A 71,124-nucleotide genomic window follows, 5' to 3' on the forward strand; every position below is an offset into this window, starting at 1 on the left:
CCTATCATAAATCTGAATCTGAACCAGGAAACAACATCATATTATGTGTTTTACTTTTCATCCCACCATATCTATCTGACAACTGCAGTTAATCATTAGTTTTATTATGAAAACAAATGTTAAGAATTTAATTTAATGAAATATGTCTCCTCTTTTCCCCCTTTGTTTCCAAAACCTTTGCGATTTTAAGGATGAAACATCTGCCCCCTAGGTGAGCACAATCTTCTCTGAGAAAACACGAACTACAAACTGGTTAAAGACGCATTTCAAGCTCACAGAGAGTGAGCGCATGAAGATTTTGGGGGCTCTCCATTCAGCGGCATTCACACTGACATCATCACTGACATCTGTTTTGTGATCAAATTCGCTCTCTACATACGACTGCATGCCCTCAAACACAATCATTACATTTACAGATGACACAACAGTGGTGGGACTGATCTCAAATAGAGATGAGAGGTGAAGTCTGCAAACTGGCAGGATGATGCATGGAAAACAATCCATCACTGAACATAAAAAAACCCCAAAGAACTCATCCTAGAATTAAGGAGACACCGCGAGGACATCTCTCCTCTAAACATCACAGGAGTAGAAGTGGAGAGGGTTTCCAGCTTTAAGTTTCTGGGAACACACATCACAGATGACCTCAGATAGACGATCAACCCCACTGCTCTGGTAACAAAAAAAGGCTCAACAGCACCTTTATTCATTTTAGGACACTTAGGAAAAGCAACCTGTGAGCTGCACATACTCTACCACTGCTCCAAAGTGTATTGACACTATATTACTGGATGGTATGCAAACTGTTTAGCAGCAGACAGAAGAACTCTCCAGAGAGTCATAAACACACCCCAGAAAATAGTTGGACTTCCCTGTCCTTACTGGAAGACATGTTCAGATCACGCCATCACTGCAGAGCCAGCAGCAGCTGATTAGAGCTGCTGGTCAGAGCTGGGCGGGGCTCCGTTTAGAAAAAGGTGATGGATTAGAGAATTTGTGTCATCTAGAGAATGGTAAAGTGGGTACACTTCAACCAAAATATGGGAAAAAAACAATGACAGCAAGCTAGGAATCCAGTTAGCTCTTTTTCACTGCAGGAACAGGCTTCATTGTAGATTCTGACTCTACCTTCAAACTCTTGAGAAACAGACAATAAAACATTGTGTTATTTCCTTTTCAGTAGGCGTCTTGCTTCCTTGATTGAGGCAGTGACGAAAAGTATGTTGATTCACTAGAGACTTACAAGAACGATAAACGGATTTAAGACTTCCTTTATTCCCCTATGATCTTTCAGATGTGACAGAGGCCATTCCTCCTGCATAATGACTACTATAACTTAGTTAGTTTACAAAGTACATTTTTTTTCTGCTCATACTTCTGTACTTTTATTTAACGGTGCAATGTGTAATGTCTGGTAGGGCTGCACAATTAATCTAATTTTAATCGCGATCACGATTTTGGCTTCTCACAATTAAATGAAGATGATCGCCTGCGATATTGATGTTTAAAATGCGTGCCACACGTAAATCAAGCGCTTCCTAAGCTAACAAATAGAGACGCACCGTCAATCACCGGCTGGCTTTCAGCAGTCTCATATATCTGATTTTCTGCCAGGCACATGAGCAGCTGCCACATGATGGTTTTACATCGGCGCACAGCGGCACAGACAGTAACGTCAAACAAACATCTGGAACAACTAACTTAATCAGACACTTATTATATTGTAATTCATTCCCATGATGCCGCTCAGAGTGATCACAGCGACCGACTCGTCTGCTGACAGCACGAAGCTGAAGTGCTGGTGGTGCATTCAAGCTCTAATCAAAATGAGTATTGGCCGATGGTAACTTCTAACGCTATCATGATGCGTTCAAATGTGATCTTGTAAAATGTAGTTTTTGGCGAGAAACTTGAATAAATCCAGTTGTTTGAAGGAGATGTTTTCACTGCAATATAAAATATGTCCTGTTTAACTTCCTAACACTAGCTCTAAGAAGCTTATAATATATAATTAAAACTGCTAATGCCAAGATTTTTTTTAAATCAAAGCAAATATTTAAATAAAAATACAATAATTTATTTCCTAATTGTGTGTTTTTATGCAAATAACCACCATAGATGACAATAACAAAGTAAAAGGATAATATTTAGAATTTCTGACGGTTGGAATGTAGCACAACATGGAAGTGAAAGCAGCGCTCTGTTTATTTAAATGTGAAATTGCAATAAAAATATGTTGTCTCTAAAATCTATGAATGATTGTGATAATAATCGTGATCTCAATATTGATCAAAATAATTGTGATTATCAAACAGGGGTCAGCATTTCACCTCTACTGGCTCCATACAATCTAAATTCACAGTCATCAGTTTAAAAAAAAAAGTCAACTACTAACTAACATCAGGGTAAGAATATAAACACAATACATCACGTCTTTGACATAATGTCAACACTTAACCTCTTCACATTCTGTTGATAATGTTGGTTAATTTTTTGAATGTATTAAACTAAAATGATGTCCATATCTTACACATTGCACCCTAAATGTTGAATAGCGCATCACAACTGTTCATATGTTCTTTAAAAGTGCAGAACACACAGCTGACGCACAAACCTCACTGAATATCCAGTCAAGTGCCAGTTTCTTTAAACCATTAACCTGATCTGAGATCACAACAACAGAGAGAGTTTGTGCTGCAACTGTTTACATGCTGTCAGGAAAAAGATCAGAGTTCAGGTTCATATCTTTATGTGCAATCATCTTCCTGCATACGGGGCTGAGTCACAGACAAATTATCGGCACGTTCCACCATCCACACCCCCGCATGAACGTGACTCGGTGGTTCAAGTGTGTATATAAAGAGCAGGGAGACCTCCTCATCATCATTGCATCCATCACTGAGCTGATACCTGAACAACATCACCTTACATTTACCTGACAAGTAAGTTAGACACCTGCTGTATTTCTTTTCATTCAGTGGAGTTCATGGTTCTGCTCTCCCTCTTTATATTTTTAACAGCAGATTTTTCTTCTCCACAGTTGATCATCACCATGAAGACGGTCCTGGTCCTCTCCATTCTCCTCTGTGCTGCATTTGCAGCTCCGGCTGAAGACAAAGAGAAGCATGCTCCAGGTCAGTATTGAAGGTCTTTGCTTTAATACACACACAGACAGTCAGACCTACATCTATCTAACACCAACATTAATGTGATTCATCCACAGAAGCAGCAGCAGCAGAGGCCCTGAAGGAACAGTCGGTTGCTGCACCTGGTTAGTGTCCTCTTCAAATCTCATGCAGCTTTTTTTCTGTTTGGTTTCATGTTTTATTTAGCCTGCGATGTGACAGCTAGTTGAGAACAATTAACTAATCAAAATAGCTCAACTAAGTCAACTAATATCCAAAGCCAGGATAAACAAGTTCCACCAGTAGGCTCCCATTTCAAGTTTTGAGTTTTTCTGACTTGTCAATCTGTTTGTTGTTGAAAGGGAAAAATAATTCAAGATAGATTCTCCCTGAATGAGATAGTTGTGTAAGATTTGAACCCAAGGGCACATGATGACAGACTGCAGTTTCAACAGTTTGCTCGATTACATTTGAAGGCCAGAGCAGAACAACTACAACTTAGTCTGGTACAGGCTGTCGTATATAACCAACCTAATCAATTCGTACGTAATCCACGTAATCGTGACCCAGGACAGGTGACTTAGTATAAAGAATGATAAAGTCTGCATAGGGAGGAGGTCAGGGAGGATGGGTGGATCTAAAAACACCAGACTTTCACCCAGGAGCCCACTGTTTGTGTACCGTGTAAAACCAGAAGTCAACGTTGACTTATTTGTCTCGTAACTTCCATACTTAATTAACTTCTGTAGTCATTTTAACCCAAATCTCTTTTCCTAAACCTAACCAAGTAGCTTTGTTACCTAAACAGGTTCTGCACTGCAGGGGCACTGATCGCTTGTGTTGCTGGACATTAATTTGAAGACAAACACACGAAAAATAACAAAATAACTTTTTAATAAGATATACGAACCGTTGTATGAGGATACGTTGATCTAGAACAGCACATCCCTCGAGGAGCTCAAAGAGCACCTTTGTAGAGTTTGACAACTCATGGCTACCAGATTAGAGCTGGTGTTGCTGAGATTCAAGACCAATATTTGGTCCCCTTTCCTTTAGGTTCTGTCCAGTCAGAGGTTTGCACACTAAAAGAATAAAGAAACCATCACAATTTGAAGGTAAATGTCAAATTGTGGCACAAGGGAAACAGCTTTGTCAATCTAGTAAAAACTTGCCTACTTTTTAGTCACGCTTGCAGCATTCGCTGAAGGGACGGCAATGCACGACCTGCAAAACTAATAAGATTCCCATCAGCCTCAGCTTATATATTACTTTTACGGTGCCTTCAAATGAAACTCGTGAACTTGTGTTTACAGCATGGGAAGTCGTGTTTGCATTATGCTTGGTGTTCAAGTGGTGAGAACACCGCTGCTAAGCAACGGCAAAATTAACGTTAATGAAGCTGTTGATGTTTCAGAGATGGAGGACAAGATGATGAAGAAAGAAGAAGTGTCTGTGCAAGAAGATTCTGTTCCTGTTCCCAGAAATGGTAAACAGGAAGGACACACACACACACACACACACACACACACACAAACACGCCACTCTATATGCTGTGGCTGCTCATAGTCAACTAAGCCGTGAAATACATATTTCAGTTATCACAGTTATACTTTATCAAGTACACCCTAACTGTCCCACATATTGTTGGACTGTAAAAAAAAGTTCAATTAGATTAAAGACATTTAAACAACAATATGCACACAATACATGTCCAGTATTTTTTATTTATTTTTATACTACATCTCTGTTTCTCTCTCTATGCAGTATATGTGTATATATACATAAATATATATACATATATATATTTATGTATATATATATTGTATATTTTACACAATAGTACTAATTGTGTTGACTGTTTCTCTGTGTTTGTGCAGCACTTCAGTCTGAGGAGGCAGCAGCACCTGAATGTAAGATCCACTTCACTGTTTTAATCTTTCCTTAATGCTTCTTCATGACTGAGGTCGTCATGGCAACAACAATGACACCACAGAAAGAGAAAATACAAATAAAAGTCAAACACCTACCTGTCACGTAGATTGTCAAATGTCTTAAGTATTTAAGCATGACGTGCTTTAAAGGACCAGAGCAGTATTTTTGCATGTGTTATTATTATTAACTACTTACAACATGTCTATTATACTCCACTACTATAAAACTACTCTCCAAAATACATCAGATACATACAGACAGATGTTGGTGTCATTAGAACAGCAGTTTCTTCCTTAGGAGGCTGTAAAAAGTGAGTTTAGAAAGGAGCTCTTATCATTGTATTTCAGTCAGTTAAACTGCTCTGTTCTCTCTTCTGTCTGTCTGCAGCTCGTTATAACTTCTGTCCACAAGGCTGGTTCAGCCACGGCTCTCGCTGCTTCCTCTTCGTCAATACTCCCATGACCTGGTACAATGCTGAGGTACTGCTGTAATATAATAATATATAATATAATAACTTCTATATTGGTATTGTGAGCAGCTTAATAAGTCTTCCTGTCATCTGATAGACTTTGTTATAGGCTACTTTAGAAGTTAACCATCAAATGATGAATGTTCCACTGGATGGTGACGGTAGGTCAGTCAGTCTGTCACCATCAGTCCATGAAAACATGAGCTGCTCACATCGAAGCTAAAGACAATTCCATTTGGAAAAGAAAATTAAGAAAAAGTATTTAGTTGTACAGCCCTAAAATATCCCGATGTGCTTCCTCTGTCTGACAGGAGTACTGCAACGGCCTGGGTGCCCACCTAGCCTCTGTAACCAACAGCAGAGAGTACAGCTTCCTCCAGCAGATCACACAGACAGCTGGTCAGACCCTCGCATGGATTGGAGGCTTCAGTCTGCAGGTCTGGATTTAGGAAGAAATACCACTCAGTCAGTCCAGATCAAGCTCAGGACCTGGTCCAAAATGGGGTGTAGAACTACACAAGATGAATATGAGAGCAAATGAAGAGACTATAAGACAACACTTCCTTACACTCATGCTCTTTGTCTCTCAGGGCCGGTGGATGTGGATCGACCGTGAGGGTTTCTATTACACCAACTGGCACTCCCAATCCTCCTCCAGCAGCTTCCCCTGCGTCCACTTACGCACCAGCAGTAAGTCCACCTGTTTGCCTTGGCTCGCTAGCTACACGAGTTAAACTTCTCACTACGGTTACCTGTTTTCAATTATTATTTTCTCACACGTGAAGCAAACATAGCCTTAGCTAATGTGTTAGTTCAGATCAAATTTACTACGTGGCTATCTGTCAAGATGCTGCCTGGCTTTTTTTTTCGCTGAAGAGGGCAACATCAGACACATTTATAATTTTTTGTCAAATTTGACAGTGATATTGGAATATTTTTTCCATCCCAGTTATAATCAGTTTAAGTTAAGTTAAGTTTCACTCACACTTAACCATGAGTGCCACAAGCTCTCCATCTCCTTTCAGTCAAAATAAGATTTACGTATATAAATACAGTTGTAAGAGGTGTGAATGTTCTACCTGGATTTCTGTCTTGGTCTCAGAGAGTGGATATCTGTATTTATATGTCTTGATAGGGAACAATGCCCAGATCAGAGTTAAAGTGACATTAGAGTATACAAATCTTCCTCTTTCACCCTTTTTTTTTGGTCTGAGTGCTAATTTATTAAATTTTCTGTGGAAAAAGGCAATTCAGTGATATTACAGTGAACATTATGGTGTATAATTTATTAGATTAAAAATGGATTTATTGTTAATGTTGTTATTTTTTGTCTTTTTTTAAATCAAATTTCAGATGGTTGGGGCAACACCCAGTGTAGCTCTTCTTATCGCTTCATCTGCTCCAAGAACCCTTTCAGCTGTTAATATACGGACTAAACATCTGGGGCCTTGGGACGGATCGGCCGGTGTATTTTTTTCTGTTTGAAGCCGACTCATGAACTTTGTTGTGTGTCTTACTGAATTATAGATTTCCATCGTGTATTCTTCAAAACGTTAAATGATGAAGTAACTTTTGTGTTAAAGTGTTTGTGATTGTGGCGGTAGACTTGTTTTACATAATAAAGACTTGTAAGAATGGGACAATGTGTGATCTTCCTTTAAGAGCTTGGTTGAAAAGTGGTTGTTGAAGTCCAGCTGTAGTCTGAAGACTGACAGTCATTCATCAGGTTTGTATCAAAGCCGTTCAAATAATGACACACGTCTCAGAACTAATGCTTTAATCCCTGGTCGTGGTGTTATAAGAGGTATGATAAATCAAAGAAAACACAGACAAAGAGGACTCTGGGTTTTATTTCAAGACCAGGTCAAGACTGTGGAGATATCACTAAACTGCCTCCACATTGTCCGATTCAATTGTTAAGATCATTACTGTGATAGCTCATAGCAAACAAAGGAAAATCCCCACACATAAAAAATTCACGTCTGCAACGCCTTTTAATTATTTTATCAAGACATTTCTCATGGTATACTCCTACATACACACATACGTAAATATGGCAATAAAAGAAATGAATGAAGGAATCTTCTTTTGTTTTCTATTGGTGTTTTTATGTGAATGTGGATCTTTCAGATCAATTAGAGGAGTTCCTCTGGTTTGCATGTTCCACATTTTATCACAAGTGCAGTGTAGGACTACTCGCACTGGTCTGGTCTTGGTTTTGACTCAATCTTGTCTTGACTTGGTCTCAACTCCTTCTTTTTAACTTAACATTGACTTACTGTCAATGTACATGTATTGATTTGATTTAATGCTATTCACTGAGTTTTATTGTTGTCATATTAGTAGTAGTAGTAGTCAGTTGTCAGGCTATTTGGGTAGCTGGCTTTGCCACAGTTGATTTTTTCGTTATGCTTCACACGAACACGGGGGTATTGCATGCACACTAACCATCTTTTCTAACTCGGTGCATTATCCTAAACACTACAATGTACATGAACTGTGAATACACATACACATTCAGAGAGAATCTCAAAACTCCCGCATCACACACATTGTTGTGACCGAATACGTGTTCAGACAAGACAAAGAGACCATGTGGCTGATGAACCGGTGGCCATCTTTGTTGTTTTACATTGTCAGCCATATTGTTTTGTAGGCCATGCGGCCTCAGTCGCCATCTGGAACCAAGAACACCATTTTGTCTTTGTCTCTCACACACACACACACACACGTTTTGTCACTTTAGAGGACATTACATTGCTTCATGGGGACATATATTTTGTCCCCAAAAGGAAAGCTAGTCCCCACAACATGAGTAACGCACGCCAACACACACACACACACACACACACACACACACACACACACACACTCTTTTTGGTTTGTTTTTCTTTAGTTAATTAGTTAGATTAATATTGTGTTTTAACCACTATTATCTTTTAAATAAATGCTTGTGGAATAAACATGCTGGTCTGTTTAATGCTGCATAACTGATAGTTTAGTATACTTTATGAGACTGTTCCTATGGGACAACATTAACTGGCTACTATTTTCCCTTTGTTAAGGCGGGTGGTGCCCCACGAGTTCACTTCATATAAATGAAGTCATATTATTTGTTCTGCCTCCACATTTTTTGTGTTGCATTGGAGCCACTTAGTGGTGATGAAATGTATTTCATTTGTGTTCATGTATTTTAACCCTCCTCTCTTGGTGTAGTCTGTTCCTTTTGTCTATGACTCTACTGAGAGGACATGCTGAGAGGACATGCTGCCCTTTCTTCTTACTTTTCACCTCTGGTAGCCTTAGAGGGTCAAAGTCTGGAAGTATTTCTGCATGTAAAGGTCTACTTTGATATATTCATGGAGTATTTTTATGTTTTGATGTTACATTCATGTTGTAGTTGTAGTGCTAAATGTAGTAGCATTTCACCACAATGTTAAAATCAGCTCAGATGCTAACTAGGCCTGCAAGCCTCATGATAATGGCTCCTCTTTTTTCTTATGTGATGGTTATATGTTAAATTTGAGTTGTGTAATCATGCATATGTATATGGGCAGTTTGTAATGCCATATTTTGTATGTTTCCACAGTTTTACAGTGAAGGAAAGATTCTAACTAAAGACCCTACACTCTACTCCGGTTTCCTGGGTCTTTATTTCAAGGATCTAATGTTAGCTATCGGCTAAACTAACCTGAACAAAGCAAGATCAGAATATTATTCAATACAATTATTACTTTCGTTACATGCCTGTGTGTCGTCGCCCCCCCACCCCCCCTCGCAGGGCGCCGCCCCTCATTTACACTACTGATCCTTCAGTAAAACGTAAGGAAACTTTTAAATCATGGTACCCATTTTACGGATAATTCCAATATTTCTGCAATTTATGAAACACCTTATATTTATGGTCCTGAACCATAAGTTTGACTTTAGCAAATTTTTTTTGTTGTGCCAAACATATCCGTAGAGGGTTCAGATGTTCTCTAAATACCATGGTTGCAAAATCAATTAACGGCAAACAGACCATCGAACTGATGGTGTTGGACCTAAAGAAAAGGTACAGCCAGGCTTGTGTTCATCCCCGAAAGGTTCTCTACGTGGCTGTCTCTCTCGCGGAGACAGGACAGAGCGCATTGCAGGCGAGGTTTGGAGTGTGGTCAAATCTCACAATCAGACTTGACATATGGCATTTCATATGGAGGTTGTCTGCTGGGTGCACCACAAATGCCCACCCACTGTATGGGACATTTACAGTATGTCCTGCCTGCAGTTTTGACCGGGAACCAGAGGACATTGCTCTGCTGCGCCGGGCAGTGACTGAGCAGCTGAGCTGACTTGGTGGACAAGCGCATCGCGAAGAAAGATCTGGGGTCTCATTTCTAAAACAGTGCGTAGGATCCACAATAAAAATGTACGTGCGCACAAAAGCTGAAAATGGCGTGCACCAAAAAAAAATTGGACTTATAAACCTGTGTGTAAAAACACCTGCAGGCAATGTTCCCTTTATAGATCACAGTCCACCTGGAAATGTGCGCACATGGATCCGCCTCATATCCCGCCCTCTACACCCCCACATTCAGCCATAAATGGTCGATGCAAAGCACCTCATGAATGTTTCTGCGTGTAAATGAGCCTGTTGATCAGTGGATCTTACACACTTACACACCAAAAACTGACAATAACTGCACTATACTGTATACTGACTGTGCAATATCATAACTACTCAGGTGTAATTCATACTGTGCAATATTTTTTAGGTAGAATTTAATTTCATTCTCACTGTGCAATATAATTTTTCCACTTGTGCAATTTTGTTAATAGTCTGTTTATTGTCAATACTGTATATACTGCTCCTATTTTTATACTTCCTTCTATTTAAATAGTTCATATTTTGTTACACTTTGTTTAGCTCTTTTTTTACTGTGTTAGCTGATGCATCTTGTTTTTTTGCACTATCCCCTTTGCTGCTGTACACTGCAAATTTCCCCACTGCGGGAATAATAAAAGAATATCTTATCTTATCTTATCTTATCTTTACGGTGAATCACGGCAACTACCGAGAGGAAGACCAAGAAAATAAATTTTTCTGACACAGAGATCGAGGTGCTTGTAGGTGAGGAGGTCTCTGAACACTCGTTCCCTTCTCATTCTGTCATTCACGTCACGTAGTCCTCACAGTGCCGGTATATCCACCATGCAGCATGTTACGAGTGTCACTGCTGTGTTTATATGTTTACAGCAATCAGACTGATCGATTCACAACTTGCCAAAATGATCAAGGCAATCAGTAATATCCCCCACCTGGATACCATTTGAAAAAGGAAGTTTGATAGGTGAATACAATTTATTTATTTAAGTTTTAATGGCAAACTTGTCCTGCATTATGATTAGGACTGATAATGATAATGAGGATATAGAGTGTAACGATTGTGCAAGAGCTGTCACTGGCTTTACTTCCTCACTTTGCTAATATACACAATCCATACTGTCGAAGATGTGCCGGGTGGAGGTGACTGGAGGAAGCTGAGTTTGTGTGGCGCACCGTTGGAGACATAGTTGCATCAGATAGCTGTTTTCATTGATTCTATGTATACTGTATCTGTCCCTATCTAATAAACCATACATACATGAATAAGTCGATTTTACAGGACAACTTTAAGAAAACTAATATCGTACTTGGAGATATATGCACACTTATTAAAACTATTGGCGCTCTGTTCTGCCATTCTTTAATGCTATTTGATATAATCTTGGATTTCTACAACCCATGATGATGATGATGATGATGATGATGATGATATTAACAGCTGCTCCACAGCTGACTGCAAGTGTCGGTAGTCCGGCCCTCTCCTCTGAGCTCCGGAGGAACGTGATGGTCAGACAGCGCTGATGAGATATTGAGAGGAATTTGATTTGAGATTTGAGTTGGCTAATATATTTTACATTTGTAAGGTGCTTATGGAATAGTTATGGCTCACTCGCACAAATAACACTGCTGGTTTAAATGTTTATGGTAAAGTGGATATAATTGAAGTGAAGTTAAATGTGTGAGAGGATTTGGTAGGAACAGGTTTGGTTATTAGCAAATTAATTCATAATATCAATAGAATTATTAGTATTAATAAAATTATCAATAAACATTATTAATAAATGGGGCACCACCCTGGAATCAGGGAACAATAACCAAAACGTAAATATAGTCTCATTAAATATACTAAACTATCAATTTGGACCTTTGATTAATAATTAAATTAATAACTATAAGCAAAATAGATAGTAAAGGTTGAAGGATATTGGAGTTCTTGACATAGCAGAGGTTGGCATTATTCACTCTTGTACAACATTAAACAGACCAGCATGCATATTCCACAAACATTTATTTACAAGATAATAAAGGTGTTAAACACAATATTAATCTAACCAAACTAAACAAACCAAACACAGTGTGTGAACTTGTGTGTGTGTGTGTGTGTGTGTGTGTGTGCGTGTGTGTGTGTGTGTGTGTGAGAGAGAGAGAGAGCGAGAGAGCGAAAGAGAGAGAGAGAGAGAGAGAGAGAGAGAGAGAGAGAGAGACACAAGATGGCTGGCTACTTGTCTCAAGATGTCTGCATTTGCCTACAGACAAATGGCGAGCACTGTAAAACTACAAAGATGTCTGGATCAAAGATGGCCGCCAACATGTTACCACATGGCCTCTTTGTTCTTCGGAACACATGTGCTCAGGAAGGACAAAGAGGGGGGGTTGATGTGGGGGTTGAGATCATCTGAATGTGTATGTTTATGTTTAACACTAATTCACTGTTTATGTATGTGATCTTAATGTGTGTCAGATAATGCAGTTGGTTAGTTTGCATGCAATACCTTGTCTATGTGAAGCATAAACTAAACACATCAGATGTGGCGAAGCCAGCTACCCAAATATCTTAACTACAAATAATATCACAACAGTCAAACTCAATGAATAACATTAAACATATCAATACAGGTACATTCCAGAAATCAAAGTTGAACACTCTTGCTCAGCCATGTACAATTGCTAGTGCTAAGGTAAGCCCAGTACGTTACCAATCCATGGAAGAAAGGGTTGTAACTCCATGTGTTGAAGTCGTGGTTGCAAGTCAAAGATGTTGTCTTTGCTGTGTGAGATCTAGTTGTGCAGTTTGGTGGGAAACCGGTCCAGTCCTGTTTCTGCAGCTTGGTAGCTTGGTGCTAACTTCCTTGCTCTTATTGCTTGAAGTTAGCTGGTCAAAAGGCAGGCTCTCGCGTCTTCTGCATTAGAAGTTCCTTGTGCTTCAATGTCTGTTTCCTAACAGGCCATAGATCAGAGCAGAGCTGCTTCTACAGCTTTTGGTCTGGAGAGAAGAGCAGCAGCTCACCTTCCGCAGTTCAGCAGAGGTGAGAAGAAGGTGAAGAAAGAGAAAGAACAAATGATTGTCCTTTGGTTTTGTCCTGGGTGAATTTCACAACTATGTGTGAATGAGTCATCAGCCAATGGTTACTGAGCTGAGTCCATGGGTGGAGATACTCAATGGGTGCATGACTCAAGGATTCTGAGAAGAGTAGTTCATTGTCTTTGCCACCAATAATGGTGGGTCCCAACAGTGCGTACGCATGGGTCAAAGTTTCCGTACAGCTGTGCACATTCTCCCGTTAAGTTTGTTTTTATAGATCACAACTGTTGCGTGGGAAGTGGCGTACGCACATTTCAGGCCCCGTTTTGTGCGTATGCAACGGTTATAAATGAGACCCCAGATCATTACTTGGACAGAAAAGAAAAACAAAATTAAAGCTGCAAGCAGCAATGAACGGGCCCTCGCCCCTTGTGCATGTCAAGGGAGCTGGCGGGACGCTGGTCAACGCGGCTGTGCATTTCCGTGATCGTCTGACCGCCATACACGACTTAGATGGTATTTTTTGCTTGGAGTGGATGGCGCTGGAAATTATGTATTTCAAATTTTGAACAACTTCCTGTGTCCACTATGTGACACTAGAGAACACACACACACAAATGATACGCTATGTTGCTGTATATCGTGTAGATCACACCATGTAAATCTCATGTAAATCGGATGTCACAAAAGGCTGACTTCCTGTTGTCAGTAGGTGGCGCTATGACCATAACTCAATATGGGCTTGTAGATGTCTTCAAGCCTGGACTTTTGTCCAGCATATACAATTTGGGGCATATTGGACAATGTTAAGTCTAGTTACAACTGCTTCCTGTGTCATGGCAAAACATGCAAATTGCCCGCCTCGCCACGGCAACGCTGTTCCACAAAAACCCCAAAAGCTTCGCAATTTACCATTGCAAAGGTCTTGAGATACTGTAGACAAATTTTGAGATCGATCTGTTGAATCCTCTAGGAGGAGTTTTGAAACATTCCATACCTGTAAAGTGTCTAAAATGGCATATTGTCACATGATCTATGACATCGGCATTGAAGGTATTGAATATTCCTTCGCAATTTAGCGTTAGATTAGCTGGAGGGTTATACCACCAAATTTGAAATGAATCCGATAAACCCTCTGGGGCGAGTTCAAAAAAGTTTGCAAAGTTTGAGTGCATGAGTTTTTATGCATCCTAAAGTGCTCAAACATGTGTTCGTAAAATGAAAATTATCATACAAATGCTAATATGGCTGACTTTCTGTCTGGTGAAACACTTTGAAAAAGATTGGATATACTTTTGAACATGAGTGCAATGATCCCACCAAATTTCATGAACATCGAAGGAACTTTTTTCCAACCTGGTGTGCATTTGGGGAGTGCTATGGAGCCCACTGGCCACGCCGGAGCACAATCACTGCACAACTATGCTGTTTTCGCCGGCTCTGGAGCGTTTGCCAATTTTTGTTTTAGTGCATCCCAAGCCCAAGTCCGGACCTGTCAGTGCGGTCACAACAAATTGATGGCATACGGATGTCTGTGGAGCCTACACATACCTCTGATGACGAAATTTACATCACACGGACCCTAGCAGACCCTCACATACTCGCGGAAAGTATAACTTCGACTTAAGACTTCCAATATGGACTTCTAACCTTCAGAATGAAAGTTTCAGTAAAACAGATTACTGTACCTCATATCCTTGTTTCAGCCAATCAGAGCTGAGTAGCCTATACGTTAGACACAGATTGTTAATGCATCATTTACATGTCAACAAGTTCAGGTCAGATATCATTTGTGCTTTAACAATCAAAGGAGAATTGTACAATGTCTCACATGCTTTAAAGGGACTGTTTGTAACTTCTTACACGTATAAATCAATCCGTGTTGGTGTCCCATGCGTGCTCGCACACAAACTACACGGAAGCACCAAAACCGCAAAGTTATATCTAGTGAAGCCTGTCTTGCAAAACAGTGTTCACCTGGGTCGGACGACGCGGGGGAGACCGTAGCTTTGGTCTCCAGGGCTGGGGTCTCTGCTCCTCTACCTGCCTTCACTCAGCTCGCTCCACCTCTCACGTTCATGCGCGCACACTACACACTGCAGAAGAGTTAGTAGCTCTGAGAATATCTAGTGAATGTACAGTGGACATTTGTGCAGAAATAACTGCTGCAGCTCCTCCAGACCATCAGAGGTTTCCCCTGTCTTGTGAAGTGGCGGTGCTCCGCAACTAGTTACGTTATCGTCTCCGACCGGGTACTGATGTCTTCCCTGATCCCTCCCTGGCCGCAGTCAGGAGGTTGAGGCAGGAAAAGCCAACACTAGGATCAGCAGTGATTCATGGAGAGACCTTCGTCTGGTCAGCTAACATTACTGCCAAGCAGGTGAAATATAGAGTGATATTGTGGTTTTAGCTGACGTGTATCGCCTCACTGTTTTGACGGATGCTCGGTCACATTCACGTAGCGCGTGCACACGGGCGAGCGCGAGCAACAGGACACTGACTTTCGTTGATTTAACAGCCACAGGTTTCGCTCTTACAACCAATTTCTGATACTTACAAACAGTCCCTTTAACTCACTTCTTTTCAGTCTTTATGCAGGTCATGGAATATTATAGTATTTCACTATTTTTATTAGTCTGTGACGGCATGAAAGTGAAATGCTGCATTACATTACTCAAAAACATGGCTTTATTGTGAATCCCATACAGTACTTCAACATTTCCACTACACAGTGCGCTCAGTTTAACAATCTGTGCACACAGTTTTTTTTAAACAGCATTCCGAGAGTCTATGCCGACACTGCTCAACCCTCTACATTAGTTTTTTTTAATGATAGAACATGTTTAGAAAGCAAAATATACACAGTTAGGCTGTTTGCCTTTAATTGATTTTGCAACCATGGTTTTTAGAGAACATCTGAACCCTCTACAGAAATGTTTGTACGACAACAAAATGTGCAAATATCAGACTTATGGAGGTGGTGGACATCTACAAGTTCCTGGGAGTACACATGAACAATAAACTGGACTGGACCGACAACACCGAGGCCCTCTACAGGAAGGGACAGAGCAAACTGTTCTTCCTGAGGAGGCTCAGGTCCTTCAACGTGTGCAATAGGCTGCTGCAGATGTTTTACCAGTCTGTAGTAGCCAGTGTCCTCTTCTTTGCCGTGGCATGTTGGGGGGTGGGGGGGTAACACCAACACAAGGGATGCCAACAAACTGAACAGGCTGGTGAGGAAGTCTAGCTCTGTGGTTGGATCTGAACTGGACGATCTGGAGGTGGTGGCAGAGGGGAGGATGAGGAGGAAGCTGGATGCTATCCTGGAGAACCGCTCCCACCCCCTCCATGATGAGCTAGTCAAGATGAGGAGCACCTTCAGCCACAGACTCATCCCCCCTCGGCACAACACAAAGCGCCTGGGTCAGTCCTTCATGCTGGTAGCCATCAGGCTCCACAACCAAGGCTGACCCCCATATGAGAACTATGAGGACTTTAAGAACTTTAAACACACACTATCTGCAACCATCTTGGACTCTAACCACTGGCGCACTTTACACTTACTTCACACTATAAATCCTATATACCACTTTATACGTAGACTGCACATATGTACATATTACATTTATTTATTGTACATACTACATTTATTTATTGACAGACTGCACACACTATGTTCAACCATTCAGTCTGTATCTTTTATATCTCTATTATTGTTTTTATAATTTTTGTATACCTGTACCTCTCCTGTGTTTCACTCTGTTTGCTGCTGTTGCTGCTTTGACACCTGAATTTCCCTCCGGGGATTAATTAAGGTTAATCTTATCTTATCTTATCTTAACTTAATTGTATTGAATAATATTCTGCTCTTGCTTTGTTCAGAAGTAGCTTAGCCGATAGTTAACATTAGATCCTTGAAATAAAGACCCAGGAAACCAGAGTAGAGTGTCGGGCCTATGATGGCTTCCTTCTCGCTTTCCTATTAAACCATAATTCTATCACCAAGCAACGTGTCAACAACAAGGCTTGTATTAAATGAAGTTACGCTCATTCATTTTGTTACTCACGGTTAGATATCCAGTCAGTAGCTTTCTGTCTATGGATGCATGGATGTCAACGTGCAACCTACTGTATGTGTGTGTGTGCACGTGTGTGTGTGCGATAAACTACACAAAATAACCAAAACAGGATATGCCGCGGCAACCCAAAGTAAAGAAAAAGATCAACTTAAACTTTATCTTTGTGAAATGAACAAGTTACTGTATTAAAGCCCGTTGAAAAACGATTTGGTCTCTTGGCGTCCTGAAGCAGCCTGCGCTGTGCACAGCTGGTACTAATCACTATGACGCCATCAACTGGTGCCAACTTATTAACAGTTTAATGCCATGGTTGGCCACATGGGGCACAAATACCAACCACTACTCTATCAACATGCTGTTCATCTTATAATAAGGAATTTAACTTATCCTTTTCTAATATTTGGCTCCTACAGGGCCTTTAGTTAGAACTTTTCCTTCACTTTAAAACTGTGGAAACATACAAAATATGGCATTAAAAACTGCCCATATACATATGCATGAATACACAACTCAAATTTAACATATAACCATCACATAAGACAAAAGAGGAGCAATTATCATGAGGCCTGCAGGCCTAGTTAGCATCTGAGCTGATTTTAACATTGTGGTGAAATGTTACCACATTTAGCATCTATTATTACAACATGAATGTAACATCAAAACATAAAATACTCCATGAATATATCAAAGTAGACCTTTACATGCAGAAATACTTCCAGACTTAGACCCTCTAAGGCTACCAGAGGTGAAAAGTGAGAAGAAAGTGCAGCATGTCCTCTCAGTAGAGTCAGAAACAAAAGGAACAGACTCAGCAAGAGAGGAGGGTTAAAATACATCAACACAAGTGCAATACATTTCAACACCACTAGGTGGCTCCAATGCAACACAAAAAATGTGGAGGCAGAACAAATAATATGACTTCATTTATATGAAGTGAACTCGTGGGGAACCACCCGCCTTAACAAAGGGAAAATAATAATAGCCAGTTAATGTTGTCCCATAGGAACAGTTTCATAAAGTATACTAGACTATCAATTATGCAGCATTAAACAGACCAGCATTTATATTCCACAAGCATTTATTTAAAAGATAATAGTGGTTAAAACACAATATTAATCTAACTAATTAACTAAAGAAAAACAAACCAAAAAGAGAGTGTGTGTGTGTGTGTGTGTGTGTGTGGGCGTGTGTTACTCATATTGTGGGGACATAAATCTGTTTACACAGTTGCATTGTGGGGACTAGCTTTCCTTTTGGGGACAAAATATACGTCCCCATGAAGCAATGTTATGTCCTCTAAAGTGACACAACGTGTGTGTGTGTGTGTGTGTGTGTGTGTGTGTGTGTGTGTGTGTGTGTGTGTGTGTGTGTGTGTGTGGTGTGTGTGTGAGAGACAAAGACAAAATGGTGTTCTTGCTTCCAGATGGCGACTGAGGCCGCATGGCCTACAAAACAATATGGGTGACAATGTAAAATAACAAAGATGGCCACCGGTTCGTCAGCCACATGGTCTCTTTGTCTTGTCTGAACACGTGTTCGGTCACAACAAAGTGTGTGTGATGCAGGAGTTTTGAGATTCTCGCACCGAGTTAGAAAAGATGGTTAGCGTGCATGCAATACCCCCGTGTACGCGTGAAGCATAACGAAAAAATTAACTGTGGCAAAGCCAGCTACCCAAATAGCCTGACAACTGACTACTACTACTACTACTAATATGACAACAATAAACCTCAGTGAATAGCATTAAATCAAATCAATACATGTACATTGACAGTAAGTCAATGTTAAGTTAAAAAGGAGTTGAGACCAATTCAAGACCAGACCGAGTCAAGTCCAAGACCAGACCAGTGTGAGTAGTCCTACACTGCGCGACACACTCACACAATAAAATGTGGAACATGCAAACCAGAGGAACTCCTCTAATTGATCTGAAAGATCCACATTCACATAAAAACACCAACAGAAAATAAAAGAAGATTCCTTGATTCACTTCTTTTATCGACACATATACATATGTGTGTATGTAGAAGTATACCATGAGAAATGTCTTGATAAAATAATTAAAAGGTGTTGCAGATGTGAATTTTATGTGTGGGGATTTTCCTTTGTTTGCTATGAGCAATCACAGCAATGATCTTAACAAATGAATCGGACAATGTGGAGGCAGTTTAGTGATATCACCACACTCTTGACCTGGTCTTGAAATAAAACCCAGAGTCCTCTTTGTCTGTGTTTCCTTTGATTTATCATACCTCTTATAACACCACGACCAGGGATTAAAGCATTAGTTCTGAGACGTGTGTCATTATTTGAACGGCTTTGATACAAACCTGATGAATGACTGTCAGTCTTCAGACTACAGCTGGACTTCAACAACCACTTTCAACCAAGCTCTTAAAGGAAGATCACACATTGTCCTGTTCTTACAAGTCTTTATTATGTAAAACAAGTCTACCGCCACAATCAAAAACTTACTTAACATTTCATCATTTAATGTTTTGAAGAATATACAATGGAAATCTATAATTCAGTAAGACACACAACAAAGTTCATGAGTCGGCTTCAAACAGAAAAAAATAACACCGGCCGATCTGTCCCAAGGCCCCAGATGTTTTGTCCGTATATTAACAGCTGAAATGGTTCTTGGAGCAGATGAAGCGATAAGAAGTGGCACACCTCTGGTTGCCCCAACCATCTGAAATTTGATTTAAAAAAAGAGAGAAAAAATAACAACATTAACAATAAATCCATTTTTAATCTAACAAATTACACACAATAATGTTCACTGTAATATCACTGAATTGCCTTTTTTCCACTGAATAAATTAGCACTTAGACCAAGAAAAGGGTGAAAGATGGAAGACTTGTATACTCTAATGTCACTTTAACTCTGATCTGGGCATTGTTCCCTATCAAGACATATAATTACAGATATCCACTCTCTGAGACCAAGACAGAAATCCAGGTAGAACATTCACTCCTTTTACAACTGTATTTATATACGTAAATCTTATTTGGATTGAAAAGAGATGGAGAGCGTGTGGCACTCATGGTTAAGTGTGAGTGAAACTTAACTTAACTTAAACTGATTATAACTGGGATGGAAAAAATATTCCAAAAAATGATAAATGTGTCTGATGTTGCCCTCTTCAGCAAAAAAAAAGAAAAGCCAGTCAGCACCTTCACAGATAGCCACGTAGTAAACTTGATCTGAACTAACACATTAGCTAAGGCTACGTTTGCTTCACGTGTGAGAAAACAATAATTGAAAACAGGTAAAAGTAGTGAGAAGTTTAACTCATGTAACTAGTGTGCCAAGGCAAACAGGTGGACTTACTGCTGGTGCGTAAGTAGACGCAGGGGCAGCCGTTGGCGGACACTTGGGAGTACCAGTTGGTGTAATAGAAACCCTCACTGTCAATCCACATCCACCGATTCTAAGAGAAAGAGAGCATGAGTGTAAGGAAGTGTTGTCTTATAGTCTCTTCATTTGCTCTTGTATTCAGGTCCTGATCTTGATCTGGACATAGTGGTATTTCTTCCTAGATCCAGACCTGCAGATAGAAGCCTCCGAGCCACGCGGTGGTCTGACCGGTTGTCCGTGTGATCTGCTGGAGGAAGCTGTACTCTCTGCTGTTGGTCGCAGAAGCCAGGTGGGCACCCAGGCCGTTGCAGTACTCCTGTCAGACAGAGGAAACACATCGGGATCTTTTAGGGCTATACAACTAAATAGTTTTTCTTAATTTTCTTTTCCAAATGGAATTGTCTTTAGCTTCGATGTGAGAAGCTCATCTTTTCATGGACTGATGGTGACAGACTGACTGACCTACCGTCACCATCCAGTGGAACATTCATCATTTGATGGTTAACTTCTAAAGTAGCCTATAACAAAGTCTATCAGATGACAGGAAAAGCTATACGAGTTATTAAGCTGCTCACAATACCAATATAGAAGTTATTATATTATATATTATTATATTACAGCAGCAGTACCTCAGCACTGTACCAGGTCATGGCAGTGTTGACGAAGAGGAAGCAGCGAGAGCCGTGGCTGAACCAGCCTTGTGGACAGAAGTTATAACGAGCTGCAGACAGACAGAAGAGAGAACAGAGCAGTTTAACTGACTGAAATACAATGATAAGAGCTCCTTTCTAATCTCACTTTTTACAACCTCATACAGAAGAAACTGCTGTTCTAATGACACCAACATCTGTCTGTATGTATCTGATGTATTTTGGAGAGTAGTTTTATAGTAGTGGAGTATAATAGACATGTTGTAAATAGTTAATATAATAACACATGCAAAAATACTGCTCTGGTCCTTTAAAGCACGTCATGCTTAAATACTTAAGACATTTGACGTTCTACGTGACAGGTAGGTGTTTGAATTTTATTTGTATTTTCTCTTTCTGTGGTGTCATTGTTGTTGCCATGACGACCTCAGTCATGAAGGAGCATAAAGGAAAGATTAAAACAGTGAAGTGGATCTTACATTCAGGTGCTGCTGCCTCCTCAGACTGAAGTGCTGCACAAACACAGAGAAACAGTCAACACAATGATTAGTACTATTGTGTAAAATATACAATATATATATATATATATATATATACTGCATAGAGAGAGAGAGAGAGAGATGTGGTATAAAAATAAATGAAAAATACGTACATGTATTGTGTGCATATTGTTGTTTAAATGTCTTTAATCTAATTGAACTTTTTTCTATAGTACAACATTATGTGGGGCAGTTAGGGAGTACTTGATAAAGTATAACTGTGATAACTGAAATATGTATTTCACAGCTTAGTTGACTATGAGCAGCCACAGCATATAGAGTGGCATGTGTGTGTGTGTGTGTGTGTGTGTGTGTGTGTGTCCTTCCTGATTACCGTTTCTGGGAACAGGGACAGAATCTTCTGGCACAGATGCTTCTTCTTTCTTCATCATCTTGTCCTCCATCTCTGAAACATCAACAGCTTCATCAGACCTCGATTTTTGTTGAGAGTATTTGACATCACAGTATATCTATCTTGAATTATTCTTCCCTTTCAACAACAAACAGATTGACAAGTCAGAAAAACTCAAAACTTGAAATCGGAGCCTACTGGTGGAACTTGTTTATCCTAGCTTTGGATATTAGTTGACTTAGTTGAGCTATTTTGATCATTTGTTTAGTTAATTTTTCTCAAATAGCTGTCACATCGCAGGCTAAATAAAACATGAAACCAAACAGAAAAAAAGCTGCATGAGAAAGAAGACACTAACCAGGTGCAGCAACCGACTGTTCCTTCAGGGCCTCTGCTGCTGCTGCTTCTGTGGATGAATCACATTAATGTTGGTGTTAGATAGATGTAGGTCTGACTGTCTGTGTGTGTATTAAAGCAAAGACCTTCAATACTGACCTGGAGCATGCTTCTCTTTGTCTTCAGCTGGAGCTGCAAATGCAGCACAGAGGAGAATGGAGAGGACCAGGACCGTCTTCATGGTGATGATCAACTGAGGAGAAGAGAAATCTGCCGTTAAAAATACAGAGAGAGAGAGCAGAACCATGAGCTCCACTGAATGAAAAGAAATACAGCAAGTGTCTTACTTACTTGTCAGGTAAATGTAAGGTGATGTTGTTCAGGTATCAGCTCAGTGATGGATGCAATGATGATGAGGAGGTCTCCCTGCTCTTTATATACACACTTGAACCACTAGTCAGAGGGGCGGGGGGGTTGATGGCAGAACGTGCTGATATTTGCAGGAAGATGATTGCAAATAAAGATATGAACCTGAACTCTGATCTTTTTGCTGACAGCATGTAAACAGTTGCAGCACAAACTCTCTCTGTTGTTGTGATCTCAGATCAGGTTAATGGTTTAAAGGAACTGGAACTTGACTGGATATTCAGTGAGGTCTGTGCGTCAGCTGTGTGTTCTGCACTATTAAAAGACATAAACAGTTGTGATGCGCTATTCAACATTTAAGGTTCAATGTGTAAGATATGGACATCATTTTAGTTTAATACATTAAAAAAATGAACTAACATTATCAACAGAATGTGAAGAGGTTAAGTGTTGACATAATGTCAAAGAGGTCTATGTATTGTGTTTGTATTCTTACCCTGCTGTTAGTAAGTAGTCGGCTTTATTTTAATAACCTATGACTGTGAATTTAGATTGTATGGAGCCAGTAGTAGAGGGGAATTGCTGACCCCTGTTTGTTTGAAGAATGTGACCGGACATTAGAGCTGCACGATTATGGCCAAAATGATAATCACGATTATTATCACAATCATTCATAGATTTTAGAGACAACATATTTTTATCGCAATTTCACATTTAAATAAACAGAGCGCTGGTTTCACTTCCATGTTGTGCTACATTCCAACTGTCAAAAATTCTAAATATTATCCTTTTACTTTGTTATTGTCATCTAGTGTGGTTATTTGCATAAAAACACACAATTAGGAAATAGAATTTAATTATATATTATAAGCTTCTTAGAGCTAGTGTTAGGAAGTTGAAGAGGACATATTTTATATTGCAGTGAAAACATCTCCTTCAAACAACTGGATTTATTCAAATTTCTCGCCAAAAACTACATTTTACAAGATCACATTTGAGCGCATCATGATAGCGTTAGAAGTTACCATCGTCCAATACTCATTTTTAGTGATTAGAGCTTGAACGCACCACCAGCACTTCAGCTCTGTGCTGTCAGCAGACGAGTCGGTCACTGTGATCATTGTGATCACTCTGAGCGGCATCATGGGAATGAATTACAACATAACAAGTGTCTGATTAAGTTAGTTGTTCCAGATGTTTGTGTGACGTTACTGTCTGTGCCGCTATGTGCCGACGTAAAACCATCATGTGGCGGCTGCACATGTGACTGGCAGAAAATCCGATATATGAGACTGTTGATTTCAGAGCACTTGATTTACGCGTGGCACACATTTTAAACATCAATATCGCATGCGATCATGTTCATTTAATTGTGAGAAACCAAAATCAAGATCGCGATTAAAATTTGATTAATTGTGCAGCCCTACCAGACATTAGACATTGCACCGTTAAATAAAAGTACAGAAGTATGAGCAGAAAAAAAAATGTACTTTGTAAACTACTAAGTTAAAGTAGTCAGTATGCAGGAGGAATGGCCTCTGTCACATCTGAAGGATCATAGTGGAATAAAGGAAGTCTTAAATCTGTTTATCGTTCTTGTAAGTCTCTAGTTAATCATCGTACTTTGATCACCGCTTCAATCAAGGAAGCAAGACGCCTACTGAAAAGGAAATAACAAAATGTTTTATTGTCTTGTTTCTCAAGAGTTTGAAGGTAGCTGTAATAGAGCTAACTGGATTCCTAGCTTGCTGTCATTGTTTTATTCCCGTATTTTGGTTGAAATGTACCCACTTTACCATTCTCTAGATGACACAAATTCTCTAATCCATCACCTTTTTCTAAACGGAGCCCCGCCCAGCAGCTCTAATCAGCTGCTGCTGGCTCTGCAGTGATTGTGTGATCTGAACATGTCTTCCAGTAAGGACAGGGAAGTCCAACTATTTTCTGAGTTGTGTTTATGACTCTCTGGAGAGCTCTTCTGTCTGCTGCTGAACAGTTGGCATACCATCTTGTAATATAGTGTCAATACACTCTGTGGAGCAGCGGTAGAGTATGTGCAGCTCACAGGTTGCTTTTCCTAAGTGTCCTAAAATGAATAAAGGTGCTGTTGAGCCTTTTTTTGTTACCAGAGCAGTGGGGTTGATCGTCTATCTGAGGTCATCTGTGATGTGTGTTCCTAGAAACTTAAAGCTGGAAACCCTCTCCACTTCTAATCCTGTGATGTTTAGAGGAGAGGGGTCCTCGCGGTGTCTCCTTAATTCTAGGATGAGTTCTTTGATGTTCAGTGATGGATTGTTTTCCGTGCATCATCCTGCCAGTTTGCAGACTTCACCTCTCATCTCTATTTGAGTTCAGTCCCACCACTGTTGTGTCATCTGTAAATGTAATGATTGTGTTTGAGGGGATGCAGTCGTATGTAGAGAGCGAATTGTATCACAAAACAGATGTCAGTGATGATGTCAGTGTGAATGCCGCTGAATGGAGAGCCACTCAGTGCTAACTTGTAGACCGTTTTGATTTTGATCATGTGTTTTACCTTTTACCTGAAACCAAAATAACATCATAATAATCTGCTCTTTTTGTTTTAATGTTCTACATTTGGCCCATTGCTGTCCATGTAAATGAGGCAAAAATGCTGCAGATCAAATGTAAATGTTTAGGCTTTTCTATATGAGCTGTTTGGCTGAATTTAACAGAACTATAATGTTCGGTAGGAGTCTCGTGTTTCATTTTTCTCTGGGTATGTTTGCCAGTAAGCAAGACAGAATTAAAGTTATACTTGCCCCCAAATCTTCAAGCGCTCACTCTCTGTGAGCTTGAAATGCGTCTTTAACCAGTTTGTAATTCGTGTTTTCTCAGAGAAGATTGTGCTCAGCTCGGGGCGGATGTTTCATCCTTAAAATCGCAAAGGTTTTTAAGGAAGTTTGGTGCAGCGGTTTTGGAAACAAAGGGGGAAAAGAGGAACATATTTCATCAAGTTAAATTCAAAACATTTGTTTTAATAATAAACCAATGATTAACTGCAGTTATCAGATAGATATGGTGGGATAAAAGTAAAACATGCAATATGATGTTGTTTCCTGGTTCAGATTCAGATTTATGATAGGGATTTAAAGGGTGTGGAGTGTTGGGAAAAGCAGGGCAGAGTGCCGACCTCTCTTACTGGAGGAAGAGGAGATAACAGATTATTAGTTTGGAAGAAAAGAGAAAGTAAAAGATTTATTATACTAAAGAACAGGCTTCCAGTAAAACATGTTCATTTTATAGCCATGATGACTGATAGGCTGCCAACTGGACACTAAAACGAACTCCAATCATCATTTCATTGAATCAATCATTGCTCTATGTGTTTTATGGCTGTAAATTATTTGTGTGTTGTGTCTCTCTTCTAGTGCTTTCTAATCCACGATGTTGCCTTTTTCTAAACTGAGATAAACATGCCCTTGACCTACTGCAACTTTGTACTATGATATCATTAACTACAGTATATCTGTCTTCTCATCCGACTCCAGGCAAGACATCAAACAAGAGGATTTCTTTAAGAAAATCCCTTTTTATTCTTGGCATGTTGTTTTTTACAGTGCATTCTGGGAATTTTCGAGGTAGATTATTACCAATTTGGGCATTAGGACGGTCAAGTCTAGAAGGGAGCCCGCAAATTGTGAAATCTGATCTGAGATCTGCAAAAACTTGCAAAAACTCTCACGACTCGCTGCCCGACGACTTATCCTAACCTCAACCTTTCAAGGTCAATGCCTAACCTTAACTATTTGAGAACAATGCAGAACCCTAACTATTCAAGGTCAATGCCTAACCTTAACTATTTGAGATCAATGCAGAACCCTAACTATTCAAGGTCAATGCCTAACCTTAACTATTTGAGATCAATGCAGAACCTTATCTATTCAAGATCAATGCCTAACCCTAACTATTCGAGGTCAATGCCTAACCTTAACTATTTGAGATCAATGCCTAACCTTAACTATTCAAGATCAATGCCTAACCCTAACTATTCGAGGTCAATGACTAACCTTAACTATTTGAGATCAATGCCTAACCTCAACTATTCAAGGTCAATGCCTAACCTTATCTATTCAAGATCAGCAGGAAGTGTTGATTTAAAAATAAATCTTTACTTTTTTTCATCTCCATAACATATTCATGAAATTGTCACCACTTTGTTGACCCATATCGGTTTGATTGATGTTATTTAATCAACTTGGTGGGAAGTGATGGGAAAACACTTGCGTCTTCCTGCAGCACACCTCAATACTGACAAGAGGAGGCAAAGTCCACAAGTTTTACTGTTAACACAAAGAAGGGGATTAGTCAATGTATTTCAGTGTATATATAAAGATCACATAGCCTCATCACTGTCATCACTGAACTGTCTGGTACCTGAAGAACACTGCACATTTGCCTGACTGCTGCTTCTCTCTGTAAGTCATCAACGCTACCGCTTCGGCGTTGCTTCTTTTATGCGTTTGTATCTTTCGCTTACCTTTTCAATGCTTTCACTTTTCAGATCTGTGAGCATCCAGCTGCCTCCAGACGTTCGTTATCTTTCATCATGAAGGTTCTACTGATCCTCTCTGTTATCCTCTGTGGTGCTCTGACCATCAGGGCTGCAACAGGTCAGACACAATATTGATACGCTCAAATACTTGTACCATTTCAATAACACATTTTTGACAATTGTGAAATGTAGATGATATATTGAAAATGTGGGTCATGGGACAAGGGGTGGGATGAGGGTTTGGGACTTGTGTTGCGCATATATTTATGAAACAACAACACGGAGGCTCCATTGTGCGAACCAAGGCAGCAAACTTTATTACTCCTTTCAACCTTGACGTAAAAGCCATATTTATATATACACTGATCAGCCATAACATTATGACAACTGACAGGTGAAGTGAATAACATGGATTATCTCGTTACAATGGCACCTGGCAGTGGGGGGGATATATTAGACAGCAAGTGAACATTTTGAACTTTGAACCTTGTGTTGGAAGCAGAAAAAATGGGCCAGCGTAAGGATGTGAGTGACTTTGACAAGGGCCAAATAGTGATGGCTAGACGACTGGGTCAGAGCATCTCCAGAACTGCAGCTCTTGTGGGATGTTCCCGGTCTGCAGTGGTCAAGACCTACCAAAAGTGGTCCAAAGAAGGAAAACCGGTGAACCGGCGACAGGGTCAGACCCGAGGCTCATTGATGCACGTGGGGAGCGAAGGCTGGCCCGTGTTGTCTGATCCAATAGAAGAGCTACTGGAGCTCAGATTGCTGAAAATGTTAATGCTGGTTCTGATAGAAAGGTGTCAGAACACACCGCCAAAAGCACCTACAATGGGCACGTGAGCATCAGAACTGGACCACGGAGCGATGGAAGAAGGTGGCCCGGTCTGATGAATCATGTTTCTTTTACATCACGCGGATGGCAACGAGTTGGAGGTGTTGACTCGGCCTCCAAATTCTCCAGATCTAAATCCAATCGAGCATCTGTGGGATGTGCTGGACAAACAAGTCCGATCCACGGAGGCCCCACCTTGCAACTTCCAGGACTTAAAGGATCTGCTACTGACGGCTTGGTGCCAGATACCACAGCAGACCTTCAGAGGTCTGGTGGAGTCCATGCCTCGACGGGTCAGGGCTGTTCTAACGGCAAAATGGGGACCTACTCAAAATTAGGCAGGTGGTCATAATGTTATGGCTGATCGGTGTATAGTATAATATTCACAGACCTGTCCAGGGTGTACCCCGCCTTCGCCCCGTGTCAGCTGGAATCAGCTCCAGCCCCCACTGAACTCAGTGGTACTTATTTATTACATAACTGTAAAAAAACTGATCTACATTAACTATCTTTGCCGTTCTTTTCCCTCAGTTGTTCCTGCTGAGGTTGCTGCAGTACAACAGGAAAACAAATCCTCACCAAAATCAGGTTATTGTATTTATTTAACTTCACTTCAGATATTGTTGCTGTAATATGAAGCATCTTGTGTCAACACATTGGGTGTTCCTCATTTTCTTTGTGAATTGTTGCTGAAATTTTCCTTTACAATTAGAGACAATAATATTGATTTGAGCTGAAGGAAAACTTGGTGAATTAGCAAAGGGAACAGTTGTACTGTAATCCTAACCTAATTCTAGGGATATACGGATACCATTATCAGGTAATGGGTCAGACACTGTGCTCATGTTCTCATACTTGTTAAACTACTCCGATACAACCGCACCTGATGCCACTTTATGACAACGTCATGTTAATCGTCATGACTGGTGCCTTACATGCAGAGTTGCCGTGGTTGAAGTGCCTAATAAGCCGCTCAGCTGCAACCATAAGCCAATGCACAAACAGGTTAAATTCATAATTTACCGCCAGCTGCAGTGTATGAGCAAAACAGGCAACTGAGTCCTCAGTTCACCCGAACGTCCAGGAGAGTTAGCAGCCACGATGTAGCGTGCATTGTCGTGGACAGATGCAGCCACTTTTCCCAGTAAGTCTAGTTAGTTTAGCTGCCAGGTTGTCAGCTGTGTGTCTGCCTGGCGTACTCTCTCAGGGTTTCCGCCAGTATTGTAAGCCGCGCTGCTCACGCGGACTGTGTGGCTGCTCTAACTTTTTAACAAGGACGCCGAAATAAAAAACAACAGGTTCTGCAGCCGCCACGCGCTGCTGAGATTCCCTGTGTGGACGAGGCGTTACAAGCTGCACAGTAAACTGAAATGATACAAACTCCCTTAAAATGTTTTACTTTTTATCTTTCTATCCAGCTTTGTCCAAGAGAAAATAATGAGTAATGAATCTCACACAAAGAATACATAACTCACTTAACCTTACAGACCTTATGTTGTTGGGTTGTACAGGGATGGATGCTGACACTGCTGTTGCTGCTGGCGGGGCAGCTGCTTTACCTGAAGGTTAGAAAATCACACTACTCACCTTCACAGCAACATGAGGCAGCTTCTGCTGCTGGAGAGAGAAGACAAAAAGAACTTCAAATCCGTTTCTGTCCTGAGATACTGAATAAATTCCCCAAAAAATAATGAGTTAAAAAAAAACAACAACATAAATTTTGGAATTTGATTTAATTATTGTTTTTCCAAATCGTTCCAGCTCGTTTTGATTTCTGCCTTGATGGTTGGCATAGTTTCCGAGGTAAATGCTACTATTTAAGCAACCATGTTGACACCTGGAGCAACGCAGAGGTAATAACATATTATTCATTAAGACAGAAAAGTTTAGAGCTCTTGCTCAGAATTACAACAGTACAATGTTGTTCCTCTTGTCTCATCCTCAGAGCTATTGTGCTAGCTATGGTGGCAGTCTGGCCTCAGTCCACAACATCTGGGAGTACAACTTCCTCCAGCGTTTGGTCAAGACTGGGGCTCACACTTTAGCCTGGATCGGAGGTTACTACTTCGAGGTTTGTTCAAACATTTAAAAAAGCCTTTATTTTAGAAAACCTAAACTGTAACGTATTTAATGCTTTATTATTGTTTAACTTCATCTTCAAATGAAGAAATTGATTATTAAAGGTTGTGCACGTTGTGTTAACCTTAAATTAAGTTTTCAGCAAGCTTTCAAGGAATTGGGTTTGGTTTAAATGAGTTTTGTAGAATATAATTGATGATTGGCAATTACATTTTGTTTTAGAAAAGTGAAACAATCTTGGTGAAAATATATGCAATGTTTGTTTTGATATTTAGTCAGAAATGTTCAAATCCTACACAAAGGTGCTTTAAACTAAACGTGTACATGTAGAGACACTGAAAAAAACTAAGTGGACTGTAACCGTGATTTCCCCCAGGGCGACTGGAGATGGGAAGATGGCTCAGTGTTTGACTATCACAACTGGGATTCAGCGAGCTCCACTGACCGTTACCAGTGCCTACAGCTCAACTCTCAAGGTAAGAATAGAAAACCCACACAGTCATTTAGACAAGAGACAGGACTATGAGGCCTACTTCTACCATTAAACTTGATTGATGTCATTTTGTTGCCATTGCTGATGATGCTGATGTTAATGGTTTTTTGTAGAGTCCCTGGGCTGGTCCAATCACGGCTGCATCATGCGCTTCCCATTCGTCTGTCAGGTGAAGCCAAACTGCTAGTCGTCACAGTGTGTGCAATGCTACCGCTGACTTCTACAGATGATACTTGATGCTGCTGTTCTTTATAAGACTGCATACACACACTATCTGTAACATTAATTACAGCACAAATGACTCCATGTCAGTCGAGTGGGGTTTTCGTGTTTTTTTGTTGTTGTATTTTTTTCACGACAGCAGTTTGGAATGTAAGGCTGTTATTTTATTGTTTGTATTAATTGCTATTGTATCTGCCTAAAGAGTGTAACAGACTGTATGTATTAAACAATAAACAAAACTTATTTGTGAGCTGCTGTCTTAAATACAAAATACAGGCTTGAATAGAAAATGCTCGTGTCACACCGAGGCAATCAGCTTTATTAGAGTTCAAACCCTGAGATCTATTGAGTTTGTGCCGGTTTGTTATTATTTGGCGTCTTCCGCCGTGGCTTGAAATGCCCTGAGCTGGAATGAGCTAGAAACATGAAACCTTGGTCAAATAACTGGAAATGATGGTGCAGCTGCTTTTGACCCCAATCGGCCACATGGTAGTGGCGCTAAAATTAACACCCAAAAATGCAAATTTGGAAAGGCCATGCCCCTCACACAATGAGTCTGATTGAATTTGGCACAGGTATCTAGTTCAATGTGCTCTACAAAAAAAGCCTCTTGGACCATAGAGGATAACCCAGCACCTTCCAGCCCAGCAGAGAAAGCTCTTACTGTCTCGCTGGCCAGCCCACACCCGTCTTCACTTCAGCTCACTTCTCAAAAACATAGGACATAAATAACATAAATAAATCAGACATTTAGCTACAGCTGACATTAGGAATGTTGTCTCTCATGTGGTGTGTGACAGGAGATCTGTGCTGACAGGAGATATGAGCTGGAGCTTTCTCAGGGACTCTGTCATTTGTTTAGTTACTAACACAAAAAAACACCAAGCTAATGGTACAGCTAATAATTTGACTTACCTCTGTGTCTAGAGTTAACCCAACGTTATCGTATAATCAATACAAATTGATGGCGTTTGACTTGTGTAACATTAGCTGCTTGTTAATCTCCATAATACTGTAATAAAGTTTGTTTGGAAATAGCGGGCCGTGGATAACCCGTTTTACTCGGGTGAGAGGCTGAAAAGATGACCATCAGTCTCGGAGAAGAAAATATAAATTATCTTTATTTCATGAACTACAGTCAAATATCTACCCTAATATCTATATCTAAAAACTAAAACCTATAAACGACCCACTCCCACACACCTTAAGGCAGTTCAGATCGCAGAAATGCCAAAGTGCCCTCCCCATACACCCTTTCTACTCCCCCTACAGCTCGGTCCGCTACACACGGGCTAACATTACATAACATACAGCGAACAGATACAGAACAAACGACGGAGCTGATGAGACAATGGATGAGCACAAAAGCCGAAATCTTGGGCTGGCAGGTGCCACACAACAGTTACCGCTCCCCAGAGTCCCTCAATCAGTGCTCGGCTCTCTCTTTTATCAGTTCCGAGGTGTCCGAAAGAGCCGACTGTACAATACCAACTGCCGTGATGACCTCAGTCTCAGCCAACTCGCTGGTCTGTTTTTTCACTGTCTTTGTTTGTCTTGTTCACGTGGATATATAACGTTTACACTACTGCTACTGTGCATGATTTATAATGCACATATTTATTACCTTTTATAACTTATAACTTTTACTAGTGTTCTTATCTCTTGAGTATTTTTTTTACTCTTATTTATTGTATACACTGTCTTATTTTATGTATTTACTTCTTCTGTTAGAATCTGTGCTGCTGTGCAACTGTAATTTCCCCACAGGGATAAATAAAGTTCTATCCTATCCTAGTTTGGCTCTAACTTGCCTTCTTTTCCTCTGCTGGCTCCTCAAGTTCAGCCTCCACACTTTCATGCCCACATGAAAATCAGAGGTAGCTTTACCTTTTGTTTCTTTTGTTTTGTTTTGACTGTGTTGTGTTGTTATTATACGTAGTCGGGGGGTATATAGCGCTCCGTGTGTCCGTCCTTCCGTCCTGCGTGTCACACTTTCGTTTCCGGAGCAGAACTTGGAAACTAATTAACTTAGGAACTTCAAATTTGGTATGATGGTTGACAGTGTGGTCTAGTTGTGCCTTTTTGGGGTTAGAAGTCCAGGGAGCCCAAATTTTTTGAAATTTTGGCCAAAAACTTTTTTTTTCGACTAGGATGGTAGTCTGATAGTTGCATCGGAGAGCTGTTTTCATGTTTGTCTATGTATACTGTATCTGTCCCTATCTAATAAACCATACCTACATGAATAAGTCATGTGTTGTTCACGGCAGCAATTTTACAGGACAACTTTATGAAAACTAATATCGTACTTGGAGATATATGCACACTTATTAAAGCTATTGGTGCTCTGTTCTGCCATTCTTTAATGCTATTTAATATAATCTTGGATTTCTACAACCCACGATGATGATGATGATTATTTCAACAGCTGCTCCACAGCTGACTGTGAGTGTTGGTAGTCCGGCCCGATCTCATCTGAGCTGAGAGAGTGGAGTGGATGGAGCTGGAAATGATGTAGTTCAAATTTTGAACAACTTCCTGTGTCCACTATGTGACACAAGAGAACACACACACAGAAATGATACGCTATGTTGCTGTATATCGTGTAGATCACACCATGTAAATCGGATGTCACAAAAGGCTGACTTCCTGTTGTCAGTAGGTGGCGCTATAACTATAACTCAATATGGGTGTGTAGATGTCTTCAAGCCTGGACTTTTATCCAGCATGTCAAATTTGGGGCATATTGGACAACGTTAAGTCTAGTTACAACTGCTTCCTGTCATGCAAATTGCCCGTCTCGCCACGGCAATGCTGTTCCACAAAAACCCATAAGCTTCGCAATTTGCCATTGTAAAGGTCTTGAGATACTGTTGACAAAATTTGAGATCGATCTGTTGAATCCTCTAGGAGGAGTTTTGAAAAGAGTTCACAAATGTTTGCAAAGTTTTATAAGTTTTTATGCATCCTAAAGTGCTCAAACGTGTGTTCGTAAAATTTAAATTATCACACAGGCACGTAACAAAAGTGATAACTGTATTGAATAATATCCTGCTCTTCCTTTGTTCAGGTTAACTTAGCAGATAGCTAACATTAGATACTTGAAATAAAGACCCAGGAAACCGGAGTAGAGTGTGGGGCCTATTAGGGCTTCCTTCTCGCTTTCCTATTAAACCATATATGCTTGTATTAAATAAAGTTACGCTTATTCATTTTGTTACTCACGGTTAGATGTCCAGTCAGTAGCTTTCTGTCGATGGATGCATGGATGTCAATGTGCAGCCTACTGTATGTGTGTGTGTGATAAACTACACAAAAACAAAAAAAACAGGATATGCTGCGGCAACCCAAAGTAAAGAAAGAGATCAACTTAAACTTTGTCTTTGTTACTATATTAAAGCCTGTTGAAGAACTATTTGGGCTCTTGACGTCCTGAAGCAGCCACAAATACCAACCACTACTCTATCAACATACTGTTCATCTTATAATAAAGAATTTAACTTATCCTTTTCTAAAATTTGGCTCCTGCAGGGTCTTTAGTTAGAATCTTTCCTTCACTGTAAAACTGTGGAAACATACAAAATATGGCATTACAAACTGCCCATATACATATGCATGAATACACAACTCAAATTTAACATATAACCATCACATAAGACAAAAGAGGAGCAATTATCATGAGGCCTGCAGGCCTAGTTAGCATCTAAGCTGATTTTAACATTTTGGTGAAATGCTGCTAAATTAGCATCTATTACTACAACATGAATGTAACATCAAAACATAAAATACTCCATGAATATATCAAAGTAGACCTTTACATGCAGAAATACTTCCAGACTTAGACCCTCTAAGGCTACCAGAGGTGAAAAGTAGGAAGAAAGTGCAGCATGTCCTCTCATCATGTCCTCTCAGCATGTCCTCTCAGTAGAGTCATAGACAAAAGGAACAGACTACACCAAGAGAGGAGGGTTAAAATACATCAACACAAATGCAATACATTTCAACACCACTAGGTGGCTCCAATGCAACATAAAAAATGTGGGGGCAGAACAAATGATATGACTTCATTTATATGAAGTGAACTCGTGGGGAACCACCCGCCTTAACAAAGGGAAAATAATAATAGCCAGTTAATGTTGTCCCATAGGAACAGTCTCATAAAGTATACTAAACTATCAATTATGCAGCATTAAACAGACCAGCATGTTTATTCCACAAGCATTTATTTCAAAGATAATAGTGGTTAAAACACAATATTAATCTAACTAATTAACTAAAGAAAAACAAACCAAAAAGAGTGTGTGTGGGCATGTGTTACTCATGTTGTGGGGACATAAATCTGTTTACACAGTCGCATTGTGGGGACTATCTTTCCTTTTGGGGACAAAATATACGTCCCCATGAAGCAATGTTATGTCCTCTAAAGTGACACAACGTGTGTGGGTGTGTCACAAATCTACTGTAGCAAAGCCAGCTACCAAAATAGCCTGACAACTAACTCCTCCTACTAATATGACAACAATAAAACTCAGTGAATAGCATTAAATCAAATCAAGTCAATGTTAAGTTAAAAAGAAAGAGTTTTAAAAGTAAAGCTTTTTTTTTTTTTTTTTTTAAATAGAGTTTATTTATACATTTTGCTAATACAACTCTTATAATCCATTGCACAAACATGTTTGGACTGGTATATATCCCACCCACCCCCCACCCCCCACCCATGACAATACCCAGAGGGCACTCAGAAAAAAAAAAAAAAATATATATATATATATATATAAAGTGTACAAGAATGAATATAAATACATAGATAAATAAATAAAAAATAAAAAAATAATAATAATAATAAATAAACATAAATCATGATAAAGGTCTAGGACGTTACACCCTGTCATTTAGGGCACTTTTCCTTTGAAATATTCCTGGTCAAATATCCATATACATATATATACACATACATATACATACACATACATATATGTACATACATATACGTACATACATATACACATACATACACACACATACATCAAACTTTAATCAGCCACAAAGTTATCTGAGTCTAAAGAGTCAACGTGACTAAGAAAAGGTTGCCAGATCAATGAAAACTTCTCGGCTGACCCTTTAATAGTATACCTAATTTTCTCCAACTTAATAAAATATAACATGTCTCTGAGCCATTGTGCAAATGTTGGAGGGTTGCAATCCTTCCATCTAATCAAAATTTGTTGTCTGGCCACCAGCGTAGCAAAAGATAGAAAGTTTAGTTTATTGTTGTTTAACGTAAAATTTTGTGGTACCACCCCAAACAAAGCAAGACAGGCTGATGGTTCTAAGAATTTGTCGGTAGTTTTGGAAAGTATATTGAAAATTAATTGTCAAAAATTAGATAGTTTAGGACAATCCCAAAACATGTGAATTAGAGTGGCCTGGTTCTGCTTGCAGCGGTCTGGTGGTCATGGTGTCTATATTGGATTTGAATTGGGATAGTTTAACTTTGGTCCAGTGCAGTCGGTGGAAAATTTTAAACTGCATGACAGTATGTCTCATACATATGGAAGATGAGTATATTCCCCTCATCATCTTTGACCAGATAGTATCTGAAATAACAACACCAAGGTCCCCCTCCCACTGATTTCTAAGGGAGTTAAGACTTGTCATATTTTCTCTCATTAATAAGGAATATATGTCACCTATCTTTCCCTTTCTGGATGATGTGATGTCATTGATTGAGTCTAGGAGCGTGTTTAGCGGCTGTGTAGGGAATTGAATGATATTTGAAGACATGAAGCTGCGAATTTGTAGGTATCTGAAAAAGTGTAACCTGGGAATATTGAATTTCTGAACAATTTGCTCAAAAAAGGCAAATGAGCCATTTATGAACATGTCTTTAAATGAACAAATCCCATTTCTCTGCCAACCACTGAATAAGGCATCCATCAAAGGTGGCAGGAATGCATGGTTATTTACAATGGGAGCCAGTATTGAAAATTTACAGATCTCGAAGGATTGTCTGAATTGTTTCCAAATTTTTAAAGAATGAATAACAACTGGGTTAGAAGTATATTTAGTAATAGGCTCTGAGTATGGCAGGCTAGAGCATAATAAGGCAAGTAATGAGGTGTTCTTACAAGAGTCTCTCTCTAGTATTAGCCATTCAGGCACAGCTGTTACTTCAGTTCCTTCCATCCAATAGGAAATAAATTTGATATTTGCTGCCCAATAGTAGGACTGAAAGTTTGGCAGACTAAGCCCTCCCTGTTGCCGAGGTCTCTATAGTATAGCTTTGCGTATACGTGGATTCTTCTTACTCCAAATGAAAGAAGAAAGCTTTCTATCCAGGGAAATGAAAAATGTTTTAGTTAAGAAGACTGGTATAGACTGAAACATATAAAGAAGTTTAGGCAATAAGTTCATCTTTATAGCGTTAATTCTACCTGCCAGAGATAAGGGTAGCAGATCCCAACGATTAATATCCTCCTTGAGAGAGGATAGGAAAGGAGGGAAATTTGCTGAGAAGAGGTCTTTAAAATTGGATGTGACCCACACACCAAGATATTTAATTTTGTCCATGCACACTTTAAACGGCACAGTACGAATAAACAGGGAGTCTCTTGCTGCCAAATTTATGGGCATCAATTCACTTTTTTGTGTATTTACTTTATAGCCAGAAACTTTGCCAAATTCAATTAAGAGATTAAGAGCTGCAGGAAAAGAGGAGGGTGGGTCAGACAGATAGAGTAGCATATCATCTGCGTATAGCGAGACGTTATGTTCCAACCCTGCCCTTGTAATACCTTTAATATCCTTATTGCTACACAAAGCTATAGCCAATGGCTCAATCGTAATCACAAAAAGAAGGGGGGACAGAGGACACCCCTGTCTCGTCCCTCGTGTTAGTTGAAAAGGAGGTGATATATTATTATTAGTACGCACTGCTGCCATTGGTGAACTATATAGAATTTTAATCCACGACAAAAAATTTGGTCCAAATCCGAATCTCTCAAGAGTACAAAATAAATAGTCCCACTCCACCCGATCAAAAGCCTTTTCGGCATCTAGAGATATCACCACTTCCGGTTCGTCGGGTGGAGAGGGACCATAAATTATATCGTATAAGCACCTGATGTTGAAAGAGGACAGTCGTTTTTTTACAAAGCCCGTCTGGTCAGGAGAGATTATGGTTGGGAGGACTGTTTCAAGACGGCGAGCAATCATTTTTGCCAGGATTTTGCTGTCCACATTGATCAAGGAAATAGGACGGTAGGAACCACATTCCTGTTGATTTTTGCCTTTTTTCAGAATAAGTGATATGGTAGCTTGTCGTAATGTTTCAGGCAGTGAGCCAGCTGACAGGGAGTCGTTATATACAGAGTTTAAAATTGGAGCCAATTGATTTGAAAATTTCTTAAAGAATTCCGATGGATACCCGTCAGGGCCAGGGGATTTTCCACATTGCATACTCCTGATGGCCATCTCAATTTCTCCAATTGAAAACGGAGACTCTAGCTCGGCAGCTGTCACAGGGTCTATATGAGGGATCTCAACACTTTGAAGAAATGATTTAATCAAGTAATCATCTTTCAACGATTCAGATGTATACAAGTTATGATAAAACCTTAAAAAGCGTGAGTTAATGTCAGAGTGATCTATACAGACCATTCCAGACTCATCCCGGATCTCAGGGATCGCCTGCCTTGCTGCTTTTTGGCCAAGTTGGTGTGCAAGGATCCTCCCTGTTTTATCACCATGCTCGTAGTATGTATGATGAGATCTAATCAGGAGGTTCTCAGCTTTTTGTGTGGTTAATAAATCAAATTCTTTTTGGAGGAGTAAACGTTCTTTAATGCCATCGGCTGATGGGGATGTTGCCAATTGTGAGTCAAGATTACCAATCTGAGTCATCAATTCATTAGCACGAAAATTTCTGGTTTTCCGTAGATGTGCGTTATAAGAAATAATTTGGCCCCTCAAATATGCCTTAAGTGCTTCCCATACTGTTGATGATGACATCATTGGTGTTTGATTAATTTCTAGAAAAAAATCAATCTGTGATGAGATAAAATCTGAAAATGTTTTATCTGAAAGTAAAAGTGGGTTGAGTCGTCATGGTCTGTAAGCGTTTTTTGAGGTTGGTAGATTAAGCTTCAGTTTAAGGGGAGCATGATCAGAGATTACAATCGCATGGTAGTCACATTCCTGCACCAAAGGGAGAAGATTCTTATCAATTATGATATGATCAATGCGTGAAAATGTTTTGTGGACAGCTGAAAAGAAGGAATACTTGCGAACAGTAGGATTGAGAGCACGCCAAACATCAACCATCCCATAGGTGTCAAGAAACAGCTGAATTGAAAGGGCAGCTTTAGAAGTTGGTGTAGTTTTGGCAGCGCTACGGTCTAGACTAGGGGATATCACGCAGTTCATGTCTCCACCTATCAACAAATGATGTTCGTTTAAATCAGGTAATCGGGAGAAGAAATTAGTGAAGAAAGCAGCGTCGTCCCAATTAGGGGCATAGACACTAGCTAAGATAACTGGGGTGTTATATAATTTGCCTGTAACAATCACATATCGGCCCATTGGGTCTGCACAAATCTGAGAAGAAATAAAAGGCACATACTTACTAATAAAGACTGCTGCTCCTCTTGACTTACACTGAGATTTTGAATGATAAACTTCACCAACCCATCTAGTATGCAAACGTGAGTGGTCAGATATATTCAGATGAGTTTCCTGAAGGAAGGCAATATCCACCTTTAACTGATGCAAATGTGTCAGGACTCTGTTGCGTTTCACATGATGGTTCATCCCCTTAACATTCCAGCTCACAAAAGAAATTGGGCACGTAGCCATCATTCCTAAAGTCACATTCTGTGCCATGGCCAGAGATAATGAGTATATCTAGTGACAAATAATAATTTGCACGTTATGCCCCTATCGTTGCTCAAGTAAAAAAATAAATAAATAATATAACATATGATGTAAGCCAAATGAAAAAATAAACCCAAGTACAGAAAACCCTTTAAGTCCCTCATTTCCCTTCTCTTCTCACCCATCCTAGCTGGGTTGAACCTTCTTCCCAAAGTAACAATATCCACACTATGTGCTTGCATTGGGGAAACTACTAAACTAGAAGCTAAACTCAACAAAACATGAAAACTTCTGGGCGTAGATATCAATATAAAATAAAATAACCCTCAATAAGGTTTCAACTAACTCACTTTAACCTTCCATTTATTTATATGTGAACTCACATCAAGAGGTTACATACTGCAAATGTATAAAGATAACATACCAATTGTAGAAAGCAAATAATTTAGGCCTACATACGGACCTTGACATTAACCTGATACTGGCTTAACACTATACCCAGAGTAAATAGGCAAACAGGCTGGTATAGATTATATCAAGTTAAATTGGGTGGAAATGAACATAAGCAACCTCCTAATGCTTTAAATAATTTCCCAACTAACTTATTTTAATTCACCATGGTTTAAACAGAGAGAAAAAAAAAAATACCTCACATCAGGAAGTTAGACATATCTGCAATTGCTATCTAAATATTACACACTACTGTATAATATAACAAATGAAAATCAACAGTGTACATTAACAGGCTTATAGGCTACTGACATTAGCTTGACATCATCACGTCACTTACCCAGACAGGCTGGTTTGAGATTATGTCAAATCAGTTTGGACAGCCTACAGTAAGAAATAATATCCTCCTTCCATGAGAGCCAGTCATTAACGAGGATCAGCCGCTTGTTTTGTAATGTTTTTCGTGATGTATTTCTGGGCTTCATCGGGCGACGTAAACATCTTCTCCACTCCATTGTAGGTAATACGAAGTCGCGCTGGGTGAAGTATGCCAAAGCGAAGTCCCTCGACCCCCCGCAGCTGCTGTGTGATGCCGTTGTATGCTGCTCGTGCGCGGGCGACTCTTGCTGTGTAGTCCGGATAGACGGAGATGGTTAGGTCGTTCACCGTCACTCGCCTCCGTTCCCTGGCAAGGCGCAGGATGTTGGAGCAGTCCTGGAAGTAATGAAAGCGGGCAACTATGGCTCTAGCGGGTGCCCCTGGTTTCGGTGGTGGCTGTGAGGTCCGATGCGCTCTGTCCAGTAGAGGAGTTTTATCCAGCTGAAACGCTTCTTTCAGCAGCGCGGAGACTGCAGTTGTGCTGTAGCTGCCCTGGCCTTCTGGTACCCCTACTATCCGTACATTGTTGCGTCTGGATCTTCCTTCCAAATCCTCACATTTGTCCTCTACGGCAGCCACCTGGGTTGAAAGTTGTTGCACTGTTTGCTGTAAAACGGCGACGTCATCTGAACATCCAGAAAGTCCCCTTTCCATCTCCTCCATGGTGTTTCCAATATGTGCCACCTCGGCTTTTATAGCAACTTTAAAGTTACACAGTTCTGTTTTGGCAGATTGTATCTCTAATTTAATAGCAGACATTTCACTTTCAAGCACAGACCGAACCTCATCCTTGAAAATAGCCGTAAAATCCGCTCGCAGCGATGACAGCAGCTCATTCTTAAAGGCCATGATTTCAGCTGGGCTTACCGCTGCTGGAGCTGGAGCTGGCTCACCTGAGTCACTCGAGGCCCCGGAGGGAGACGGTGCGGTAGTCTTAACAGGCCCGGTTGTTGCAGTGTTAGTATTACGGCCTTTGTTGCTTCTTAGAGCCATGGTTTCTTTTTCCATTTGTTTAGTGAGCAAGTTGGGTGAAAGACTGTGGGTGTTTTTGTCTGTATTACGCCAGAATAATGCTTAGATGACAAAAAGTTTTGAAGAGCTCTGCAACACGCTGCCTACTTCATCACCTGCTCACTAGTGCCCCCCAAAAAAGTAAAGCTTTTTATATTGTACTCCCTTTCCCCTTACAGTAGTGTTGTCAGAGCTGGTTGTGTGTTTTATTTCATTCCAATATTTTTCACCAAATTTAACCACCTTGGTCTTGACCGAGTCAAGACCAAGGCAGGACAAAACCAAGAGTCTCATTTATAAAACAGTGCGTAGGATCCATACTAAAAATGTATGTGCGCACAAAAGCTGAAAATGGCGTGCGCCAAAAAAAATCAGTCTTATAAAATTGTGTGTATGCACACCTGCAGGCAATGTTCCCTTTATAAATCACAGTCCACCTGGAAATGTGCACACGTGAATCCGCCTCAGATCTCGCCCTGTACACGCCCACATTCAACCATAAATGGTCGATGCAAAGCACCTCATGAATGTTTCTGCATATAAATGAACCTGCTGATCAATGGATCTTTCTTTACGGTGAATCACGGCAACTGCTGAGAGGAAGACTCAGAAGAGAAAGTTCTCTGACACCGAAATCGAGGTGCTTGTGGGTGAGGTGGAGGTTAGAAAAAAAAATATATTGTTTGGTGGCCACAGCAGCGGTGAAACAAATAAAAAAGAATTAACTTAGTGTCAATATGTTACTGTTGCGGTTAACTCCGTGAGCACGACAGATAGGACGGGCCCTGAAGTTAAAAAGAAGTGATCCGATCTGAAGGTGAAATCGAAGAAGAACATTGTGACCAACCGTCAGAGTGTGTCTGCTACTGGTGGGGGGGGCGAGGCCACACCTGAGCTCACGCCGCTGAAGCGCGAATGGCCTCCATACTCGGGGAAGCAAGTGTGTGGGGCATTGTGTCGGAGAAGGGTGAGGGGGTTCCCGGTGAAGAGGTTCCTGGCGAGGGGGCTGCAGCCGCAGAGCGTCCGGCTGTTGCCAACACCAGTGCGTCCCGTGCACATGGCACGCCTGGAAGTGGCCGCGTCCTGACCGACGCTGTCCTGCAGACACAGAGGGACACAATCAGCGCAATCAATGTAATAACTGACGAGCTGAAAGAAATGAGAGTCGTGCTTTCTGATATTGCATCCTCATTAAAAGATCTTGTTAAAAAGTAAACCTTACTTGTTGTCCTTCCTTCATACGCCGCATGACATCCTCACTGGTCCTTACTCCCTGTTGAAATCCCTCTTGTCGGCGAGGGGGCTGTGGGTCAGGGTCCTGATGCTGGGGAGGTGGGAGGCCAATCCTCTCCCCCTCGCCATATTGTGCAACACAACACACGCCCTGATAATCTGGAAGACTTTTTTGGGATGGCACAAAAGTCTGCCACTTGAGGCATCTAAACACCGCCATCAGCATTTGAGGAGGCCGATGGCTCGCTCCAAAACTGAACGCACACGAGTGTGGACATCGTTGTAGCGCACCTCCTCTGCACTCTGCGGGTTTGGGAATGGGGTGAGTAGCCAGCGCCTAAGGGGGTAGCTACTGTCACCTGCAGATTATAACGGAAAGTAATTATACATCAGGCTTGAATGGTTAGAATTCCTACAATACAGTGGTTATTAATTTACCAATAAGCCAGCCATCACGCACAGCGCCTGCCTGTAGTCTGTTCCCTACACAGATATAAGTCAGGATAAAGGAGTCATGTGTTGAGCCAGGCCACCGTGCTACCACATTTGTCATGTCCATGTTGGAGTCACATGTCACTTGGACATTAATCGAATGTACATGCTTCCGATTAACTGACATATATTCGTTATCATATGGTGCCCTTATAGCAATATGAGTGCAGTCAATTGCAGCGATTACATTTGGGAAACGGGACATTGCTGCATTGTATCGACAAGTCATATTATAATGCCGTCCAAGACGGCAGTCATTATGGCACTCAGGGACGGCTGTGATATCCCAGACCTAAGGATATGAATTAACAGAACTGTATTATTACCAAAAGGGGCTTTAGGCAGTAAGGTAAACATTATATATGATAATCATATCAAACACATACCTGTCAGCTAATTCCCGCTGGTAACAGCCAGTTGCCAGAAACCCCAGAGGGGTCAGTACCTGGATGTTAACCGGGATGGCGCGGTTCCGTCTGGTCGGTCACACTAATGCTGGACCCAGTTCAGCACGTAGATCCAAGAGCACTGCTCCAGGGGATCAAAATCGGCTTATTGGCCAGTCGACATCATGGGCCAGGAAATCATCACGGTCCCTGAACACTCGTTCCCTCCTAATCCTCCCATTCAGGTAGTCTTCCAGCAGTGCCAGCACATCCATCTTGCAACATTACGCACGAGTGTCACCGCAGTATTTATTGGTTTTCCAGCAATCAAAATAATTGCTCCACACCTTGCCAAATTGATCGTGTCAATTAGTGCTATCCCCCACCCTGGATATCATTTGTAAATGGAAGTTTGATATGTGAACACAATTTATTAATTTAATTTATTCATTTAACTGGTTAATGTAAACTTGGCCTGCATTAGACCTCAAAAGAGGACATGCAGCGTAACGATTGTGTGAGAGCTGTCACTGGCTTTATTTCCATACTTTGTTAATTTACACAATCCACATGTGCAGGTGGTGAAGATGCGTGGAGAAGGCAGTGTGTGTGGTGCACAGTGGTGTCTCCAGAGCGCTCTGTGCACCACAGTGCATACATAGTATTATAAGATATTATTAAAACTATTGGCGCTCTGTTCTGCCATTCTTTAATTTTTGGGGGGCGGGGGGGTTGTGATGGTGAGACAGCGTTGATGAGATATTGAGCGGAATTTGAATGGGGTTGATTGATATCTTTTACATTTGTAAGGTGCTTATGGAATAGTTATTTCTCACTAGCACAAATAACACTGCTGGTTTAAATGTTTATGATGAAGTGGATTTAAGTATGAAGTGAAATTAAATGTGTGAGAGGCATCATTATATGTATAATGATGACTCTCACATTTAATTTCTACAGTCTGGCTTCATTTCACCACCTCACCATCTGCGTCTAGTTTCCCCTACTTGGTGTCTCCATAATGTGCGTACGCATGGGTCAAAGTTTCCGTACCAGTGCGCACATTTTCCCGTCAAGTTTGTTTTTATAGATCCCAACTGTTGCGTGGGAAGTGGCGTGCGCACATTTCAGGCCCCGTTTTGTGCGTACGCAACGGTTATAAATGAGACCCCAGACCAGTGCGAGTAGTCCTACACTGCACTTGCGATAAAATGTGGAACATGCAAACCAGAGGAACTCCTCTAATTGATCTGAAAGATCCACATTCACATACAAACACCAACAGAAAATAAAAGAAGATTCCTTGATTCACTTCTTTTATTGCCATATTTACGTATGTGTGTATGTAGAAGTATACCATGAGAAATGTCTTGATAAAATAATTAAAAGGTGTTGCAGACATGAATTTTATGTGTGGGGATTTTCCTTTGTTTTCTATGAGAAAATCACAGTAATGATCTTAACAAATGAATCGGACAATGTGGAGGCAGTTTAGTAATATAACACCACAGTTGTGGTCTTGACCTGGTCTTGAAATAAAACCCAGAGTCCTCTTTGTCTGTGTTTTCTTTGATTTATCATACCTCTTATAACACCACAACCAGGGATTAAAGCATTAGTTCTGAGACGTGTGATATTATTTGAACGGCTTTGATACAAACCTGATGAATGACTGTCCGTCTTCAGACTACAGCTGGACTTCAACAACCACTTTTCAACCAAGCTCTTAAAGGAAGATCACACATTGTCCCGTTCTTACAAGTCTTTATTATGTAAAACAAGTCTACCGCCACAATCACAAACTCTTTAACTCAAAAGTTAATTAACACTTCATCATTTAATGTTTTGAAGAATACACGATGGAAATCTATAATTCAGTAATACACACAACAAAGTTCATTATTTGGCTTCAAACGGAAAAAATAACACCGGCCGATCCGTCCCAAGGCTCCAGATGTTTAGTCCGTATATTAACAGCTGAAAGGGTTCTTGGAGCAGATGAAGCGGAAAGAAGAGGTACACTGGAGGTTGTTCCACCCAGCTGAAATTTTATTTAAAAAAAAGAGAGAAAAAATAACATTAACAATAAATCCATTTTTAATCTAACAAATTATACACCATAATGTTCACTGTGATATCACTGAATTGCATTTTTTCCACAGAAAATGTAATAAATTAGCACTCAGACCAAAAAAAGGGTGAAAGATGGAAGACTTGTATACTCTAATGTCACTTTAACTCTGATCTGGGCATTGTTCCCTATCGAGACATATAATTACAGATATCCACTCTCTGAGACCAAGACAGAAATCCAGGTAGAACATTTACTCCTCTTACAACTGTATTTATATACGTAAATCTTATTTGGACTGAAAAGAGATGGAGAGCTTGTGGCACTCATGGTTAAGTGTGAGTGAAACTTAACTTAACTTAACTTAAACTGATTATAACTGGGATGGAAAAAATATTCCAATATCACTGTCAAATTTGACAAAAAATGATAAATGTGTCTGATGTTGCCCTCTTCAGCAAAAAAAAAAAAAAGCCAGGCAGCATCTTCACAGATAGCCACGTAGTAAATTTGATCTGAACTAACACATTAGCTAAGGCTACGTTTGCTTCATGTTATATTACCTGTGAGGAAATAATAATTGAAAACAGGTAAACGTAGTGAGAAGTTTAACTCGTGTAGCATGTAGACTTACAGCTGGTGCGTAAGTAGACGCAGGGGTAGCTGCTGGAGGACAATGGGGAGTACCAGTTGGTGTAATAGAAACCCTCACGGTCGATCCACATCCATCGGCCCTAAGAGACAAAGAGCATGAGTGTAAGGAAGTGTTGTCTTATAGTCTCTTCATTTGCTCTCATATTCATCTTGTGTAATTTTAGACTCCATTTTGGACCAGGTCCTGAGCTTGATCTGGACTGACTGAGTGGTATTTCTTCCTAAATCCAGACCTGCAGACTGAAGCCTCCAATCCACGCGTAGCTCTGACCGGTTGTCCGTGTGATCTGCTGGAGGAAGCTGTACTCTCTGCTGTTGGTCACAGAAGCCAGGTGGGCACCCAGGCCGTTGCAGTACTCCTGTCAGACAGAGGAAACACATCGGGATCTTTTAGGGCTATACAACTAAATACTTTTTCTTAATTTTCTTTTCCAAATGGAATTGTCTTTAGCTTCGATGTGAGCAGCTCATGTTTTCATGGACTGATGGTGACAGACTGACTGACCTACCGTCACCATCCAGTGGAACATTCATCATTTGATGGTTAACTTCTAAAGTAGCCTATAACAAAGTCTATCAGATGACAGGAAGACTTATTAAGCTGCTCACAATACCAATATAGAAGTAATTATATTATATATTATTATATTACAGCAGTACCTCAGCACTGTACCAGTTCATGGGAGTATTGACGAAGAGGAAGCAGCGAGAGTCGAGGCTGAACCAGCCTTGTGGACAGAAGTTATAACGAGCTGCAGACAGACAGAAGAGAGAACAGAACAGTTTGACTGACTGAAATACAATGATAAGAGGTCCTTTCTAATCTCACTTTTTACAACCTCATACAGAAGAAACTGCTATTCTAATGACACCAACATCTGTCTGTATGTATCTGATGTATTTTGGAGAGTAGTTTTATAGTAGTGGAGTATAATAGACATGTTGTAAGTAGTTAATAATAATAACACATGCAAAAATACTGCTCTGGTCCTTTAAAGCACGTCATGCTTAAATACTTAAGACATTTGACAATCTACGTGACAGGTAGGTGTTTGACTTTTATTTGTATTTTCTCTTTCTGTGGTGTCATTGTTGTTGCCATGACGACCTCAGTCATGAAGGAGCATAAAGGAAAGATTAAAACAGTGAAGTGGATCTTACATTCAGGTGCTGCTGCCTCCTCAGACTGAAGTGCTGCACAAACAGAGAAACAGTCAACACAATGATTAGTACTATTGTGTAAAATATACAATATATATATACAGTATATATGTATAGAGAGAGAGAGAGAGATGTGGTATAAAAATAAATAAAAAATACTGTACATGTATTGTGTGCATATTGTTGTTTAAATGTCTTTAATCTAATTGAACTTTTTTCTATAGTACAACAATATGTGGGACAGTTAGGGAGTACTTGATAAAGTATAACTGTGATAACTGAAATATGTATTTCACAGCTTAGTTGACTATGAGCAGCCACAGCATATAGAGTGGCGTGTGTGTGTGTGTGTGTGCGTGTGTGTGTCCTTCCTGATTACCGTTTCTGGGAACAGGGACAGAATCTTCTGGCACAGATGCTTCTTCTTTCTTCATCATCTTGTCCTCCATCTCTGAAACATCAACAGCTTCATCAGACCTCAATTTAGTTGAGAGTATTGACATTACAGTATATCTATTTTGAATTATTCTTCCCTTTCAACAACAAACAGATTGACAAGTCAGAAAAACTCAAAACTTGAAATGGGAGCCTACTGGTGGAACTTGTTTATCCTGGCTTTGGATATTAGTTGACTTAGTTGAGCTATTTTGATTAGTTAATTTTTCTCAAATAGCTGTCACATCGCAGGCTAAATAAAACATGAAACCAAACTGAAAAAAAGCTGCATGAGATTTAAAGAAGACACTAACCAGGTGCAGCAACCGACTGTTCCTTCAGGGCCTCTGCTGCTGCTGCTTCTGTGGATGAATCACATTAATGTTGGTGTTAGATAGATGTAGGTCTGACTGTCTGTGTGTGTATTAAAGCAAAGACCTTCAATACTGACCTGGAGCATGCTTCTCTTTGTCTTCAGCCGGAGCTGCAAATGCAGCACAGAGGAGAATGGAGAGGACCAGGACCGTCTTCATGGTGATGATCAACTGAGGAGAAGAGAAATCTGCCGTTAAAAATACAGAGAGGGAGAGCAGAACCATGAGCTCCACTGAATGAAAAGAAATACAGCAGGTGTCTTACTTACTTGTCAGGTAAATGTAAGGTGATGTTGTTCAGGTATCAGCTCAGTGATGGATGCAATGATGATGAGGAGGTCTCCCTGCTCTTTATATACACACTTGAACCACTAGTCACGTTCATGGGGGGGGGGGGGGGGGGGGGGGGGGGTTGGGGGGGTGGATGGCAGAACGTGCTGATATTTGCAGGAAGATGATTGCAAATAAAGATATGAACCTGAACTCTGATCTTTTTGCTGACAGCATGTAAACAGTTGCAGCACAAACTCTCTCTGTTGTTGTGATCTCAGATCAGGTTAATGGTTTAAAGGAACTGGAACTTGACTGGATATTCAGTGAGGTCTGTGCGTCAGCTGTGTGTTCTGCACTTTTAAAGAACATATGAACAGTTGTGATGCGCTATTCAACATTTAAGGTTCAATGTGTAAGATATGGACATCATTTTAGTTTAATACATTCAAAAAATGAACTAACATTATCAACAGAATGTGAAGAGGTTAAGTATTGACATAATGTCAAAGAGGTCTATGTATTGTGTTTGTATTCTTACCCTGCTGTTAGTAAGTAGTCGGCTTTATTTTAATAACCTATGACTGTGAATTTAGATTGTATGGAGCCAGTAGTAGAGGGGAATTGCTGACCCCTGTTTGTTTGAAGAATGTGACCGGACATTAGGGCTGCACGATTATGGCCAAAATGATAATCACGATTATTATCACAATCATTCATAGATTTTAGAGACAACATATTTTTATCGCAATTTCACATTTAAATAAACAGAGCGCTGGTTTCACTTCCATGTTGTGCTACATTCCGACTGTCAAAAATTCTAAATATTATTGTTTTACTTTGTTGTTGTCATCTAGTGTGGTTATTTATATAAAGACTCACAATATAAAAATAAATAAATGATTGTATTTTTATTTAAATATTTGCTTTGATTTAAAAAAAATCTTGGCATTAGCAGTTTTAATTATATTATAAGCTTCTTAGAGCTAGTGTTAGGAAGTTGAAGAGGATATATTTTATATTGCAGTGAAAACATCTCCTTCAAACAACTGGATTTATTCAAATTTCTCGCCAAAAACTACATTTTACAAGATCACATTTGAGCGCATCATGATAGCGTTAGAAGTTACCATCGCCCAATACTCATTTTTAGTGATTAGAGCTTGAACGCACCACCAGCACTTCAGCTCCGAGCTGTCAGCAGACGAGTCGGTCGCTGTGATCACTCTGAGCGGCATCATGGGAATGAATTACAACATAACAAGTGTCTGATTAAGTTAGTTGTTCCAGATGTTTGTGTGACGTTACTGTCTGTGCCGCTATGTGCCGACGTAAAACCATCATGTGGCGGCTGCACATGTGACTGGCAGAAAATCCGATATATGAGACTGCTGATTTCAGAGCACTTGATTTACGCGTGGCACGCATTTTAAACATCAACATGCGATCATGTTCATTTAATTGTGAGAAACCAAAATCAAGATCGCGATTAAAATTAGATTAATTGTGCAGCCCTACCAGACATTACACATTGCACCGTTAAATAAAAGTACAGCAGTATGAGCAGAAAAAAAAATGTACTTTGTAAACTACTAAGTTAAAGTAGTCAGTATGCAGGAGGAATGGCCTCTGTCACATCTGAAGGATCATAGTGGAATAAAGGAAGTCTTAAATCTGTTTATCGTTCTTGTAAGTCTCTAGTTAATCATCGTACTTTGATCACCGCTTCAATCAAGGAAGCAAGACGCCTACTGAAAAGGAAATAACAAAATGTTTTATTGTCTTGTTTCTCAAGAGTTTGAAGGTAGCTGTAATAGAGCTAACTGGATTCCTAGCTTGCTGTCATTGTTTAATTCCCGTATTTTGGTTGAAGTGTACCCACTTTACCATTCTCTACGACACAAATTTTCTAATCAATCTTATTTTTACTAAACGGAGCCCTGCCCAGCTCTGACCAGCAGCTCTAATCAGCTGCTGCTGCCTCTGCAGTGATTGTGTGATCTGAACATGTCTTCCAGTAAGGACAGGGAAGTCCAACTATTTTCTGAGTTGTGTTTATGACTCTCTGGAGAGCTCTTCTGTCTGCTGCTGAACAGTTGGCATACCATCTTGTAATATAGTGTCAATACACTTTGGAACAGCGGTAGAGTATGTGCAGCTCACAGGTTGCTTTTCCTAAGTGTCCTAAAATGAATAAAGGTGCTGTTGAGCCTTTTTTTGTTACCAGAGCAGTGGGGTTGATCGTCTATCTGAGGTCATCTGTGATGTGTGTTCCCAGAAACTTAAATCTGGAAACCCTCTCCACTTCTAATCCTGTGATGTTTAGAGGAGAGGGGTCCTCGCGGTGTCTCCTTAATTCTAGGATGAGTTCTCTGATGTTCAGTGATAGATTGTTTTCCGTGCATCATCCTGCCAGTTTGCAGACTTCACCTCTCATCTCTATTTGAGTTCAGTCCCACCACTGTTGTGTCATCTGTAAATGTAATGATTGTGTTTGAGGGGATGCAGTCGTATGTAGAGAGCGAATTGTATCACAAAACAGATGTCAGTGATGATGTCAGTGTGAATGCCGCTGAATGGAGAGCCACTCAGTGCTAACTTGTAGACCGTTTTGATTTTGATCATGTGTTTTACCTTTTACCTGAAACCAAAATAACATCATAATAATCTGCTCTTTTTGTTTTAATGTTCTACATTTGGCCCGTTGCTGTCCATGTAAATGAGGCAAAAATGCTGCAGATGAAATGTAAATGTTTTTCTATATGAGCTGTTTGGCTGAATTTAACAGAACTATAATGTTTGGTAGGAGTCTCGTGTTGCATTTTTCTTTGTGTATGTTTGCCAGTAAGCAAGACAGAATTAAAATTAAACTTGCCCCCAAATCTTCAAGCGCTCACTCTCTGTGAGCTTGAAATGCGTCTTTAACCAGTTTGTAGTTTGTGTTTTCTGAGAGAAGATTGTGCTCAGCTCGGGGCGGATGTTTCATCCTTAAAATCGCAACGGTTTTTGAAGGAAGTTTGGTGCAGCGGTTTTGGAAACAGAGGGGTAAAAGAGGAACGTATTTCATAAAGTTAAATTCAAAACATTTGTTTTAATAATAAACCAATGATTAACTGCAGTTATCAGATAGATATGGTGTGATAAAAGTAAAACATGCAATATGATGTTGTTTCCTGGTTCAGATTCAGATTTATGATAGGGATTTAAAGGGTGTGGAGTGTTGGGAAAAGCAGGGCAGAGTGCCGACCTCTCTTACTGGAGGAAGAGGAGATAACAGATTATTAGTTTGGAAGAAAAGATAAAGTAAAGGATTTATTGTACTAAAGAACAGGCTTCCAATAAAACATGAATATTTTATAGCCATGATGACTGATAGGCTGCCAACTGGACACTAAAACGAACTCCAATCATCATTTCATTGAATCAATCATTGCTCTATGTGTTTTATGGCTGTAAATTATTTGTGTGTTGTGTCTCTCTTCTAGTGCTTTCTAATCCACGATGTTGCCTTTTTCTAAACTGAGATAAACATGCCCTTGACCTACTGCAACTTTGTACTATGATATCATTAACTACAGTATATCTGTCTTCTCATCCGACTCCAGGCAAGACATCAAACAAGAGGATTCCTTGTTTTTTCGAGGTAGATTATGACCAATTTGGGCATTAGGACGATCAAGTCTAGAAGGGAGCCCGCAAATTGTGAAATCTGATCTGAGATCTGCAAAAACTTGCAAAAACTCTCAGGATTCGCTCCCCGACGACTTATCCTAACCTTAACCATTCAAGGTCAATGCCTAACCTTAACTATTCGAGGTCAATGCCTAACCTTAACTATTTGAGATCAATGCCTAACCTTAACTATTCAAGATCAATGCCTAACCCTAACTATTCGAGGTCAATGCCTAACGTTAACTATTTGAGATCAATGCCTAACCTTAACTATTCAAGGTCAATGCCTAACCTTAACTATTTGAGATCAATGCCTAACCTTAACTATTCAAGGTCAATGCCTAACCCTAACTATTCGAGGTCAATGCCTAACCTTAACTATTTGACATCAATGCCTAACCTTAACTAATCAAGATCAATGCCTAACCCTAACTATTCGAGGTCAATGCCTAACCTTAACTATTTGAGATCAATGCCTAACCTTAACTAATCAAGATCAATGCCGAATCTTAACTATTTGAGATCAATGCCTAACCTTAACTATTCAAGATCAATGCCTAAACCTAATTATTCGAGGTCAATGCCTAACCTTAACTATTCAAGGTCAATGCCTAACCTTAACTATTTGAGATCAATGCCTAACCTTAACTATTCAAGGTCAATGCCTAACCTTAACTATTTGAGATCAATGACTAACCTTAACTATTCAAGATCAATGCCTAACCCTAACTATTTGAGATCAATGCCTAACCTTAACTATTCAAGGTCAATGCCTAACCTTAACTATTTGAGATCAATGCAGAACCTTAACTATCCGAGGTCAATGCCTAAACTTAACTATTTGAGATCAATGCCTAACCTCGACTATTCGAGATCAATGCCTAACCTTAACTATTCAAGGTCAATGCCTAACCTTAACTATTTGAGATCAATGCAGAACCTTAACTATCCGAGGTCAATGCCTAACCTTAACTATTTGAGATCAATGCCTAACCTCGACTATTCGAGATCAATGCCTAACCTTAACTATTTGAGATCAATGCCTAACCTCAACTATTCAAGGTCAATGCCTAACCTTAACTATTCAAGATCAGCAGGAAGTGTTGATTTAAAAATAAATCTTTACTTTTTTTCATCTCCATAACATATTCTACTGATATAGACATCGAAACTGAAGTAATGTTGCTGATAGGATGTTAATATACTGTCAATAGATCACTTTCACTGTCTTTTGCTGCTGTGAACCGCGCGGCTCGCGTCAAAAATAGGCGAGACCTCGAATCTCTAGAAGAGATTGATCAGCTTAGATGTCTAACGCGAGCAGTGTGGCTGCTCTAACCTGTTAACACGGACGGCGATATAAAAAACAACAGGTAACGCAGCCGCCACACGCTCCTGACGTTCCTGGTGTGGCCGAGGCTTTAAGGTTAGTCAGTGACAGACATTCTTTCAAATTCTGTAAAAGCTAATAGCTAATGCTAATCAGATCTCTCATGTTTATGTGTAACATTACTGAATTGACACCTCTGAGGTCTTAATATAGCCTATGCCTCCTTTTCTAGTTATAGCCAATTCTTCCTGCACATCCATTCATTGCAATTCCAGAAGATTTAAAATCAGGCAGCAGGGTCAAACAGTGGACATGTATAGCCTACTATCCATGAAAATGTCACCACTTTGTTGACCCATATCGGTTTGATTGATGTTATTTAATCAACTTGGTGGGAAGTGATGGGAAAACACTTGCGTCTTCCTGCAGCACACCTCAATACTGACAAGAGGAGGCAAAGTCCACAAGTTTTACTGTTAACAAGAAGAAGGGGATGAGTCAATTTATTTCAGTGTGTATATATATAAAGATCACATAGCCTCATCACTGTCATCACTGAACTGTCTGGTACCTGAAGAACACTGCACATTTGCCTGACTGCTGCTTCTCTCTGTAAGTCATCAACGCTACCGCTTCGGCGTTGCTTCTTTAATGCGTTTGTATCTTTCTCTTACCTTTTCAATGCTTTCACTTTTCAGATCTGTGAGAATCCAGCTGCCTCCAGACGTTCATTAGCTCTCATCATGAAGGTTCTACTGATCCTCTCTGTTATCCTCTGTGGTGCTCTGACCATCAGGGCTGCAACAGGTCAGACACAATATTGATACGCTCAAATACTTGTACCATTTCAATAACACATTTTTGACAATTGTGAAATGTAGATGATATATTGAAAATGTGGGTCATGGGACAAGGGGTGGGATGAGGGTTTGGGACTCGTGTTGCGCATATATTTATGAAACAACAACACGGAGGCTCCATTGTGCGAACCAAGGCAGCAAACTTTATTACTCCTTTCAACCTTGACGTAAAAGCCATATTTATATATACACTGATCAGCCATAACATTATGACCACTGACAGGTGAAGTGAATAACATGGATTATCTCGTTACAATGGCACCTGGCAGTAGGTGGGATATATTGGACAGCAAGTGAACATTTTGAACTTTGAACCTTGTGTTGGAAGCAGAACAAATGGGCCAGCGTAAGGATGTGAGTGACTTTGACAAGGGCCAAATAGTGATGGCTAGACGACTGGGTCAGAGCATCTCCAGAACTGCAGCTTTTGTGGGATGTTCCCGGTCTGCAGTGGTCAAGACCTACCAAAAGTGGTCCAAGGAAGGAAAACCGGTGAACCGGCGACAGGGTCAGACCCGAGGCTCATTGATGCACGTGGGGAGCGAAGGCTGGCCCGTGTTGTCTGATCCAATAGAAGAGCTACTGGAGCTCAGATTGCTGAAAAAGTTAATGCTGGTTCTGATAGAAAGGTGTCAGAACACACCGCCAAAAGCACCTACAATGGGCACGTGAGCATCAGAACTGGACCACGGACATCACGCGGATGGCAACGAGTTGGAGGTGTTGACTCGGCCTCCAAATTCTCCAGATCTCAATCCAATCGAGCATCTGTGGGGACCTACTCAATATTAGGCAGGTGGTCATAATGTTATGGCTGATCGGTGTATAGTATAATATTCACAGACCTGTCCAGGGTGTACCCCGCCTTCGCCCAATGTCAACTGGAATCAGCTCCAGCCCCCACTGAACTCAGTGGCACTTATTTATTACATAACTGTAAAAAAACTGATCTACATTAACTATCTTTGCCGTTCTTTTCCCTCAGTTGTTCCTGCTGAGGTTGCTGCAGTACAACAGGAAAACAAACCCTCACCAAAATCAGGTTATTGTATTTATATAACTTCACTTCAGATATTGTTGCTGTAATATGAAGCATCTTGTGTCAACACATTGGGTGTTCCTCATTTTCTTTGTGAATTGTTGCTGAAATTTTCCTTTACAATTAGAGACAATATTATTGATTTGAGCTGAAGGAAAACTTGGTGAATTAGCAAAGGGAACAGTTGTACTGTAATCCTAACCTAATTCTAGGGATATACGGATACCATTATCGGGTAATGAGTCCAACACTGTGCTCATGTACTCATACTTGTTAAACTACTCCGATACAACTGCACTTGATGCCACTTTATGACAACGTCATGTTAATCGTCATGACTGGTGCCTTACATGCAGAGTTGCCGTGGTTGAAGTGCCTAATAAGCCACTCAGCTGCAACCATAAGCCGATGCACAAACAGGTTAAATCCATCATTTACCGCTAGCTGCAGTGTATGAGCAAAACAGGCAACTGAGTCCTCAGTTCACCTGAAACGTCCAGGAGAGTTAGCAGCCGCGATGTAGCGTGCATTGTCGTGGACAGATGCAACCACTTTCCCGGTAAGTCTAGTTAGTTTAGCTGCCAGGTTGTCAGCTGTGTGTCTGCCTGGCGTACTCTCTCAGGATTTCTGCCAGTATTGTAAGCCGCGCTGCTCACGCGGACTGTGTGGCTGCTCTAACTTTTTAACAAGGATGCCGAAATAAAAAACAACAGGTTCCGCAGCCGCCACGCTACGCTGCTGAGATTCCCTGTGTAGACGAGGCGTTACAAGCTGCACAGTATACTGAAATGATACAAACTCCCTTAAAATGTTTTACTTTTTATCTTTCTATCCAGCTTTGTCCAAGAGAAAATAATGAGTAATGAATCTCACACAAAGAATACATAACTCACTTAACCTTACAGACCTTATGTTGTTGGGTTTTACAGGGATGGATGCTGACACTGCTGTTGCTGCTGGCGGGGCAGCTGCTCTACCTGAAGGTTAGAAAATCACACTACTCACTTTCACAGCAGCATGACAAAAAGAACTTCAAATCCGTTTCTGTCCTGAGATACTGAATAAATTCCCCAAAAAATAATGAGTTAAAAAAAAACAACAACATAAATTTTGGAATTTGATTTAATTATTGTTTTTTTCCAATTCGTTCCAGCTCGTTTTGATTTCTGCCTGGATGGTTGGCATAGTTTCCGAGGTAAATGCTACTATTTAGCCAACCATGTTGACACCTGGAACGATGCAGAGGTAATAACATATTATTCATTAAGACAGAAAAGTTTAGAGCTCTTGCTCAGAATTACAACAGTACAATGTTGTTCCTCTTGTCTCATCCTCAGAGCTATTGTGCTAGCTATGGTGGCAGTCTGGCCTCAGTCCACAACATCTGGGAGTACAACTTCCTCCAGCGTTTGGTCAAGACTGGGGCTCACACTTTAGCCTGGATCGGAGGTTACTACTTCGAGGTTTGTTCAAACATTTAAAAAAGCCTTTATTTTAGAAAACCTAAACTGTTACGTATTTAATGCTTTATTATTGTTTAACTTCATCGTCAAATAGAAATAGATTATTAAAGGTTGTGCACGTTGTGTTAACCTTAAATTAAGTTTTCAGCAAACTTTCAAGGAATTGGGTTTGGTTTAAAATGAGTTTTGTAGAATATAATTGATGGTTGGCAATTACATTTTGTTTTAGAAAAGTGAAACAATCTTGGTGAAAATATATTCAATGTTTTGATATTTAGTCAGAAATGTTCAAATCCTACACAAAGGTGCTTTAAACTAAACGTGTACATGTAGAGACACTGAAAAAAACTAAGTGGACTGTAACCGTGATTTCCCCCAGGGCGCTTGGAGATGGGAAGATGGCTCAGTGTTTGACTATCACAACTGGGATTCAGCGAGCTCCACTGACCGTTACCAGTGCCTACAGCTCAACTCTCAAGGTAAGAATAGAAAACCCACACAGTCATTTAGACAAGAGACAGGACTATGAGGCCTACTTCTACCATTAAACTTGATTGATGTCATTTTGTTGCCACTGCTGATGATGCTGATGTTAATGGTTTTTGTAGAGTCCCTGGGCTGGTCCAATCACGGCTGCACCATGCGCTTCCCATTCGTCTGTCAGGTGAAGCCAAACTGCTAGTCATCACACAGTGTGTGCAATGCTACCGCTGACTTCTACAGATGATACTTGATGCTGCTGTTCTTTATAAGACTGCATACACACACTATCTGTAACATTAATTACAGCACAAATGACTCCATGTCAGTCGAGTGGGGTTTTCGTTGTTTTCATATGTATTTTTTCACGACAGCAGTTTGGAATGTAAGTATGTTATTTTATTGTTTGTATTAATTGCTATTGTATCTGCCTAAAGAGTGTAATAGACTGTATGTATTAAACAATAAACAAAACTTATTTTTGAGCTGCTGTCCTTAATACAAAATACAGGCTTGAATAGAAAATGCTCGTGTCACACCGAGGCAATCAGCTTTATTAGGGTTCAAACCTTGAAGGGGTAGAACCTTATTGAGTTTGTGCCGGTTTGTTATTATTTGGCGTCTTCCGCCGTGGCTCGAAATGCCATGAGCTGGAATGAGCTAGAAACATGAAACCTTGGTCAAATAACTGGAAATGATGGTGCAAATGCTTCCCAAGAAATTTGACCCCAATCGGCCACATGGTGGTGGCGCTAAAATCAACACCCAAAAATGCAAATTTGGAAAGGCCACGCCCCTCACACAATGAGTCTGATTGAATTTGGCACACATATCTAGTTCAATGTGTTCTACAAAAAAAGCCTCTTAGACCACAGAAGATGACCCAGCACCTTCCAGCCCAGCAGAGAAAGCTCTTACTGTCTGCTGGCCAGCCCACACCCGTCTTCACTTCAGCCTTATTAAGCAGAGCAAAGCAAAATCAGTCACAAAAACATATGACATAAATACCATAAATAAATCAGACATTTAGCTACAGCTGACATTAGGACTGTTGTCTCTCATGTGGTGTGACAGGAGATCTGTGCTGACAGGAGATATAAACTGGAGCTTTCTCAGGGACTCTGTCAAAAATATAAAAGTTAACATATTACAGCATAATTGGTTTAGTTAGCGACACCAAAAACCCCAAGCTAATGGTACACCTAATAATTTTACTTACCTCTGTGTCTAAAGTTAACTCAACGTTATCGTATAATCAATACAAATTGATGGCGTTTGATGACACTTTCATGCCCACATGAAAATCAGAGGTAGCTTTGCCTTTTGTTTCTTTTGTTTTGTTTTGACTGTGTTGTGTTGTTATTATACGTAGTCGGGGGGTATATAGCGCTCCGTGTGTCCGTCCTTCCGTCCTTCTGCGTGTAACACTTTTGTTTCCGGAGCAGAACTCGGAAACTAATTAACTTAGGATCTTCAAATTTGGTATGATGGTTGACAGCGTGGTCTAGTTGTGCCTGTTGGGGGTTAGAAGTCCAGAAAGCCCAAATTCTTTGACACTTTGGCCAAAAACTGTTTTTTTTTTTACTTTAATCTACAGCTAATGACTTGGATTCATTACATACTTGGAATAAACAAATTAGGATAGCAGTCTGATAGTTGCATCGGATAGCTGTTTTCATGTTTGTCTGTGTATACTGTATCTGTCCCTATCTAATAAACCATACCTACATGAATAAGTCATGTGTTGTTCACGGCAGCGATTTTACAGGACAACTTTATGAAAACTAATATCGTACTTGGAGATATATGCACACTTATTAAAGCTATTGGTGCTCTGTTCTGCCATTCTTTAATGCTATTTGATATAATCTTGGATTTCTACAACCCATGATGATGATGATGATGATGATTTCAACAGCTGCTCTACAGCTGACTGCGAGTGTCGGTAGTCCGGCCCTCTCCTCTGAGCTCCGGAGGACCGTGATGGTCAGACAGCGCTGATGAGATATTGAGCGGAATTTGATTTGAGATTTGAGTTGGCTGATATATTTTACATTTGTAAGGTGCTTATGGAACAGTTATGGCTCACTAGCACAAATAACACTGCTGGTTTAATGTTTATGATAGAGTGGATATAATTGAAGTGAAGTTAAGTGTGTGAGAGGCATCATTATACGTATAATGACTACTCTCACATTTAATGTCTAGTCTGGCTTAATTTCACCACCTCACCATCTGCGTCTCCAGTTTCCCCTACCTCGGTGTCTCCATAATGTGCGTACGCATGGATCAAAGTTTCCGTACAGCTGCGCACATTCTCCCGTCAATTTTGTTTTTATAGATCACAACTGTTGCGTGGGAAGTGGCGTACGCACATTTCATGCCCTGTTTTGTGCGTATGCAACGGTTATAAATGAGACCCCAGATCATTACTTGGACAGAAAAGAAAAAACTAAATTAAAGCTGCAAGCAGTAATGAACGGGCCCTCGCCCCTTGTGCATGTCAAGGGAACTGGCGGGACGCTGGTCAACGCGGCTGTGCATTTCTGTGACTGTCTGATACTGCACACACGACTTAGATGGTATTTTTTGCGTGGAGTGGATGGCGCTGGAAATGATGTAGTTAAAATTTTGAACAACTTCCTGTGTCCACTATGTGACACTAGAGAACACAACCACACAAATGATACGCTATGTTGCTGTATATCGTGTAGATCACTATATGTAAATCTCATGTAAATCGGATGTCACAGAAGGCTGACTTCCTGTTGTCAGTAGGTGGCACTATGACTATAACTCAATATGGGTGTGTAGATGTCTTCAAGCCTGGACTTTTATCCAGCATGTCAAATTTGGGGCATATTGGACAACGTTAAGTCTAGTTACAACTGCTTCCTTTGTTCCACAAAAACCCATAAGCTTCGCAATTTGCCATTGTAAAGGTCTTAAGATACTGTTGACAAAATTTGAGATCGATCTGTTGAATCCTCTAAGAGGAGATTTGAAAAGTTCCAAACCTGTAAAGTGCCTAAAATGGCATATTGTCATATGATCTATGATATCGGCGTTGAAGGTATCGACCAACAATTTAGCGTCAGATTAGCTGGAGGGTTATACCACCAAATTTGAAACGAATCTGATAAACCCTCTAGGGGGAGTTCAAAAATGTTTGCAAAGTTTCATGAGTTTTTATGCATCCTAAAGTGCTCAAACGTGTGTTCGTAAAATGAAAATTATCACACAAAAAATCTAATATGGCTGACTTTCTGTCAAGTGAAAAAATTTGAAAAAGATTTGATATACTTTTGAACATGAGTGCAATGATCCCACCAAATTTCATGAACATCGAAGGAACTTTTTTCCAACCTGGTGTGCATTTGGGGAGCACAACCACTGCAGAACTATGCTGTTTTCGCCAGTTCTGAAGCGGACCCTAGCGGACCCTCACGTACTTGCGGAAAGTATAATTTCGGCTTAAGACTTCCAATATGGACTTCTAACCTTCAGAATGAAAGTAGTGGTGGGGGGGAGGGGGGGGAGGGGGGGTTACATAGTGTTAATGTAATGTCAACTGTTATTTATACCCAATAAATGATTCATATTTGGATAATAGTGTTAGTAAAACAGATTACTGTACCTCATATCATTGTTTCAGCCAATCAGAGCATAGTAGCCTATACGTTAGACACAGATTGTTAATGCATCATTTACATGTGATCAAGTTCAGGTCAGATATCATTTGTGCTTTAACAATCAAAGGAGAATTGTCTCACATGCTTTAACTAACTTCTTTTCAGTCTATATACAGGTCATGGAATATTATAGTATTTCACTATTTTTATTAGTCTGTGACGGCATGAAAGTGAAATGCTGCATTATATTACTCAAAAACATGGCTTTATTGTGAATCCCATACTTCAACATTTCCACTACACAGTGCGCTCAGTTTAACAATCTGTGCACACAGGCACGTAACAAAAGTAATAACTGTATTGAATAATATCCTGCTCTTGCTTTGTTCAGGTTAACTTAGCAGATAGCTAACATTAGATACTTGAAATAAAGACCCAGGAAACCGGAGTAGAGTGTGGGGCCTATTATGGCTTCCTTCTTGCTTTCCTTTTAAGCCATATTTCTATCACCAAGCAACGTGTCAACAACAAGGCTTGTATCAAATAAAGTTACGCTCATTGATTTTGTTCCTCACGGTTAGTTGTCCAGTCAGTAGCTTTCTGTCGATGGATGCGTGGATATCAACGTGCAGCCTTTGTGTGTGTGTGCGCGCATGTGTGTGTGTGTGTGTGTGTGTGTGTGATAAACTACATAAAACAACCAAAACAGGATATGCTGCAGCAACCCAAAGTAAAGAAAAAGATCAACTTAAACTTTATCTTTGTGAAATGAACAAGTTACTGTATTAAAGCCCGTTGAAAAACGATTTGGTCTCTTGGCATCCTGAAGCAGCCTGCGCTGTGCACAGCTGGTACTAATCACTATGACGCCATCAACTGGTGCCAACTTATTAACAGTTTAATGCCATGGTTGGCCACATGGGGCACAAATACCAACCACTACTCTATCAACATACTGTTCATCTTATAATAAGGAATATAACTTATCCTTTTTTAATATTTGGCTCCTACAGGGCCTTCAGTTAGAATCTTTCCTTCACTGTAATACTGTGGAAACATACAAAATATGGCATTAAAAACTGCCCATATACATATGCATGAATACACAACTCAAATTTAACATATAACATCACATAAGAAAAAAGAGGAGCCATTATCATGAGGCCTGCAGGCCTAGTTAGCATCTGAGCTGATTTTAACATTGTGGTGAAATGCTACTACATTTAGCACTACAACTACAACATGAATGTAACATCAAAACATAAAATACTCCATGAATATATCAAAGTAGACCTTTACATGCAGAAATACTTCCAGACTTAGACCCTCTAAGGCTACCAGAGGGGAAAAGTAGGAAGAAAGTGCAGCATGTCCTCTCATCATGTCCTCTCAGCGTGTCCTCTCAGTAGAGTCAGAAACAAAAGGAACAGACTACACCAAGAGAGGAGGGTTAAAATACATGAACACAAATGAAATACATTTCATCACCACTAAGTGGCTCCAATGCAACATAAAAAATGTGGAGGCAGAACAAATAATATGACTTCATTTATATGAAGTGAACTCGTGGGGAACCACCCGCTTTAACAAAGGGAAAATAATAGGAACAGTTTCATAAAGTATACTAAACTATCAATTATGCAGCATTAAACAGACCAGCATGTTTATTCCACAAGCATGTATTTCAAAGATAATAGTGGTTAGAACACAATATTAATCTAACTAATTAATTAAATAAAAACAAACCAAAAAGAGTGTGTGTGTGTGTGTGTGTGTGTGGGCGTGTGTTACTCATGTTGTGGGGACATAAATCTGTTTACACAGTCGCATTGCGGGGACTAGTTTTCCTTTTGGGGACAAAATGCATGTCCCCATGAAGCAATGTAATGTCCTCTAAAGTGACACAACGTGTGTGTGTGTGTGTGTGTGTGTGCGTGTTCGTGTATGCGTGTGTGTGTGTGTGTGTGTGTGTGTGAGAGAGACAAAGACGCAATGGTGTTCTTGGCCGCATGGCCTACAAAACAATATGGCTGATAATGTAAATTATCAAAGATGGCCACCGGGTCGTCAGCCACATGGTCTCTTTGTCTTGTCTGAACACGTGTTCGGTCACAACAAGGTTCAGGTTCAGGTGACTTTATTTGTACCCGTAGGTAGATTTGTTTTGCAGCAAAAGAGGATGACATCCGTATTGACAATAAGTTAGAGCACAGACAAGAGACAGACACACCAAAAACATGACAAAGAGTACTCAAATGCTTACTGGGATCAGGACCCAGCAAAAAGAAGACCACAAGATCAATGTAAAGAAAAGAAAAACACTGAAATAACAGGACAATGAAAAAGACACAAAAAATGAGAAAAGGGATAAACAATGTGTGTGATGCGGGAGTTTTGAGATTCTCTCTGAATGTGTATGTCTGTTTTTATAACCGATTCACAGTTCATGTACATTGAGGTGTTTAGGATAATGCACCGTTATAGAAAAGATGGTTAGTGTGCATGCAGTACCCCGTGTCCGTGTGAAGCATAACGAAAAACTCAACTGTGGCAAAGCCAGCTACCAAAATAGCCTGACAACTGACTACTACTACTACTAGTATGACAACAATAAAACTCAGTGAATAGCATTAAATCAAATCAAGTTAATGTTAAGTTAAAAAGAAGGAGTTGAGACCAAGTCAAGACCAAGGCAGGACAAAACCAGGGGTCTCATTTATAAAACAGTGCGTAGGATCCATACTAAAAATGTACGTGCGCACAAAAAAGTTGGTGCACTGCTCGGCTGCGCACTGCGTCTCAGTTTTCTCTGTTTGCTCTGTGTTTTGTTTTTTGTTTTTGTTTAATTGCTGTCTAAATTGTTGCGTCTGTAAGAACTGTCCTTGTGTAATGTGTAAGATGATGACTGCCCTGAAAACTACGCTTCTGATTCTGTGGATTATTGGCCTCCGTGGACAATGTTTGTTGGTGCAATTTTCAACCACACACCTGAGTGGCAACATGGACAGGTGTGGCGAGGAGCCGTGCCTCGCACGCTCGTACAGTCGCGAGACTTTGCTGGAGCTACAACCCGAGCTGACACGGGAGATGACATCAAGCCACGTCTACCATTCGATGCTGGATAACATCCCTCAGGAGAAAACAGTGCGTAGGATCCATACTAAATATGTACGTGTGCACAAAAGCCGAAAATGGCGTGCGCCAAAAAAAATCAGTCTTATAAAACTGTGTGTATGCACACCTGCAGGCAATGTTCCCTTTATAAATCACAGTCCACCTGGAAATGTGCGCACGTGAATCCGCCCCAGATCTCGCCTTGTACACGCCCACATTCAACCATAAATGGTCCAAAGCACCTCATGAATGTTTCTGCATATAAATGAACCTGCTGATCAATGGATCTTTCTTTACGGTGAATCACGGCAACTGCTGAGAGGAAGACTCAGAAGAAAAAGTTCTCTGACACCGAAATCGAGGTGCTTGTGGGTGAGGTGGAGGTTAGAAAAAAAATATATTGTTTGGTGGCCACAGCAGCGGTGAAACAAATAAAAAAGAATGAACTTAGTGGCAATATGTTGCTGTTGCGGTTAACTCCGTGAGCACGACAGATAGAACGGTCCCTGAAGTTAAAAAGAAGTGATCCGATCTGAAGGTGGAAGCGAAGAAGAACATTGTGACCAACCGTCAGAGTGTGTCTGCTACTGGTGGGGGGGCGAGGCCACACCTGAGCTCACGCCGCTGAAGCCCGAATGGCCTCCATACTCGGGGAAGCAAGTGTGTGGGGCATTGTGTCGGAGAAGGAGGGAGACACAGACATGACTGAGACCACAGATGAACCAGGTAAAGCACAGTTTTATCTTTTATTACAGTGTTTTGAAAACAATTTAAACATGAAAAACCACAGTGGGCTCATGTGTGGTGTGTTTTAGTCCTCCCAGAGTCGGGAGCGGTTGGTGACGTCAAGGTTCCTGGCAAGGAGGTTCCCGGTGAGGGGGTTCCCGGTGAAGAGGTTCCTGGCGAGGGGGCTGCAGCCGCAGAGCGTCCGGCTGTTGCCAGCACCAGTGCGTCCCGTGCACATGGCACGCCTGGAAGTGGCCGCGTCCTGACCGACGCTGTCCTGCAGACACAGAGGGACACAATCAGCGCAATTAATGTAATAACTGACGAGCTGAAAGAAATGAGAGTCGTGCTTTCTGATATTGCATCCTCATTAAAAGATCTTGTTAAAAAGTAAACTTTACTTGTTGTCCTTCCTTCATACGCCGCATGACATCCTCACTGGTCCTTACTCCCTGTTGAAATCCCTCTTGTCGGCGAGGGGGCTGTGGGTCAGGGTCCTGATGCTGGGGAGGTGGGAGGCCAATCCTCTCCCCCTCGCCATATTGTGCAACACAGCACACGCCCTGATAATCTGGAAGACTTTTTTGGGATGGCACAAAAGTCTGCCACTTGAGGCATCTAAACACCGCCATCAGCATTTGAGGAGGCCGATGGCTCGCTCCAAAACTGAACGCACACGAGTGTGGACATCGTTGTAGCGCACCTCCTCTGCACTCTGCGGGTTTGGGAATGGGGTGAGTAGCCAGCGCCTAAGGGGGTAGCTACTGTCACCTGCAGATTATAACGGAAAGTAATTATACATCAGGCTTGAATGGTTAGAATTCCTACAATACGGTGGTTATTAACTTACCAATAAGCCAGCCATCACGCACAGCGCCTGCCTGTAGTCTGTTCCCTACACAGATATAAGTCAGGATAAAGGAGTCATGTGTTGAGCCAGGCCACCGTGCTACCACATTTGTCATGTCCATGTTGGAGTCACATGTCACTTGGACATTAATCGAATGTACATGCTTCTGATTAACTGACATATATTCGTTATCATATGGTGCCCTTATAGCAATATGAGTGCAGTCAATTGCAGCGATTACATTTGGGAAACGGGACATTGCTACATTGTATCGACAAGTCATATTATAATGCCGTCCAAGACGGCAGTCATTATGGCACTCAGGGACGGCTGTGATATCCCAGACCTAAGGATATGAATTAACAGAACTGTATTATTACCAAAAGGGGCTTTAGACAGTAAGGTAAACATTATATATGATAATCATATCAAACACATACCTGTCAGCTAATTCCCGCTGGTAACAGCCAGTTGCCAGAAACCCCAGAGGGGTCAGTACCTGGATGTTAACCGGGATGGCGCGGTTCCGTCTGGTCGGTCACACTAATGCTGGACCCAGTTCAGCACGTAGATCCAAGAGCACTGCTCCAGGGGATCTAAATCGGCTTATTGGCCAGTCGACATCATGGGCCAGGAAATCATCACGGTCCCTGAACACTCGTTCCCTCCTAATCCTCCCATTCAGGTAGTCTTCCAGCAGTGCCAGCACATCCATCTTGCAACATTACGCACGAGTGTCACCGCAGTATTTATTGGTTTTCCAGCAATCAAAATAATTGCTCCACACCTTGCCAAATTGATCGTGTCAATTAGTGCTATCCCCCACCCTGGATATCATTTGTAAATGGAAGTTTGATAGGTGAACACAAATTATGCATTTAACTTTTGTTATGGTGAACTTGGCCTGCATTACACCTCATAATGAGGACATGGAGCATAACGATTGTGTGAGAGCTGTCACTGGCTTTATTTCCATACTTTGTTAATTTACACAATCCACATGTGCAGGTGGTGAAGATGCGTGGAGAAGGCAGTGTGTGTGGTGCACAGTGGTGTCTCCAGAGCGCTCTGTGCACCACAGTGCACAGAGCGTATTATAAGATATTATTAAAACTATTGGCGCTCTGTTCTGCCATTCTTTAATGCTATTTGATATAATCTTGGATTTCTACAACCCAATGATGATGCTCCACAGCTGACTGCCAGTGTCGGTAGTCCGGCCCTCTCCTCTGAGCTCCGGTGGAGGGGAGGGGGTGAGGGACGTGATGGTGAGACAGTGAGATATTGAGCGGAATTTGATTTGAGATTAATTTCAGTTGATTGATATCATTTACATTTGTACGGTGCTTATGGAATAGTTATGGCTCACTAGCACAAATAACGCTGCTGGTTTAAATGTTTATGATAAAGTGGATTTAAGTATGAAGTGAAATTAAATGTGTGAGAGGCATCATTATACATATAATGATGCCTCTCACACATTTAATTTCTACAGTCTGTCTTCATTTCACCACCTCACCATCTGCGTCTAGTTTCCCCTACTTGGTGTCTCCATAATGTGCGTACGCATGGGTCAAAGTTTCCGTACCAGTGCGCACATTTTCCCGTCAAGTTTGTTTTTATAGATCACAACTGTTGCGTGGGAAGTGGCGTGCGCACATTTCAGGCCCTGTTTTGTGCGTACGCAATAAATGAGACCCCAGACCAGTGCGAGTAGTCCTACACTGCACTTGTGATAAAATGTGGAACATGCAAACCAGAGGAACTCCTCTAATTGATCTGAAAGATCCACATTCAAGTACAAACACCAACAGAAAATAAAAGAAGATTCCTTGATTCACGTCTTTGATTGCCATATTTACGTATGTGTGTATGTAGAAGTATACCATGAGAAATGTCTTGATAAAATAATTAAAAGGTGTTGCAGACATGAATTTTATGTGTGGGGATTTTCCTTTGTTTTCTATGAGCTATCACAGTAATGATCTTAACAAATGAATCGGACAATGTGGAGGCAGTTTAGTGATATAACACCACAGTTGTGGTCTTGACCCAGTCTTGAAATAAAACCCAGAGTCCTCTTTGTCTGTGTTTTCTTTGATTTATCATACCCTCTTATAACACCACAACCAGGGATTAAAGCATTAGTTCTGAGACGTGTGATATTATTTGAACGGCTTTGATACAAACCTGATGAATGACTGTACTCTTCAGACTACAGCTGGACTTCAACAACCACTTTTCAACCAAGCTCTTAAAGGAAGATCACACATTGTCCCGTTCTTACAAGTCTTTATTATGTAAAACAAGTCTACCGCCACAATCACAAACACTTTAACACAAAAGTTAATTAACACTTAATCATTGAACGTTTTGAAGAATACACGATGGAAATCTATAATTCAGTAATACACACAACAAAGTTCATTATTTGGCTTCAAACGGAAAAAATAACATCGGCCGATCCGTCCCAAGGCTCCAGATGTTTAGTCCGTATATTAACAGCTGAAAGGGTTCTTGGAGCAGATGAAGCGGAAAGAAGAGGTACACGGGTTGTTACTCCAACCAGCTGAAATTTTATTTAAAAAAAAGAGAGAAAAAATAACAACATTAACAATAAATCCATTTTTAATCTAACAAATTATACACCATAATGTTCACTGTAATATCACTGAATTGCCTTTTTCCACAGAAAATGTAATAAATTAGCACTCAGACCAAAAAAAGGGTGAAAGATGGAAGACTTGTATTCTCTAATGTCACTTTAACTCTGATCTGGGCGTTGTTCCCTATCGAGACATATAATTACAGATATCCACTCTCTGAGACCAAGACAGAAATCCAGGTAGAACATTTACTCCTCTTACAACTGTATTTATATACGTAAATCTTATTTGGACTGAAAAGAGATGGAGAGCTTGTGGCACTCATGGTTAAGTGTGAGTGAAACTTAACTTAACTTAAACTGATTATAACTGGGATGGAAAAAATATTCCAATATCACTGTCAAATTTGACAAAAAATGATAAATGTGTCTGATGTTGCCCTCTTCAGCGAAAAAAAAAAGCCAGGCAGCATCTTCACAGATAGCCACGTAGTAAATTTAATCTGAACTAACACATTAGCTAAGGCTACGTTTGCTTCATGTTATATTACCTGTGAGGAAATAACAATTGAAAACAGGTAAACGTAGTGAGAAGTTTAACTCGTGTAGCATGTAGACTTACAGGTGGTGCGTAAGTAGACACAGGGATAGCTGCTGGAGGACACTTGGGAGTACCAGTTGGTGTAATAGAAACCCTCACGGTCGATCCACATCCACCGGCCCTGAGAGACAAAGAGCATGAGTGTAAGGAAGTGTTGTCTTATAGTCTCTTCATTTGCTCTCATATTCATCTTATGTAATTTTAGACTCCATTTTGGACCAGGTCCTGAGCTTGATCTGGACTGTCTGAGTGGTATTTCTTCCTAAATCCAGACCTGCAGACTGAAGCCTCCAATCCACGCGACGCTCTGACCGGTTGTCCGTGTGATCTGCTGGAGGAAGCTGTACTCTCTGCTGTTGGTTACAGAAGCCAGGTGGGCACCCAGGCCGTTGCAGTACTCCTGTCAGACAGAGGAAGCACATCGGGATCTTTTAGGGCTGTACAACTAAATACTTTTTCTTAATTTTCTTTTCCAAATGGAATTGTCTTTAGCTTCGATGTGAGCAGCTCATGTTTTCATGGACTGATGGTGACAGACTGACTGACCTACCGTCACCATCCAGTGGAACATTCATCATTTGATGGTTAACTTCTAAAGTAGCCTATAACAAAGTCTATCAGATGACAGGAAGACTTATTAAGCTGCTCACAATACCAATATAGAAGTTATTATATTATATATTATTATATTACAGCAGTACCTCAGCACTGTACCAGTTCATGGCAGTATTGACGAAGAGGAAGCAGCGAGAGCCGTGGCTGAACCAGCCTTGTGGACAGAAGTTATAACGAGCTGCAGACAGACAGAAGAGAGAACAGAGCAGTTTGACTGACTGAAATACAACGATAAGAGCTCCTTTCTAATCTCACTTTTTACAACCTCATACAGAAGAAACTGCTATTCTAATGACACCAACATCTGTCTGTATGTATCTGATGTATTTTGGAGAGTAGTTTTATAGTAGTGGAGTATAATAGACATGTTGTAAATAGTTAATAATAATAACACATGCAAAAATACTGCTCTGGTCCTTTAAAGCACGTCATGCTTAAATACTTAAGACATTTGACGTTCTACGTGACAGGTAGGTGTTTGACTTTTATTTGTATTTTCTCTTTCTGTGGTGTCATTGTTGTTGCCATGACGACCTCAGTCATGAAGAAGCATTAAGGAAAGATTAAAACAGTGAAGTGGATCTTACATTCAGGTGCTGCTGCCTCCTCAGACTGAAGTGCTGCACAAACACAGAGAAACAGTCAACACAATGATTAGTACTATTGTGTAAAATATACAATATATATATACAGTATATATGTATAGAGAGAGAGAGAGAGATGTGGTATAAAAATAAATAAAAAATACTGTACATGTATTGTGTGCATATTGTTGTTTAAATGTCTTTAATCTAATTGAACTTTTTTCTATAGTACAACAATATGTGGGACAGTTAGGGAGTACTTGATAAAGTATAACTGTGATAACTGAAATATGTATTTCACAGCTTAGTTGACTATGAGCAGCCACAGCATATAGAGTGGCGTGTGTGTGTGTGTGTGTGCGTGTGTGTGTCCTTCCTGATTACCGTTTCTGGGAACAGGGACAGAATCTTCTGGCACAGACGCTTCTTCTTTCTTCATCATCTTGTCCTCCATCTCTGAAACATCAACAGCTTCATCAGACCTCAATTTAGTTGAGAGTATTTGACATTACAGTATATCTATTTTGAATTATTTTTCCCTTTCAACAACAAACAGATTGACAAGTAAGAAAAACTCAAAACTTGAAATGGGAGCCTACTGGTGGAACTTGTTTATCCTGGCTTTGGATATTAGTTGACTTAGTTGAGCTATTTTGATTAGTTAATTTTTCTCAAATAGCTGTCACATCGCAGGCTAAATAAAACATGAAACCAAACTGAAAAAAAGCTGCATGAGATTTAAAGAAGACACTAACCAGGTGCAGCAACCGACTGTTCCTTCAGGGCCTCTGCTGCTGCTGCTTCTGTGGATGAATCACATTAATGTTGGTGTTAGATAGATGTAGGTCTGACTGTCTGTGTGTGTATTAAGGCAAAGACCTTCAATACTGACCTGGAGCATGCTTCTCTTTGTCTTCAGCCGGAGCTGCAAATGCAGCACAGAGGAGAATGGAGAGGACCAGGACCGTCTTCATGGTGATGATCGACTGAGGAGAAGAGAAATCTGCCGTTAGAAATACAGAGAGG

At 40.4% G+C, this 71,124-nt stretch overlaps 6 protein-coding genes across 6 annotated transcripts; 3 read left to right on the forward strand and 3 right to left on the reverse strand.

Annotated features, from left to right (window-relative positions):
* The first annotated feature begins 2,835 nt into the window (after positions 1–2,835).
* Positions 2,836–7,160, forward strand: LOC119485479 (ladderlectin-like). Its single transcript, XM_037765116.1, has 9 exons — positions 2,836–2,942; positions 3,041–3,134; positions 3,224–3,271; positions 4,540–4,611; positions 5,003–5,035; positions 5,445–5,536; positions 5,838–5,963; positions 6,117–6,216; positions 6,880–7,160. Exons 2-9 carry the CDS (start codon positions 3,053–3,055, stop codon positions 6,948–6,950), a joined length of 624 nt encoding a protein of 207 aa, XP_037621044.1. The 5' UTR covers positions 2,836–2,942; positions 3,041–3,052; the 3' UTR covers positions 6,951–7,160.
* A 12,254-nt stretch (positions 7,161–19,414) lies between these two features.
* On the reverse strand, positions 19,415–22,672 carry LOC119484445 (ladderlectin-like). The gene is made up of 9 exons (XM_037763253.1): positions 22,585–22,672; positions 22,393–22,486; positions 22,256–22,303; positions 21,880–21,951; positions 21,486–21,518; positions 20,986–21,077; positions 20,547–20,672; positions 20,330–20,429; positions 19,415–19,688 (listed from the first exon to the last, which is right to left on the reverse strand). Exons 2-9 carry the CDS (start codon positions 22,472–22,474, stop codon positions 19,618–19,620), a joined length of 624 nt encoding a protein of 207 aa, XP_037619181.1. The 5' UTR covers positions 22,475–22,486; positions 22,585–22,672; the 3' UTR covers positions 19,415–19,617.
* A 4,497-nt stretch (positions 22,673–27,169) lies between these two features.
* Positions 27,170–30,789, forward strand: LOC119484959 (ladderlectin-like). The gene is made up of 5 exons (XM_037764152.1): positions 27,170–27,233; positions 29,712–29,803; positions 29,896–30,021; positions 30,406–30,505; positions 30,636–30,789. The coding sequence occupies exons 1-5, from the start codon at positions 27,170–27,172 to the stop codon at positions 30,707–30,709; spliced, it is 456 nt and encodes a 151-aa protein (XP_037620080.1). The 3' UTR covers positions 30,710–30,789.
* Positions 30,790–45,384: 14,595 nt separating this feature from the next.
* Positions 45,385–49,250, reverse strand: LOC119485438 (ladderlectin-like). Its single transcript, XM_037765060.1, has 9 exons — positions 48,527–49,250; positions 48,335–48,428; positions 48,198–48,245; positions 47,828–47,899; positions 47,449–47,481; positions 46,948–47,039; positions 46,521–46,646; positions 46,268–46,367; positions 45,385–45,603 (listed from the first exon to the last, which is right to left on the reverse strand). The coding sequence occupies exons 2-9, from the start codon at positions 48,414–48,416 to the stop codon at positions 45,533–45,535; spliced, it is 624 nt and encodes a 207-aa protein (XP_037620988.1). The 5' UTR covers positions 48,417–48,428; positions 48,527–49,250; the 3' UTR covers positions 45,385–45,532.
* A 6,138-nt stretch (positions 49,251–55,388) lies between these two features.
* Positions 55,389–57,573, forward strand: LOC119485978 (ladderlectin-like). Its single transcript, XM_037765837.1, has 6 exons — positions 55,389–55,431; positions 56,358–56,411; positions 56,582–56,673; positions 56,766–56,891; positions 57,271–57,370; positions 57,500–57,573. Exons 2-6 carry the CDS (start codon positions 56,360–56,362, stop codon positions 57,571–57,573), a joined length of 444 nt encoding a protein of 147 aa, XP_037621765.1. The 5' UTR covers positions 55,389–55,431; positions 56,358–56,359.
* Positions 57,574–68,093: 10,520 nt separating this feature from the next.
* LOC119485401 (ladderlectin-like) lies at positions 68,094–71,076 on the reverse strand. Its single transcript, XM_037764992.1, has 8 exons — positions 70,991–71,076; positions 70,854–70,901; positions 70,483–70,554; positions 70,102–70,134; positions 69,601–69,692; positions 69,174–69,299; positions 68,921–69,020; positions 68,094–68,262 (listed from the first exon to the last, which is right to left on the reverse strand). Exons 1-8 carry the CDS (start codon positions 71,070–71,072, stop codon positions 68,192–68,194), a joined length of 624 nt encoding a protein of 207 aa, XP_037620920.1. The 5' UTR covers positions 71,073–71,076; the 3' UTR covers positions 68,094–68,191.
* Positions 71,077–71,124: the final 48 nt, after the last annotated feature.

This window comes from Sebastes umbrosus, chromosome 3 (genome assembly GCF_015220745.1).
Source record: "Sebastes umbrosus isolate fSebUmb1 chromosome 3, fSebUmb1.pri, whole genome shotgun sequence".
Classification (NCBI taxonomy): Eukaryota; Metazoa; Chordata; class Actinopteri; order Perciformes; family Sebastidae; genus Sebastes; species Sebastes umbrosus.

Bases quoted from the DNA above. Each gene is read 5' to 3' on its own strand.
- LOC119485479 (XM_037765116.1), top strand. From the start codon at position 3,053: ATGAAGACGGTCCTGGTCCTCTCCATTCTCCTCTGTGCTGCATTTGCA. The intron at 5,964-6,116 runs GTCTGGATTTAG...TTTGTCTCTCAG, and splicing joins TTGGAGGCTTCAGTCTGCAG to GGCCGGTGGATGTGGATCGA. The intron at 6,217-6,879 runs GTAAGTCCACCT...ATCAAATTTCAG, and splicing joins CGTCCACTTACGCACCAGCA to ATGGTTGGGGCAACACCCAG.
- LOC119485438 (XM_037765060.1), bottom strand. From the start codon at position 48,416: ATGAAGACGGTCCTGGTCCTCTCCATTCTCCTCTGTGCTGCATTTGCA. The intron at 47,900-48,197 runs GTTAGTGTCTTC...TTGATGTTTCAG, and splicing joins ACAGTCGGTTGCTGCACCTG to AGATGGAGGACAAGATGATG. The intron at 47,482-47,827 runs GTAATCAGGAAG...CTGTTTGTGCAG, and splicing joins TGTCCCTGTTCCCAGAAACG to CACTTCAGTCTGAGGAGGCA.
- LOC119485401 (XM_037764992.1), bottom strand. From the start codon at position 71,072: ATGAAGACGGTCCTGGTCCTCTCCATTCTCCTCTGTGCTGCATTTGCA. The intron at 69,021-69,173 runs GTCTGGATTTAG...TTTGTCTCTCAG, and splicing joins TTGGAGGCTTCAGTCTGCAG to GGCCGGTGGATGTGGATCGA. The intron at 68,263-68,920 runs GTAAGTCTACAT...ATAAAATTTCAG, and splicing joins TGTCTACTTACGCACCACCT to CTGGTTGGAGTAACAACCCG.
- LOC119484959 (XM_037764152.1), top strand. From the start codon at position 27,170: ATGAAGGTTCTACTGATCCTCTCTGTTATCCTCTGTGGTGCTCTGACC. The intron at 30,022-30,405 runs GTTTGTTCAAAC...GATTTCCCCCAG, and splicing joins TCGGAGGTTACTACTTCGAG to GGCGACTGGAGATGGGAAGA. The intron at 30,506-30,635 runs GTAAGAATAGAA...GGTTTTTTGTAG, and splicing joins CCTACAGCTCAACTCTCAAG to AGTCCCTGGGCTGGTCCAAT.
- LOC119485978 (XM_037765837.1), top strand. From the start codon at position 56,360: ATGGATGCTGACACTGCTGTTGCTGCTGGCGGGGCAGCTGCTCTACCT. The intron at 56,674-56,765 runs GTAATAACATAT...TCTCATCCTCAG, and splicing joins ACACCTGGAACGATGCAGAG to AGCTATTGTGCTAGCTATGG. The intron at 57,371-57,499 runs GTAAGAATAGAA...TGGTTTTTGTAG, and splicing joins CCTACAGCTCAACTCTCAAG to AGTCCCTGGGCTGGTCCAAT.
- LOC119484445 (XM_037763253.1), bottom strand. From the start codon at position 22,474: ATGAAGACGGTCCTGGTCCTCTCCATTCTCCTCTGTGCTGCATTTGCA. The intron at 21,078-21,485 runs GTAAGATCCACT...GTCTGTCTGCAG, and splicing joins GGAGGCAGCAGCACCTGAAT to CTCGTTATAACTTCTGTCCA. The intron at 20,673-20,985 runs GTACTGCTGCTG...TCTGTCTGACAG, and splicing joins TGACCTGGTACAGTGCTGAG to GAGTACTGCAACGGCCTGGG.